Source organism: Nicotiana tomentosiformis, chromosome 1 (assembly GCF_000390325.3).
Source record: "Nicotiana tomentosiformis chromosome 1, ASM39032v3, whole genome shotgun sequence".
Classification (NCBI taxonomy): domain Eukaryota; kingdom Viridiplantae; phylum Streptophyta; class Magnoliopsida; order Solanales; family Solanaceae; genus Nicotiana; species Nicotiana tomentosiformis.
Window position 1 is genome coordinate 137,789,255 of NC_090812.1, and position 72,089 is coordinate 137,861,343.

Genomic DNA, 72,089 nt, shown 5'->3' on the forward strand with positions numbered 1-72,089 from the left:
ATAATTCACTCGACGACTAAGCCTACGGGCTACTTTTATTTCGAGTTCGAGCAAGAACTCACTCAACCATTATGCCCACGGGCTATATTACTTCGAGTTCGAATCATTCACTCGACGACTATGCCTACGGGCTACTTTTATTTCGAGTTAGAGCAACCACTCACTCGACCATTACGCCCACGGGTTACATTACATCTAGTTCAAATTATTCACTCGACGACTAAGCCTACAGGCTACTTTTATTTCGAGATAGAGAAAGCACTCACTCGACCATTACACCCACGGGCTACATTACTTCGAGTTCGAATCATTCACTCGACGACTTAGCCTACGGGCTTCTTTTATTTCAAGTTAGAGCAAGCACTCACTTGACCATTAAACCCGCGGGCTACATTACTTCGAGTTCGAAGCACTCACTTGACGACTAATCCCACGGGCTACTTTTATTTCGAGTTCGAGCAAGCACTCACTCGACCATTACGTCCACGGGATACATTACTTCGAGTTCGAATCATTTACTCGACGACTAAGCCTACGGGCTACTTTTATTTCGAGTTCGAGCAACCACTCACTTGACCATTACGCCCACGGGTTACATTACATCTAGTTCGAATCATTCACTCGACGACTATGCCTACGGGCTACATTTATTTCGAGATAGAGAAAGCACTCACTCGACCATTACGCCCACGGGCTACATTACCTCGAGCTCGAATCATTCACTCGACGACTATGCCTACGGTCTACTTTTATTTCAAGTTCGAGCAACCACTCACTCAACCATTACGCCCACGGGTTACATTACATCTAGTTCGAGTCATTCACTCGATGACTAAGCCTACAGGCTACTTTTATTTCGAGATAGAGAAATCACTCACTCGACCATTACGCCCACGGGCTACATTACCTCGAGTTCGAATCATTCACTCGACGACTATGCCTACGGGCTACTTTTATTTCGAGTTTGAGCTAGCACTCACTCGACCATTACGTCCACGGGATACATTACTTCGAGTTCGAATCATTTACTCGACGACTAAGCCTACGGGCTACTTTTATTTCGAGTTCGAGCGGCCACTCACTCGACCATTACGCCCACGGGTTACATTACATCTAGTTCGAATCATTCACTCGACGACTAAGCCTACAGGCTACTTTTATTTCGAGATAGAGAAAGCACTCACTCGACCATTATGCCCACGGGCTACATTACCTCGAGCTCGAATCATTCACTCGACGACTATGACTAGGGGCTACTTTTATTTCGAGTTCGAGCAAGCATTCACTCGACCATTACGTCCACGGGATACATTACTTCGAGTTCGAATCATTTACTCGACGACTAAGCCTACGGGCTACTTTTGTTTCGAGTTCGAGCAACCACTCACTTGACCATTACGCCCACGGGTTACATTACATCTAGTTCGAATCATTCAGTAGACGACTATGCCTACGGGCTACTTTTATTTCGAGATAGAGAAAGCACTCACTCGACCATTACGCCCACGGGCTATATTACTTCGAGTTCGAATCATTCACTCGACGACTATGCCTACGGGCTACTTTTATTTCGAGTTAGAGCAACCACTCCCTCGACCATTACGCCCACGGGTTACATTACATCTAGTTCGAATCATTCACTCGACGACTAAGCCTACAGGCTACTTTTATTTCGAGATAGAGAAAGCACTTACTCGGCCATTACGCCCACGGGCTATATTACTTCGAGTTCGAATCATTCACTTGACGACTAAGCCTACGGGCTACTTTTATTTCGAGTTCGAGCAAGCACTCACTCGACCATTATGCCCACAGGCTACATTACTTCGAGTTCGAATAATTCACTCGACGACGAAGCCTACAGGCTACTTTTATTTCGAGTTTGAGCAACCACTCACTCGACCATTACGCCCACGGGTTACATTACATCTAGTTCGAATCATTCACTCGACGACTAAGCCTACAGGCTACTTTTATTTCGAGATAGAGAAAGCACTCACTCGACCATTACGTCCGCGGGCTACATTACCTCGAGCTCCAATCATTCACTCGACGACTATGCCTACGGGCTACTTTTATTTCGAGTTTTAGCAACCACTCACTCGACCATTACGCCCACGGGTTACATTACATCTAGTTCGAATCATTCACTCGACGACTAAGCCTACAGGCTACTTTTATTTCGAGATAGAGAAAGCACTCACTCGACCATTACGCCCACGGGCTACATTACCTTGAGTTCGAATCATTCACTGGACGACTATGCCTACGGGCTACTTTTATTTCGAGTTTGAGCAAGCACTCACTCGACCATTACGTCCACGGGATACATTACTTCGAGTTCGAATCATTTACTCGACGACTAAGCCTATGGGCTACTTTTATTTTGAGTTCGAGCAACCACTCACTCGACCATTACGCCCACGGGTTACATTACATCTAGTTCGAATCATTCACTCGACGACTAAGCCTACAGGCTACTTTTATTTCGAGATAGAGAAAGCACTCACTCGACCATTACACCCACGGGCTACATTACCTCGAGCTCGAATCATTCACTCGATGACTATGACTACGGGCTACTTTTATTTCGAGTTCGAGCAAGCACTCACTGGACCATTATGCCCCCGAGCTACATTACTTCGAGTTCGAATCATTCACTCAATGACTAAGCCTACGGGCTACCTTTATTTCAAGTTCGAGCAAGCACTGACTCGACCATTATGCCCACGGGCTACATTACTTCGAGTTCGAATCATTCACTCGACGACTAAGCCTACGGGCTACTTATTTTTCGAGTTCGAGTAAGCACTCACTCGACCATTAAGCCCACGGGCTATATTTCTTCGAGTTTGAATCATTCACTCGACGACAAAGCCTACGGGCTACTTTTATTTCGAGTTAGAGCAAGCACTCACTCGACCGTTACGCCCACGGGCTACATTACTTCGAGTTCGAATCATTCACTCGATGAATAATCCTATGGGCTACTTTTATTTCGAGTTCGAGCAAGAACTCACTCGACCATTATGCCCACGGGCTACATTACTTCGAGTTCGAATCATTCACTCAATGACTAAGCCTACGGGCTACTTTTATTTCGAGTTCGAGCAAGCACTCACTCGACCATTACGCCCACGGGCTACATTACTTCTAGTTCGAATCATTCACTCGACGACTAAGCCTACGGGCTACTTTTATTTCGAGTTCGAGCAAGCACTCACTCGACCATTACGCCCACGGCCTACATTACTTTGAGTTCGAATCATTCAATCGACGACTAAGCCTACGGGCTACTTTTATTTCTAGTTCGAGCAAGCACTCACTCGACCATTATTCCCGCGGGCTACATTACTTCAAATTCGAATCATTTACTCGACGACTAAGCCTACGGGCTACTTTTATTTCGACCTAGAGCAAGCACTCACTCGACCATTACGCCCACGGGCTACATTACTTCGAGTTCGAATCATTCACGCGATGACTAAGCTTACGGGCTACTTTTATTTTGAGTTCGAGCAAACACTCACTCGACCATTATGCCCACGGGCTACTTTACTTCGAGTTCGAATCATTCACTCAACTAGTAAACCTAAAGGCTACGTCACTTCGAGTCTAATAAAACAATCAATCATAGAGACTATGAAGATTAAATTGTTAAGATCCTTATGAAAACATTTGTAAGGCACGTATAAAGTCTTCACAAGTCGGCCAAGTTGTCTGTATACAATAAATTTTACATGATTGATTACAAACGTAAAAAATTAAGAACTAAGCTTCCTGACCATCCTCAGGGGTGTTTGCTTCTCTGTTAGGCTACAATCAATCACAGAGACTACGAAGATTAAATTGTTAAGATCCTTATGAAAACATTTGTAAGGCACGTATAAAGTCTTCACAAGTCAGCCAAGTTGTCTATATACAAAAAATTTTACATGATTGATTACAAACGTAAAACATTAAGAACTAAGCTTCTTAACCATCCTCAGGGGTGTTTGCTTCTCTGTTAGGCTCTTCCCCATCCATGGATCTGCTCTTGCTACCATCATCATCATCATCATCGCCATCAGAAGCCAAGGCTTCAGCTTCAGCTTCGAGCTCTTTGGCCTTTTTTATTTCTTCAGTAAGGTCGAAACCTCGAGCGTGTATCTCCTCGAGGGTCTCCCTCCGAGACCTACATTTAGTATGTTCGAAAATCCAATGTGCTCGAGTGTCGGCAGTATCCGCCGCCTTTCGTGCCTCCATCTGAGCAGCCTCGGCATCAGCGCGATACACAGCAATGGACTTATCCGCCAAAATTTTCGACGACTCAACCTCCTCCTTAGACTCAGCAGGCCGAGCTTCAAGCTCCTCGATCCTCTTAGCTTAAGCCGAACCCTTTTGCTTGACGTTTTGAAACTGAACATCGGCCGATAATAAGTTGGTCAAAATGGTCTCTTTTTCCGTAGCCAGGCAGTCGATAGTCTCCTTCCACCGATTACACTCAGCTCTGATTTGATCAACTTCTTCCCGAAGTGACCCGATCTTTTCAACCTTTTTGCTGCAGCTGAGACAACGAAGGGTTAACTTCCACGGTCGAGTCAAACTCATACTTTAACAGAACGAGGCTCACCTGCTTATCGAGTTCGTCCTCTTCTTCACGAGCCTTAGCCAAATCCACTTAGAGGTCCTTTATAGCCTCATCTTTTTGGCTGCAAAGAAGTCGCATGGCGTCTTCCTCCCCCGAGACCTTCTAAAGCTTGACCTCACACTGGCTAAGGTCGACTCGAAACCTACTAATGGCCTGCACAGTAGGGAAAGAACACGAGTCAAGTTTGGAAAAGAACAAAGAAACCAAGTATAGTAAAATTATTACCCGAGTAATGAAACGTTCGGCCTCTTCTAGTAGAAGAGAAGTGTCACCAATATCAGAAGCATCATCGAATTCAATAAAGCAATCCCGAAAGGGATCCCCTATAGTAGAGCCTCCGCCCATATCGGGGGTCTTCAATTCTCGAGCTTCCTTTAACACCTCCTCAGAAAAGGTTGGAAGGGAAGGCGAATGACCCACTGTCATAGCCCCAAGCGATTCACTCGGGGCGGTCCGATCAAGACTCGGGATCCCGGGGTCAACCGCGACCGGTACAGCCACCATCGGCTTAGGAGCTTTGGTGACCTCTAAATCACCTCATACAATCGTATGAGGTGATTTAGGAAAAAATCCAGCCCCCCGGCTTTGATGGAGAATAAGCGAAGTAGGATTACTATACGCCATAGAGAGGGATGAATTTGACTGAGGGTGACCTGATATCTTTTGCAAAAATCAATGATCACCGGGTCGACGGGACCCAATATGAATGGATAAGTGTAAACACTTAAAAACCCCTCCACATGGGTGGTGACGCTCTCTTTGGGGGATGGAATTTGCAACACAACCTCGGAACCCCAGTTGCAGTCTTTCCTAACGGCCTCGAGATGAACCCTCGACCCTCCGTTATAGAGCACATGTACATCGACACGTGCTCGCATCGACCCGGAACAGATGAAGGATTCTCAACCTTAAAATCGATCTTTAGAGTACACGGGCCGGGAACATAGTCGTAGGTGGATGGCTCCACGGGCGGCTTGTCACCGGACGGCCGTGAAAAAGAAGCTTTCTCCTTCTGAGGTACAGTTTTCGAAGTTTTGGCCATTGATATGAGAGGAACAAAGGCAAAGGAAAGTGAAAAATTGACGACACCAAAACTCTGATGTAGATGGCTCTGCAAGCGACGAGATAGAGAGAAAAGATAAGAAAATTTGGGAGAGTGAATGCGTAAAAGTGGTAAATGTTAGATGGAAGGGTTATTTATAGGCTCGCATCATGAAGATTCAATATCAGAGGTGGCCGACCGCCATCTGACAAGCATTAAATACCTTGAAAGGTTAAATCGATGGGACAGTTATCACCTACGTCATATTTGATCCCTGTTAAAACGTCAGCTTATAACCCAATTGAACCGTCGAAAATCATATCGATTCTCACTGTATCCTTCGTGAGAAACGAGGGGACTATCTGTATACGGTCGAAATAGATTTAGGCCTTCCTACGTTCGATCGAGTTCAAGTGGTAAGAAGTCGGAGTGGGATTTTAGGAGTGAGCTTCGAAGACAGTACTAACGAGCCTCGAGTCCGAAGGCTGCTCGAGGAGTCGGCTCGATAACCTTATCGAGCCCGTGACCGAATCGATCCGCAAGGCATTGCTTCGAGGTCGAAAATGCGCGACACCCATCCCGAAGGTCGAACTCGAGCCAAGACCGAAGGGCTCGACCCAGTAACGAGTTCGAGCCAGTATCGAGCTCACAGACAAGAGCCGTTGCAACCGCACCAAGAGAGAGAATTTTGGCGGGAATCGAGGAAGAGACAAATCATCATGGGTCCTCCACTATATGCTTTATTTTATTATTTTTTGTAATGACCCTCTACTATAAAAAGGGGGAATCCTTGTAAGCTAGGGACACACTGGAAAAAAAGAGACCTCCTTGTGCTTGTTTTACTTCATTTTATCCGTTCTTTCTGATTCATTATTCCCACTGTCATAGTCAAGAATATTCGTATTGCTATCTCTCTATACGATTTGTATCAAAGGGTATCACGTATCCTTAGAACCATACATAAATTTAACGTTATCCGATTTTTCGGGTAAACAATACTAAACTTCTAAAATATTAAGAAAAGACATAGAAAATTAATTATCAATTAAAAAAATCTGGTGATCTTCAAAAATGTTTACCTCTTCTTTATATATCTATGAATATTCTCATTTCTAACGGTTATAGATAACAGTAGAATATCTAGCGGAACATATACTCGCACTTTCATAATTGAGGGAGGGAGTTAATGATGTCACTGTTTTGGCATTGCAATTAGTAATGGTACTAACAACATGTGAAAATTAATAATTTACTTTAATATTTTGATGGTCAAATGGATCTTGAGAACTTATTGATCCTACATTCCATTTAGACACATGTGAGCTCTAAAGTAGGCTCTTCATTAAAAAAAATTCATTCTCAGAAGTTGTGGCGTTTCAATTTGAATTTTTTACTTCTAAAAGAAATTGATTTTAAGGTCACTGATGAAGAGGGACGATATTTTTGGATGGATGCTACAATATAATTGGCTATCAAGTCTAATAAGGTAGAGTGTAATTCCATTTTACTGTTCTGCTTTATTTAAGTGACATTTCTCTTCATAAATTTCTTTTCTTTTTAATAATTTTTGGACCTACTTATGTCAAATTCTTTTTGAACCGTCTATAACGATGCAGTGTGATGGACTCCATATTCATTTAAATAGGGATAAAAGGGCGAAAATTAAACAATAGTGTCTATATGAGTTCTTGGATGATAATGATGAGAAGGCAATACAGCTTCTTCCTTTCACTCTTCATACTTGCAAGGAACATAGATATGGTATATTATTTTTCTTATGAGTTACTCCAAGAGAATTCTGAGAAAATATCAGCTTTTGGCTGGAAATATAAAAGAATGGGGGATGTTCTTCTTTTCTCAAAAGATGATTTGTCATCAATTAACTTTCTCTTGTAAAAGTAATCTGGAGCTTCTACTTTGAGAGAAATTTCCTGAGAAAATATGTATTTACTGTTTAATCACATAGTCTCCAATATATAAATTTTTTCATGTGAATTCCTCTTTCCTTCTACTAGATTTTCTGATATTATGACATATTATTTCAGTTATATACACAGGTCAGCTCTGTTGGCGGGTTCAACTTTATTTGATTTCCAAGAAGCTAGATAAAATACTATATCAGTCCTTAGCAGCGACATGATTATTGATTTTGGAAGATATATATTTCTGCTTTGTATTGGAGTAATCAATAAACAGGTGGTAAGGTTTGAAATTGATCTTTTGGCTAGTAGTGTAGAAGCTTTAGTTCAAGGAATCAATATACACTATATGAAACTGTTGGCTTCAGTACACATAGTTCTCGATTGAACAGATCCACAATGTAAGTTATGTTAAATCATCTCATTAAGTCTTTGTTTACCCGAAAAACGGATATCAATTGAATTTATACGTAGTTCTAAGGATACGTGGTATAACTTGGTACAAATTGAAAAAATAAGTAGATGTATATTAAAATTAGCTATAAAAGAAATAAATGCAAATCCAAATTGAATGGAGAGTGATTGATAAAAGAACAATATAACGCAATATCAAAGCCCAAAAAAGGGTAGTATTTGCTTGATGTTCTGTAAATCTTAATGACTCTCTCCATTTAGGGAAATCCTGCTTTTGATATAATTAAAAATACATATTGGGATCCCATGATAGACTAATTAATTAATCTCTACTTGATTTGTGTCGTGATTTCCGTCAAGATTCTCCCCCTAATTGCGGCTATAACGGCTTTATTGTTTCTTGGCTCGATCTCGATCTTGGTCGATCTCGAACTTGATTGGTCTTTGGATCTCGAGCTCGGTCTTGGCCGATCTCGATATTGATCGGTCTCTGGGTCTCGAGCTCGGCCTTGGCCGATCTCGATCTTGATTGATCTCTGGGGCTCGAGCTTGACAACCTAACTTCGCATTATAGCACAATATTACAATGATGAACCTCGGTCGATCATGTTCCAATCTCGAAGGGCAAACTCAGTTTTGACCGTATACAGATAGTCCCCTCGTTTCTCGTAAAGATGATGACGAGAAACGATATAAATTTCCGAACTTCCGATTTGGTGGATGATGATGTCAGCGATTAGCCCGATTATGACGTATGTAACAAATGTCCCGTCGGTCCAGTTACCCAGGCATTAAATGCTTGTCAGTCGTTGGTCGGCCATTACCGGTTCTGAACCGTCATCACCAGGCTATAAATATTCACACTTTCATCCTCATCCAAACTTTTCACTCAAAAGCTTTTTCTCTACTCTTGCATCTTCTTCAAAAAATCTCTTTGCTTCATACATTCTACATCTCATACAACACTAATTATCGTTCTCTTTGTTCATTAATGGCGAAAACCTCCAAAATGGTGCCGCAAAAAGAGGCTGCTTCTTCATCACGATCAGCCGGCGGCGAAGATGCGGTGGAGCCTCGCCCTGAGGAATTCGTTCTAGTATGGTGCTCAATTGTCATTGATTTTATGGTTGAAAAACCTTCTTCGGTATCGGGCCGATGTAAGCCGATCTCGAGGTACCAGTGTGCAATCACCGAGAAAATTCTCGATAAAGAAAAATAGGAATGAAACTGGGGAGACAAGCACATGGTAGTCTCATCGCCTGAAGAATCAATTACTACCTACGTGGAAGGGTTCTTAAGTGTTTATACTTATCCTTTCACGTTGGGTCCATTAGACCCTGTCATCGTCACTTTTGCAAGAGATACGACGTGACCTTTGGCCAAATCCACCCTTCTTTTTGGAGAATAGTGATTCTTCTCCGATTATTCTCAACCAAAATCAAGGGGTGTCTTTTCACCCTTAATTACCCTATGCGTCTTTATAGTCCCCGACTCTATCGAGGAGGGTTAATTAAACTTGCTCGCCGAGCCACCAAAGCGTCATTCTCGAGTATAGACGAGACTCGTGATCGAGGCTGGATGGGCCGATTTGTTCGAGTCAAAACCTCGGACCTGATCCCTGCCGATGACATGTCGTTTCTTGAGAAGTGAAATATGAACCGTGAGTACTTATTTCCATTCGAGCGTTTTAATTTGTGAATGCCTTTCATTTTCTTGATCCACTTTTTCTTTCTTGTTATAGCTGTGGCTCGGATGCCCTAACCTATTTTGGAACTTAAACGATAGGTTGAAGGTTTGGTGTTGCAGAGACCGTACTCCGAGCACGCTTGGGTGGAACTATCAAAGGGTCGGTGGGAGGCCCGCAGTCATGGTAAGTCTCTTTCTTAGTTTGTTTGTCGTTTGAACATCTTCACTTACTTACCCCATTTTTTCTCTTTGTAGGACTTGGGAAGGATGTTGCCATGAGACCTTGATGAGTGGTGATTTTACCACTTATTTTAGTATATTTTCTTTAGATTTTGTGTCCTTTAATTTTAATATGAGGTTGTTTATGGTGTGTATTGCTAGATTTTCAGACAAATGATGCCATGAAGAGAGTTGAATTCAATTGAAGTGGAATTGAGCAAAAAAGAGTTGAAACAATGCAAAATTCTTCAGTGATTTCACATCTGCGGAACACTGGTCGCTTTTGCGACCTCGCATCCCCGAGGAAATGGCCGCATTTGCGAAAGAAGGCCTGGAAGGCAGAAATCGCTTCTGCAATCGATTCACCGCATTTGCGGTAGCACATCTGCGCTCAAAGTTCGCATCTGTGATTGCGCATCTGCGCGTGCAAGTTCGCTTCTGCGGAGTCAGTGTTCCCTTCAAAGTTCGCTTATGCGATAGGCTATCCGCATCTGCCGAGCCGCACCTGCGACGATTCTTCCGCAGGTGCGGTCAACGGGCTTCAGACCTCGACAGGATTGACAATTCATATTTTCTCAACTCCAAACCCATAAATACACGATCTTGGGCAGTCTTGGACCTATTTTGAGAGAAGAACACAAGTTTTGGAGCTAGGTTTCTTGCACACACACTTGGGTCTTGAAGATTTGAAGTTTTTGGTTGAGAATTTCTTACCCATTTATGTTTATTTCTTCATTTTCTTGCTTTGTATTGTATATTTAAGTGTGTAGTATGTTTTTCCAACACTTGAATCTTGTTTATGGGAATATTCATATTTAAAGTGTGGATTCAATATCTTGTTGTGCTTATGTATTGAACGATTTTTATTTATTATGAAGTGAGTTATTATTTCTTTAATTATTCTTGTTCTTTAATGTTTCCAAAGGGATTAGCTAATCCTAGGACTCGCCCCATTTACTTCGAATTGATTTTGGAAAAGATAATTTGGGGTTGGGAAAGATTAATTAACAAGAACTTGAGGCTTTAACCCTCATTTTATAGATTCTACCTAGGGATATGATTGAACTACTTGTAGCCATAATCGGGTGTGCTTAATCTCTTAATTGTTTTAGGGATAAATCAATTAGGAAGTCTTGTTAGTCTTTGGAAGAAGCTAATATAGAATTATTACCCGAGGCTAATTAACATAAACTCGTTCATATTTGTAAAATCATGAAATACAATTGGATCGTTACTTGAGAGTAATTCCCCGTGTATCCATGCTTGTAGCCATTGATCATTTTATTTGCTTTCTAGGTTAGTTTACATTTTCGCATTTAGACATAAATATTTTCTCAAAACATTTCTAAGTGTTTGGCTTAGCATAATAAGTGATAATTCTCTTACACGCCTAATCTCCTACATATTGTTCTCTATGAGATTCGACCCCGACTGATATCCATGGATTTCTGGATGGGCTCGAGTCGGCTGCCTCGGAGAAGATTATTAGGTTTGGTGGATTACTGGTACCGAAGAAAGCATCATGATCGGGCTCTACCGGGTCTTCATCGGTCCCAAAATTGGTGGACCGATTCCCGACCCCGAGTGTTGATCCCGATCGAAGGCGGAAAATAGTACTCTCCATCCCGGAGGATGCCCGAGTTTTCTCCCCCCCCCCGGTGGGGATTGCTAGTTACCTTTGGTCCTTGGTGACCGAAGAGGATCAAACCGTGATGAATATGGTAGGACCCACTTGCCTTTTCAACGAGGCCCAACATGCTCTGAATCGGGTAACTTCGATGGTATCTCTGCTGTTTCTTTTATATTTAGAGTTGTAGATAATTCTAACTTCTTTTTCCATGTTTGTAGGCTTTGGTGTTGCATCACGAGGCTTTCCTCCAAATTCGGGAGGAGCATGAGGCCGAAGTTCGGAACCTCACTGAGAAGAGTGACCCCTACAAACTTCTTAGTGAGAAGCTTCGGGTAGATTTGGCAACGGCTCGAGATGAGCACGAGGAGATGGCCGAGCAGGTATTCCGAATTCCTCATGATAGCGAAGATGAATTGGAGATACCCACTAATGATCCAATTCTGTATGTTCGACAAAGGCTCGAACAGATCGGAGGCTCAATTCGCAGGTAGATGAGCTACTGGCCGAGGCGAACAAATTCAAAAGGAGGCCGTTCAAAAGCAATTAGAGTTGGATGAGGCCCAGCTTAGGGCTGCAAAAGAAAATGCCTCGGTGCAGATCGAGAAGATTAAGGAGCTTCAGTATCTGTTGGATTTGGCCACTTCTGATAAGGCAAGCTTGGCCGATGAACTCGAAGTGGCCAGATACGAGATGTACGTAGCCAGATCTGAAGTGGCTGTAGCCAGATCTGAGGTGGTCGAGGCTAATAAAAGAGCTGATGCTAAAGTGGCCCAGTTCAGGATCGATGTTGAGGTCAACCAGGCAAAGGCCAAGAGCATGGTCGAACATGCTAAATGGCAAGCTCGGAGGGAAGCTCTCAAGAGGGTCAGTGCTCATAGCTTCGATGTTGCGGCTGAAATCGAAAATGCCAAGGCGGAGGAAGCTAGGACCCGAAGGCTGGCCTTCCATAAGGAAGACTCCGATAGCTCGGGCGAATCTGAAGACGGGGAAAATCCCGAGGACGCAGCCTTTTGTATTTTTTCTGGGGCCGATTCGACCTTTTGTAAAAACTTTTAAATATAAATATAAGGCTTTTCTTGCCCTTCTGATTCTTGTGTTTTTCCTTTGTTTTTCTGTATTTTACAAAGGTCGAAAATGCCTTAGCATAAAATTGTGTTCGACGGTTTGGACAAACCTTGCCATTATTTTTCTTCTGCCTTAAAAATTATGAAGTTGTATTCTTAGGTCTGAGGTTTAGATAATTTGATTGAAACCAAACTAGTATAGCCCTTAGGCTTTACGATCGAGTGAGTGCTTGCTCGTACTAAAAGTAAGGTAACCCTAAGATTTTTATTTGAGCGAGGATGGTCTCTCGAACTCAAAGCAAAAAATAGCCCTTTGGCTTTTGTAAAAGGATTGTTTATGGCTTGCTCCCCCTTTTCGATTTGAATTTTTTTTTAATCATTTGTATTTGCAAAACTTGTAATGCCTTAGCATGCAAATAAGGAATTGTTCGAGAGTTCGAACAATTTTTTACTCATTAGAGTTTTCGAGGCTTGATATTATCGAAGTCTTTTATGATTTTGCCGGGGAACCGGTTTATGAGAAAAATTGAAGGCCTGTTTTGTTACGGAATTCGGACATCTCCGGCCCGTGTTAATTCGGTAGTACCCTCTTTAGTTCGGGATTTGCCCCTTGGGCTTATTTTCCCAAAGTGTCAGTCTCCGAGTGGGGTAGTCGTGGCCTATAAAAATCGAGGGTTGCCTAAAAGGTCTTATGATCTCGGAGTTTTAATAATTCGATTTCGTTTATCTTTTGGACTGCAATCCCCGATTGTGGGGGTAATCATCCGAACTCTGGTCATGGTCGGCCCTTAAGCCTCTTTACATAATAAATATCGGTAAAGAAAATTTTTATAAATGCGTACATGTTCTGTGCTAGGGCTCGAGCAAATGATTGTACATGCGTCTACCACACGAGATATCGGTAAAGAAAAATACTTCTCTTTATAAATGATTATACATGCATACATATTCTGTGCCAGGGCTCGAGCAAACTACGCGGGCATGTTCCGTTAGACCGTTTGGCCCTTATAAATTTTTTCTATAGAGACCCTGCTGCCATGAAGTAACTTCCTCGCATCAAAGTTGATATTCGAGGGCAATGCCCCCCCCCCCCCCCCCCCAGTATTCGAGGTTGATTGTAAAGAGGCCTCGGATACCGTTGAATTGTTCTAAGTTAGCACGATTAATGGTTGCCTCATTAAAAACCTCGCCGGAAAATCCATTTGGGACTAAACCGGTCTAAGGAAAAAAGAGTGCAATGCGTGCTTTCAGACCTAAAGGCTTCGTGTCGAAGAATCCATAGTTGTTTCTGGTCAAACACCTGCAAGGGTTAGTTTAAAATATAAATGAAAATGGGAGGGGATGCACTTAGCAGTAGTATCATTTTAGGTGCAATACGTTCCAATTTCTCGGCAGTTGTTTGTCGTATATCATGCCGAGCTTGTAGGATCCTTTTCCGATGATTTCGAGAACCTGATACGGTCCCTCCCAGTTCAGGCCCAGTTTCCCTTCATTCGGATTTCGGGTGTTGAGGGTGACTTTTCTTAGCACCAAGTCCCCGATGTTAAAATATCGAAGATTGGTTCTTCGATTGTAGTACCTTTCGATCCGCTATTTTTGGGCAGCTAATCGGACGAGACCGGCTTCGCATATTTTGTCCAACAATTCTTGGCTCGTATTCATGGCCTTGTTATTCGACTCCTCTGTTGCATATCGAAACATGATGCTAGATTTTCTGACCTCGACCAGGATTAGAGCTTCGGCGCCATAAACCATAAACCAATGAGAACAGTGTTGCTCCGGTGCTGGATTTCGATGTTGTGCGGTATGCGCATAGAACCTCGGGTAGTATTTCTCTCCATTTTCCTTTAGCGTCTGTCAATCTCTTCTTAAGATTTTGGATGATGGTTTTGTTGGTCGATTCGGCTTGTCCATTCCCGTTGGGATGATAAGGTGTTTATAGGATTCTTTTGATCTTGTGATCCTAGAGAAATTTAGTTACTTTGTTGTCGATGAATTATTTTCCATTATCACATACAATCTCGGAGGGCATCCCGAATCGACATATGATGTGGTCCCAAATGAAGTCTATGACTTCCTTTTCTTTGACTTTCCCGAAAGCTTGTGCTTCAACCTATTTAGAAAAATAATCAGTCATAAACAAAATAAACCGAACCTTACCTGGGGCCGATGGGAGAGGGCCAACGATTTCCATTCCCCATTTCATGAAGGGCCATGGGGACAGGACCGAGTGGAGTAGTTCCCCGGGTTGATGAATCATGGGCGCATGCCTTTGGCATTTGTCGCATTTTCGAACGAACTCTCTTGCATCCTTGCCCATATCAGTCCAATAATACCCTATGCTGATTACTTTGTGGACCAGCGAATCAGCACCGGAATGATTTCCACAAGTGCCCTCGTGAATTTCCCGTAGGATGTAGTCGGTATCTCCTGGTCCCAAGCATATTGCCAATGGTCCATTGAACTTTCTTCTAAATAGCGTACCATCTTCGGACAAAGTGAACCGTGCTGCCTTTGTGCGTAGAGCTCTCGACTCCTTTGGCTCTGATGGAAGCTTCCCGTTCTTTAAGTATTTTATGTATTTGTTTCTCCAATCCCAGGTTAAACTTGTGGAGTTTATCTCAGCGTGACCTTCTTCAATTACAGATCTCATGAGTTGTACGACGGTCCCTGAGTTGAGTTCGTCATCTTCGACCGATGAACCTAAGTTTGCAAAAGAGTTGGCCTCGCTGTTTTGTTCTCGAGGTACATGTTGCAAGGTCCATTCCTTAAATCGATGTAGACTCACCTATAGTTTATCCAAGTACCTCTGCATTCAGTCTTCTCAGACTTCAAAAGTCCTGTTAACTTGGTTTACCACGAGGAGGGAATCACACTTAGACTCTATGACCTCTGCTCCTAAGCTTCTAGCTAGTTCGAGACCTGCAATTATGGCCTCATACTCGGCCTCATTGTTAGTCAATTTTGTAGTTCTGATAGACTGTCTAACTACATTACCTGTGGGTGATTTTAGTATGATGCCTAGTCTGAACCCCTTCGCGGTGGAAGCACCGTCCGTAAAGAGGGTCCAGACTTCCGAAGATGTAACCGATTTTATTAGTAGTTCTTTTTCAATCTCGGGTACGAGGGCCGGAGTAAAATCAGCCACGAAGTCTGCCAAGATTTGAGATTTGATAGCGGTTCGGGTTCGATACTCAATATCGTACCCACTAATTTCTATGGCCCATTTGGCCAATCGACCCAAAAGCTCGGGTTTGTGCAAAATATTTCAAAGAGCATAAGTTGTTACAACACATATTGGATGACATTGGAAATATGGTTTTAGTTTTCTAGAGGCTCTTATTAAAGCAAGCGCTAATTTTTCTAAGTGTGAATATCTAGTTTTGGCCTCACCTAAGGTCCGACTAACGTAATAGACAGGGAATTGTGTACCTTTTTCTTCTCGGACCAGGACTCCACTTACCGCTATCTCCGAGACTGCCAAGTACAGGTAAAGCTGTTCGTCCACTTTCGGGGTGTGAAGCAGCGACGGGCTCGATAAATACAGCTTTAGTTCTTCCAAGGCCTGCTGACATTCCGGAGTCCATGCATAATTGCTCTTCTTCCTAAGCAGCGAGAAACATCGGTGGCTCCTATTTGAGGATCTCGAAATGAATCATCCTAGGGAGGCTATCTGCCCTGTCAGCCTCTACACGGCCATTACATTATCCACTACCGTGATATCCTCGATAGCTTTGATTTTATCAGGGTTGATCTCGATCCCCCGATTGGATACCATGAAACCAACAAACTTGCCCGAACCAACCCCGAATGCACACTTTTCGGGGTTGAGCTTCATATTGTAGTCTCTCAGTATATCAAAAGTCTCCTGTAAATGCTTTAAATGGTTCTCTGCTCGCAGGGACTTGACTAACATGTCATCAATATAAACTTCTATTAATTTTTCTATTTGTTCTTCGAACATTCGGTTTACTAGGCGTTGATAAGTTGCACCAGTATTTTTTAGACCGAATGGCATTACATTATAATAGTAGGTACCGTACTTAGTGATAAACGAGGTCTTTTCCTGATCCTCCGGGTTCATCTGTATCTAGTTGTACCCGAAGTAGGCATCGAGAAAACTGAGAGTCTCATGGCCAGCCGTGGCATCGATCATACGATCGATATTGGGCAAAGGAAAAGAATCCTTGGGGCATGCTTTATTCAGGTCTTTATAATCTACACATATTCTAAGTTTGTTTCCCTTCTTAGGGACTACCACCACGTTCGCTAACCATTCGGGGTACTTCACTTCCCGAATGGATCCTATTTTGAGAAGTTTGGTTACCTCGTCCTTGATGAAGGCATGTTTGACCTCGGACTGGGGCCTTCTTTTTTGCTTCATCAAATGGAATTTCGGATCCAAGCTTAGTCTAGGAGTGGTGATTTCTGGTGGGATCCCTGTCATGTCAAGATAGGACTAAGAGAAATAATCCATGTTAGCTAAAAGAAATTGAATAAGCTTTTTCTTAAGCTCGGGATTTAACCCTGTGCGCAGGTATACCTTTCGTTCGGGAAGATGTTCGATTAGTATGATTTGCTCCAGTTCTTCGACCATTGATTTGGTAGCGTCGGAATCATCGAGGACCACGAAGGATCGGGGGATCCCATAATCATCATCTTCGTCAGTCTCCTGCTTCTCTAGTTGGGTTGAGGCTGGCATTTGTGATTTCTATTTGGTATCCTGTTTTACCTTCGAGTTTGACCCCTTTGTCGATGAGAGTGATGATATCGGAATCTCTTCGTCGACGGCAAACATTTCCTTTACGGCTGGTTGCTCCCCATAGATTGTTTTGATTCCATCTAGTGTTGGGAATTTTAGAACTTGGTGAAGGGTCAAGGGTACTACTCTCATATTGTGGATCCATGGTCTCCCAAACAGGGCGTTATATCTTATGTCACCCTCGATCACGTGGAACTTTGTTTCTTGGATGGTCTCGGCCACGTTTACTGGCAGAGTTATCTCGCCCTTAGTAGTTTCACATGCCATGTTGAATCCCTTTAGTACCAGGGTCGCGGGCATGACCTGATCCTGTAGACCGAGTTGCTCTACGACCCTCGATCGGATGATGTTGGCCTAACTACCTGGATCAATTAACACACGCTTAACTTGAGTTTTATTCATGAGTACAGATATTACCAGTGCATCGCTATGGGGCTGCATGATTCCTTCTGTGTCTTCGTCGTTGAAGGACAAGGTTCCTTTTGGTATGTAATCCTGAGCCCGAGATCGATTCTTCCTTATAATCGATACCTTAGTGCGTTTAAACACTGGCCCTTGGGGAACATCGACCCTCCTATAATCATGTGAATAATGTGTTGCGGCTTTTCTTGCTCGTTTTGTCTATTGACCTCTCTGTTTTTGAAGTGATTCTTGGCCCGATCACTTAAAAATTCTCGAAGGTGCCCTTCATTGAACAACCGGGCTACTTCTTCTCTCAACTGCCTGCAATCTTCCGTTCTGTGGCCATGACTACCATGATACTTGCACATTTGATTGGGATTTCTCTGGGCTGAATCGGTCTGTAGAGGTTGAGGCCATTTAGTATCTTTGATGCGTCCGATAGCCGATACGATGGCAGATGCATCAATGTTAAAGTTATACTCTGACAATCGTGGTGCTTTCTTAGGTCCGGTGTGCCTGTCGAAACCATTCTTGTTCATCAGCCCTCGAGACCCTTGGCCTCGATCACTTCCCCTTTCACCTCGTACAGAGTTGCATCTCGGTCTGCTGCCCCTACAATCTCTATGAATGCTCGTAACGTCTCGGTCTGAATCAAAATGCCTTGCTCATGAATGCTCGTAACTCCTATCCAACCATGCCTCGAATTGATCGAGAATCATGCGAGATTGAAGTAAAAAGGATTAGAAAAGAGAAAAATCGAATGTTATTAAGACGCAATCGGTTCTATATGCTCAAGTTGGTTGAGGAACAAGCGACATCAATTGGTAGGAATTTGACATTAGCTAAAAGAAAAAAATGCCATAGCAAATGAAGATTATCTATCAAATGACAATAGCGAGTGCTTCTACCCTATAAATTAGTGGAATTTCTATGATTTCGTAGTGTATGATGTTTCAGAATATGAAACCTAATAACATATAAAGATTGCTGTATAACAATTTGTATAACATGTCATACTTCTTTATAAAAAAGACGAACAACAAAATACAAAATAAAAAATAAAGCATACAATCTACCAAAACGAGTAACTACTAATGTGCTGATAATACAAAATACATACAAACGATAAAGATAAATCTAATCAACAATATAATATTTTCAAATAACAAACAACAACAATAAACCACATATCAACTTTAAACGATTCCTCTGCTCTTCATTCAATTGTTTTTTCACATGTTTTCTCTCATGTTCAATTTTGGTCTAACTTATCTTTTAGGTGTTCTCTTAATTGTTTCAATTCTTTCAGTGATGTTCTAAGAAAATTACTGTCTTCTTCGGCTTCTTTGCGAGTAAACTGTTGTACATACTTCATATTGCTTTGTGAAGTCGCGATATAATCGTCAACCGAGGGACTTCTCAACAATGAGTTTTGGTTAATCGTTGGCTCATCGTGCCTCCTAAAATAGTTGCAAGTCCCTTTATTCTGTACCATACAATAAGTAATTATTAATGAATGAGTAAAATCTCATATCCTATTTAAATATTAATCGACAAAAATTACTCTAAAGTTTGCAATCCCAAAATCTTCTACATATTGAAGTCCTCAAACTTCTAGTAATCTCCATAGCGGTGAATATGATGTTTTATGGAATGCATTGAACTTTATGAAGTATTAGATATGAATGGTTAACTGTTTTCTTTTAACCATTTTGCCACCACTAGTTGTATCTATGGGATATAAGCATATGTTTCAACCCACAGGCAACTAATGTGATTCCATGTCGTCAATCTTGGACATGTGACCCAATTAAGAGGATTACACTTCCACCATGAACAACTTCCTATTTATTTCATTATAAGAAATGCAAAACAGCTGGTCTATTTATCTATATTTTTATTATAGAATAATCCTTCACAACTCGTCCTCGATAAAATATCATTGGGAAGAATAAGCGCTTCTACTCAAATGTCATTTTTTAGTCTATCCCGCGTTGACAATTCGATGTGTACCATACCGTCGTATTTAGGAAAGTAAACTGGCACAAATGTAGAGTCTTTTACACCCATCTGCATTCACTTAGTCAACAAATATATTGTCCTTGTAGCCCAAAAAATATAATATCCACTAGCTAAGCTCTAAAACAGAAACAAAATTCTCCTTCTCCTTGGCTCAATTCGTCTAATCTTCCTTCTTCTCTCTAACTTTTACCACACTGATACCAACCACTTATTCGGAGGTAAGGTTTGTGTCCCCCTCCTTGTTGTACTTTAGTTTTTTTTATATATATATATATATAATCAGCCCTAGGCACAATGCCTAGTGGATTCACCAAAAAAAAAAACAAAAAAAAAAACAAAAAAAAACCTCTACTTTCTTTCCTTTACACCACAGGCACTTCCTCTACGGCTTAGAGAGAGAGAACAATACAAGGTGAGTACTCTCTTCTTCTTTCAAAGTGTGTTTTTATTGAACCTCGAACATCAATACCCACTGATCTGGTAAATAGTTGAAGAAAGTTTTGAAAACCACCTTTGAAGCGTCCCTATTTCATGCATTACGTCAAGAACAATTGCATCATTAACTATCAAGTTTTCATCAACCTGCCTCTCCAAGGCCCAAATAATGGAGAACAGTTTTCCGATTAACAGATATTCGCAGGTCATATTGTCTGAATTACATCAGTTAATTCAGCAGCTAGATAAGGTAAATATTACACCTCCCTAGAAACCACCGTATGCACTTGTCTGAAAAGAATTTTAACAGCATTTTAATTATCACTCAAACACAGATTATTTTGCGCAAACAGGAAACTTTGACGACGAATCAAAAAAAAAATTGGTACTCTACCAAGTTGTGTGCTATTGAGTAAAAGTTCAAAGCACCCAACACAGCCAAAAAAGAGGGAAGAACAAAGAGTTGGTACATAGTAAACATTTTTTATACGAAAAATTTAACTCACTGACGAAAAGTGGAGGGTTTTTTTTTCTCCTTTATTTTCTTTTTGTGGGGTGCATGCAGGAAGAAACAAAAGAACATTTACCACGTTAATCTGTCAAAACATACATGAGCAAATGACATAATAATTCCAAACGCGCAGGGAGAGCAAATCTGTCTCCAAGCTCCACCCCTTTACAAAGAAGCAATATTTGGCAAAATTATCTCAAAATAAAACAAGGAAAACGTGAAGGAAGACAATAAGAATAGATGCAATGGTCCCACCCAATAGGAAATACTGAAGAATGGTTCTCCTCCTCCTGGAACTTAGGAACCTTAAGTAGTGTATAATCACCTCTGAGATGGCCTCACCATCAAGGAAATACACCTGGATAAGAAGCAGAGGTAGTTATGAAAACACGAATTGTACTTAAGTTGCAGTGGCCTATTGACCACTGTTCTAGGATTAAGGAATTATGTATTAAGCCACAATATTCTCAAAGAAGAAATATTCAAAAGAGAATGGTCATTATCTGCAATCGATTATCAAATATAGCAATGAGTCAACAAGGCGACTTAATCAGGCTAATCAAGTTAGTTTGCGAAAGGTGCTGAGGTTGCAAGCCACAGCATGTATTCAAAAATAAAAAATCACCTATCAAACAGCAATAACATACAACTCCAAGGACTGACGAAAACTCATGAATAGCCATGAAGGGGGAAAGAGACAAGACAGTAGAGCATGAAAACTGAAAAGCAACAACTTCAAAGAGCCAAGACAAGCCTTAGAATGTTTTTCTTAACCGATGTCCAAGCACAAAGCTCAATAAGATCTCAATATACATGAAACATCGAAGTTCCCAAATTGCTGTAATTTTTTCCTCCATCCTCTCTTTTGTGATGTAGGAAGGTGACAGTACGATATAGCATTTTATGAAGTTCCTCAAATTTATTACAACATCTGGATCACCATTTAAGACCTAACCAGGTTTTCCACCTGACTTTCAGATTTTTATGCTCTCACCACTGTCATACAAGACATTTATGTTTGGTGCTTCCCTAAGATCTCATCAAAACTATTTTACAAAGAAACGCATGCATTCAATTTCTAGCAAGTCATTTGCTGATTATCAAGAACGCACGCATATAAGGTACCCAATCCATGTCTATAGACAATAAAGTGTCTGGCCAACAGAGGATCTAATGCATTGTCTGGTATATTTCATGCAGGAACGGCCTACTTTAGCAAAAGTATTGGCCTCAACCTTCCATAGAGTTGCAGATTTGATGTCATCTTATATTGACACCACTATATCAACAATTAATGAGAGCAGAAAACAGGTTTACAAGATGCTAGGGACATCATTGCCTTTTAACTTACTTTTCAACTTCCTGTAAAATTATGGCGCCACAATTCTCTTTATATTTTGCCCATGTGAGAGCAAATTTATTTTATTTTTAATGAAGTAAGGTATTGCATTATAGGCATCAAGAAGATGCAAAAGGTTACAATAGAAAACTTGGTTAACTCTTAATACAAAAAACCATTCTAGAGCAGGGAGTTAACCAAGAGCAAAAGGGAAAGGCTACTAAACCATTGAGAGAGCTAATGAAATCTAAGAGGGGAATAGTATCATTTACAGGGTAAAGGTTACTCCAGCTGAAAAGACTCATCAAACATTTAGACTTCAGGTTACAGTTGGAAGTTGAAATGTCATCAAAACATCTACGATTCTTCTCTGTCCAGATACACCAGAAAATACATGCAGGGATCATTCGCCAGATCTTCTTGATGGATCTATCAACTTGCCAGAGGCTCCAGCTAACTGCTGCATCCCTAATATTCTGTGGGACTGTCCAACTGATTCCAAAAAGTGCAAGGAACATGTTCCATAGATCTACAGCCACTGTAGAGTGTAGTAACAGATGGTTAACCGACTCTGGGTTGAGCTGACACATGTAGCACCTATTTGCCAACTGAACAGGTTATCCTAGGTCAAGATAGCTTCCTTGAGGGCTGTCCAGGAGAAGCACATAACTTTAGTAGGGAGTTTTGTCTTCCTTATCAACTTCCATGGCCAATGTTCCATCATATCATTAGATGCACTTAGTTTACTATATCCTGCCTTCACTGTGTAGATACACTTATCAGAATTGCCCCACCTTAAGCTGTCTGAGACTTGAGGATTCCCTATGGCATCTTCAAGTACTCTGTATAGGTCAAATAGCTGATTTAGCTCCCAATCCTGCATGTTTCTTCTGAAGTGGGGATCCCATGTGTTCCCTGCTCTATTTTGAGCTATTGAAGATTCAGGGTCAGAAGCAATCTGATAAAGGCCAGGATGTGAATCTTTCAGAGGTTGATTGTTGAGCCACCTGTCCTTCCAGAATTTAATATTGTTGCCATTCCCAATCTTGAAGGATACCTCTTGAAAGAATTCATCTTTCAGATTGTTGATATGCTTCCATGGGCCAACTCCATGTGGGGCTCTGCTCTGCTTGGTGCACCACCTGTCTTGCACCCCATATTTGGCATTTACTACCTCTTTCCACATGCTTGTTGTTTCTTGAGCATACCTCCACCACCATTTCATGAGCACTCTTGTTGCGCTTGGTCAAAGTCTAGATACCCATATGAGAGCAATTTACTTTCCTTCCAGCAGGAAGCTAAAAGGATTGCACCAAGTATTATTTTTCCCCTCTGACATCTATGCTTCAATATTGCCTCTCCATAGGGAATTTGAGTAAGAAGTGGACTTTTGTTTGTTGGGCTTCTAGAGTGTATTTATTTTAATGTCATAATCAGGTCAAGTACTGATAAAGAAGCACTAGTGCACATTCACGTAGCCTTGAAAATTTTTACAGCAGTGTTCAGTCCAAGTGGTTGCAGACATACTCCTCCAGTGGTGAGTACAACTCTCTCACGACGGTCTGATTACACATTCAACTAAGCCATAAATACAATACTCCCTCCATTTCAATTTATGTGAACCTATTTGACTAGGCACGGAGTTTAATAAAAAACGAAAAACTTTTGAGAAACTTGTAATTTAAAATATGTCATAACACTTGTGTGCTTATAAATCTTTTGAAACTTGTGGTGCAAAACATGTTATACCATTTGTGTGGCTGTGAAAGTTTTTTATTAAGGGTAATATTAAAATCCTAAATTAAGAGTTCCCTTAATAGGACCAGGTTCATTCTATTTGAAACTGACTAAAAAGGAAATAGATTCGCATAAATTGAAACGGATGGAATATATTTTATAATCAAGAAGAATCATGTGATGGGAGGAATTAGGTCACCTAAAAATATACTTTCAGAATAGTATCACATGATAGTATCACCAAAATAGTAATGATAGTATAGTACGACTTGAAAATAGTAATGATAGAATAGTACCAACTGAGAAGTATCACCTACATAGTAAATAGTATCACTGAAAACAAAACTGATTTGGCAATGCCCTGATTAGTGATTTAACTTTCCAGATTAGCTTCCAAGGCCAATGATTAGTGATTGCATTGTGAGTTTAATTTTCCAGATTAGCTTCCAAGGCGAATGATGAGTGATTGCATTGTGAGTTTTAACTTTCCAGATTAGCTTGTAAGCTGCTTTCACGTAATACCTTCCTACATGTTCAGCTCCCCATCTGAACTGGTCTGGTACTAGGGTATTGCTTGAGAAGCCATTAAATGTAGCTAATAGCCTGAGTAGTTCCACAAATTTCCAGTCTTTCATGTTACTTCTGAATCTTATGTTCCATGTGTTGCCCTCCTTATTCTAGTAGATTGTTGAGTCTGAATCTCTAACCATCTGCTGATATATAGAAGGGTAATCATCCATAAGAACTGTGTTGCCCAACCACTTATCCTTCAAAAATTGGATATGATGGTCATTCCCTAACTGCTTGTTCTGAGAGAACTCCTCCAAGAGTGTTTGCAAATTTTCTTCCAGACTCCAACTCCATGTGGTGCTCTTGATAATCTAGTGCACCAATGATTCTGAATTTCAAGCTTGGCCTTGACAACTTCCTCCAAAGGCTCTGATCCTCCTGTGTGTAACTCCAAGCCACTTCATTAACAAGCACTTGTTATGAAGAGCTAATTCCTTGATACCTAGTCCACCTTGGTGCTTTGGTAATAGGACTTTAGACCACTTGACCAGATGGAACTTGTGCCCACTGTTGTTAACTTCCTATAGGAAATTCCTCCTGATTTTATCAAGTTGTCTCAGAATCTTAACTCGTAGGATATAGTGACATATAGTAAGTAGGGATGCTGTCAAGGACATTATTGATCAAGGTCAGTCTGTCTCCCATTGATAAATACTGCAACCGCCAGAAGGCTAGCTTCTTTTCAAACTTCTCAATGACCCCAGTCCTTATATGTTTTAATTTGTATTTGGCCGCTAGTGGAACTCCTAGGTAGGTAGTCGGGTAAGACCCAATGCTGCAGCCTGGTATACTTGCCAGTTCTTCAAGATTTGCACCTCATTAACAAAATAGATTACACTTTTGAGCATGTCATGTGTAAACCGGAAAGAGCTTAACAAACAAGGAGGGTTAGGTTCAAATAAAGCACCTGATTTTTGTCAGCCCCACAGAAAATCAAGGTGTCATCTGCATAAAGCAGATGAGATATGTTAACTGAGAAACTTCTCCCAACTTCTAAGCCACTTAGCTATTCCAATTGCTTAGCTTTGTCCAATATTCTGCTCAATCTTTCAATTTCAAGTATGATAAGAATGGTGATAGAGGGCCACCCTGCCTCAAGCCTCTTTATGGGGAAAAAAACCAACTGCCTTATGTTGATCAAAATAGAGTACTTCACAGTGGAAATGTTGAACTTGATCCATTTGATCCACCTTTCACCAAATCCCCCATCTGTTCAAGGATGGATATGAGACAGAACCAGTTCAGTTGGTCAAAACTTTCTCCCTGTCCAGATTACATAGGATACATGCACCCCTCTGCTTCAATTGCTATCAAGAACCTCATTTTCTATTAATGAGGCATCTGTAATCTCCCCACCCACCCCCCATGAAAGCATTTTTGCTGATTTGAGACCAATTTCCCCATCACTTTCCTCAATCTTTTAGTTAGGACCTTAGCTAACTTGGATACACTGCCAAAGAGGCTAATTCTATGTAGTCTCCTAATTCCATAGCTCCTTTTTTCTTAGGTATCAGTGCAATGAAGGATGCATTACATGATCTAACCCTCCAACATTGTTGATGTTACGATTCAATGCTACAAGGATGTCAGATTTTATGAATTCCCACGACTGTTGGTAAAAGGCCATTGTATCCCCATCAGGTACTGGTGCCTTGATTGGAGGAGTTAATTGTATAGCTTCTATTACCTCCTCTTCAACAAGAGGTTCTTCCAGATCACACATTTCCTCTTCTGTTATGGAGGCAATGCCTTCAAAATTAGCCGCAGGTCTCCAATTATCTTGTTCAGTGTACAGCTTTTCATAGAAATCCAGTGTATCCTTCATCAATTCTTTATCCTCAATGATTTCACTACCAACCATGAGTTTGTCTATGCAGTTTCCCTTTCTGTGTGAGTTGGCAATCTTTTGATAGTATTTAGTGTTCCTGTCTCCTTCGGTAAGCCAAAGACACCTAGACTTCTGCCTCTATGACATCTCTTCTGCTTTGGCCAGCTACTGTAATTTAACTCTTAGGTTCATCATTTGGTTGGACTCAGATAAAGTCAATTGCCTTACTTCTGCAGCCTGGTCAAATGCCATAAGTTCATCTAGTTCCCTAATTTTCCTAGTTTTCCACCACCTCAAATTCTTCCCTATTCCAAGTAGTAAATGTTCTTTTTCAAGTTTTTCAACTTTTGCAGAAGGATGAAATCTGCATTATTGATGAAAGTGTAACTCTACGAACAGTGCTTCAATTTGTCCGGGAACCCTTTTGACTGTAGCCACATGTTTTCAAACTTGAAACCAGTGTTTTTAAGAGCGAGAAGCGCAAAAAAGCGACAAGGGCGAGCGAAGCACACGCTTTATTAAAGTGAAGCGCAATTCTTAAAAAACATAATGTAACCTTGCAAAGATGCAATATAAAATTATAAATAATCAAAAAGTTCAATTTAAAAACTTAAAAGTAGGTACTATGTACCACCAAATCCTCCACAAACCATAAGACAAGCAAAATCAAAGCTACTAAATTACTAGAATCAACATCTTATTCTTCTACTCTTCTTGTTCTTCTTCAAGATTGACAAAATCTTGAATTCCTCTATTATCTTCATATTGCTCGTCATCTTCTTCTTCCCCCTCCTCTTTCTCTTCATGATCACTTTCATCTTCATCAATTAGGGATAGGGATCGACTTGTAGTAGCCACACTTTTTCCCTTCCTAATCGAGCTTGCACTTGAAGTATTCCCCCTTAAACCATAAGGATTCTCCCCAACTCCACTAGCAACCGCAACATCACCCCAAGTGAAATTAGAGTCGCCTTCAAATACCTCTTCATCTTCACAATTTTCGGGGACTCCGGTTAGCCACTCATTAGCCTCATCAATATTGTCCAAAAGAATTGGATCAATAAGATTGCGGTGGTTGTAGCGACGCCTCAATGCTCTATTGTATTTTATGAACACAAGATTATGGAGGCGCTTCAAGGTTAGTCGATTCCTCTTCTTTGTATGAATCTACAAACAAGATGTGTCAACTAATTAGTAGGAGTTGGGACAATTGAGATATAATTTACTTTATCTCAAAACACGAAATAATTCTTTTTATTTCTCACGTGTTCAAAAACGCTCCAGTTACTTTCACATCCGGATGAGCTACAGGTTAAACTCAGAACTCTGATGGCGAAAGTCTGTAAATCCGGAGTCTCCACACCATATTGGTCCCACCACTCAACTATACAAATAAAAAAAAATATTCAAGAGTTAATAAGTATAAAAATTACATTAAAGTTAGAGCTATAAAATATAGAAGCACTTGGTCATCTGGCGACTTCGTCTTTCTTTGTTTAATAGCAAGTCGGAGCTTAAAAAGTCCCTCGGTTGCCTTGTAAATAGCAAGTTGATCTACTATCTTTTCTTGCAAGTCTTCATCTGGGGTCAACTTGATAACAACCTCATGGAATCCTGTCCACACTTCTCTAGCCAATGAATTATTCTCATGCTGATCATAAAAGAGTGACCGGTTCAGAATAAGTCCAGTTGCATGCAAAGGTCTATGAAGTTGCTCACTCCATCTTGCATCAATGATCTGAAAGACCTTTGCATATTTCTGCTCATCAGTGAATGATGCTTGAATAGCCTCCTTGGCCCTATCCATAGCTTCATAGAGGTAGCCCATTGGTGGTTTTTGCTCCCCATCCACCAAACGTAGTACTTTAACCAAAGGGCCACCAATTTTAAGAGCATGAAGGACATTATTCCAAAAAGAATAATGCGTGCAACATCTTTCCCCGCACTTTCCTTTGCAAATTTAGTCTTGCTCCATTCCTCTGAAGTGAACAACTTTCTCAAATTGGATTTTTGCAAGTGGATACTATGCAAAGTCAAGAAAGCAGTGGCGAACCTTGTCTTGCCCGGTTTCACCAAATTTTTTTGTCTGGTGAATCTTCTCATCATATTCAATAACAAGGGCCGCTGAGAAATATAAGAATGTACCCTAACGCCCTGGCCAAAAACTGTAGAGAAGGGTTTTTCCTTGAAAATGTCCCCGAATATTAAGTTGATATAATGAGCCGCACATGAAGTCCAATAGACATTCTTGTACGCTCCTTCCACCATGCCACCCGCTTTCACATTTTCACTCGCATTATCAGTGACCACTTGAACAACTTTGCTTGAGCCAATCTTTTCAATGGTGTTCTGAAACAAGGTGAACATTTTGATGTGGTCAGTGGATGAGTCGCTAGCATCAATGGACTCAAGAAATAAACTTCCCTTGGGAGAATTCACCAACACATTAATAATCATTTTTCCAGTTCTTGCCGTCCACTTATCCATCATAATGGAGCAGCCATACTTGTTCCACGCAACTTTATGTTCCTCCACAATTTTATTAGTCTCTTCCACTTCCTTATTTAGATAAGGACCTCTGATTTCATGATAAGTGGGAGGCTTCATTCCAGGTCAGTATTGACCAACGGTCTCAATAAAGTCTCCAAAAGTGCCAGTATAGTTGACACAATTGAAGGGGAGCCCAGCATCATAGACCCATCGTGCAAAAGCTCTAACTGCACGATCCCTCAAAATGTCCTTAGCAATTTTTTGTACATCTTTTCCACCGCTCTTTCCTTCCGTCTTCTTTGGGAAATAGCAATCTATAGGACCTTTAGTCCTACTCGTACCCGTCGATCCATGGCTTGAAGAGATTGCATCTATTCCCCGTTTTGTTGGAAGTGACAATTCTTCAATATCATCATCATCATCATCAATATTGGTCACCAATGGTTGATGACTCATTTGATTTTTTTGCTCCTTCTTCTCAACAAAATTCTTTATTTCATCCCTCACCTCCGGTGGGCATTTCGGACAACTTGTGACGTTTCTATCGCCACCAATAAGATGGAATTTAAAGCGATAAATTCCACCCGTTGTAATCTTGTTACAAAACTTGAAACAATATTTGTATTCTTCTCATTAACTCTATCGCCATATCGCCAAGCCGGGTCTTTATCTTTCGATCTTTGAGACATTTTGAAATCCCTATTAAGATATAAGAAAATACATAATCAAATAAACTGAAAATACATATAATATATATAATAATTAATTTTATAAACCGAAATACACATTAAAAAAATCAAATAAACTAAAATATAACATATATAATTTTCTAAAATGAAATACATATAAAATTAATCAAATAAACTGAAAATATAACATATATATAATAATTAATTTTATATACTGAAATATACATTAAAAAATCAAATAAACTGAAAAATATAACATATATAAATAATAATAATTTTATATACTGAAATATAAATTAAAAAAAATCAAATAAACTAAAATATAACATATATATATATATAATAATTAATTTTCTAAAATGAAATACATATAAAATTAATCAAATAAACTGAAAATATTACATATATATAATAATTAATTTTATATACTGAAATATACATTAAAAAAATCAAATAAACTGAAAAATATAACATATATAAATAATAATAATTTTATATACTAAAATATACATGAAAAAATCAAATAAACTAAAATATAACATATATATATAATAATTAATTTTCTAAAATGAAATACATATAAAATATTAAAATTAATAAATAAGAAGAATAAAAGGGGGAAAAAAACAGAATCTAAACGGGTTAGAGATAAAAGGAAGAAGAAGAAGACGCTGAAGTCTGAACAGTCAACAGTGTGCAAACTGGACTGTCAGAGATAAACGAAGAAGAAGAAGGAAGAAAGAAGGAAAAAGAAAGAAAAAAAAAAAAGCAGAATCTGGACGGGAACAAGAAGAAGAAAGAAAGAAGAAAGAAAAAAAAGAGAAGAAGAAAGGAGAAGAAGAAAACTACCTCGACTGGTCAGCAATGTCGATGAAGTTGAACCCTAGCTTTGGTCGACGTCGATCGAAGAAGAAAGAAGAAGAAATGGTCAGTTTTTGTCGATTTAGGCTCTGTTTTGTATAATAAAAAAACAGACCCAAAGTTTTTTATTTTAAAAGGGGCCCTCTGCGCTTTTTTAACAGAAGCGATCGCTTCATCGCTTTCATCGCTTCGTCGCTTCCTCCATTGAAGCGTGCGCTTCCCTCGGTCGAGTCGCCTCAGGCAGCTAGAAGCGACACTGGGTCGCGTCGCGTCGCTTCGCGCTTAAAGCGACGAAACGATCGCTTTTCTAAACACTGCTTGAAACAAGGAGTTGCTTCCAGATCCCCACTCTCCAATAATATTGGCCTATGATCCGAGATTGCCTTTAGAAGGGCAGTTTGTCTCACAACTCTAAATGGGTCATTCCACGAGCAGATGATAAACCTATCAATTCCGGATGCCTGTATGCGGTTATCACCTCTGTACCAGACTACCAGGTGTAATGAGCCACTTCAAGAGGTAAATAAATAACATCAAGATTCTGGATAATGTCTGGGAATGATTTCATCGCTGTGGATCTTCTGATGCAATTAAGCCACACTTGCAAATCTGCAAACATTGAAGTCACCTCCCAAAACCTAGTGACGTCACCATACTCCCCTTACCCCTACAAGTTCATTCCACATCTCTTCCCTTTCTCGATTAGTGTGAGGCCCATAAAAACCTGCGGAGCACAACCTGAATTCCTCTTGAATGCTCCCAAGCATATATGATATGGAGTAGGAACCCTGAATATGTCAATTTTGTTCTGTTACCTCTTATGCCAAATCATTACAACCCCTACCCTAGTTCTACATGATTTTAATTCCACCTAAGCCGCCCACCTGCTACCCCAAAGTTGCTGAATCATTCTACCAGACCAATCCTCTATCTCAGTCTCCTGCAGACACAAGATATCCACCCTCCACTTTTGAATGAGAGATCATTATTCAACCCTCGCACGTTCCAACTCAGAATGAATAGCTTCATCCAGAAAAGGAGTTATAGTGCCTACCCCTAATCCCACTAACATGTTTCCCTTTTTCATCATAATTGATTCCACGAACTGACCTTTTTCGTTCCTTATCCTTTGTTTTCCTTCTCCTTTCCAAACTTTTGCTTCGACTCTTCTTGCAGAATTAGGATTTGTCTTTGTTGCTCCATTCTTAGAATAATATCCCGGAGATCATGCTCAAACACGGTCGCATTAACCCCAAAGGCCTTGCATGGCTTCACAATAGTGATTTTAGTCCATTTCGAGGCCTCAATAAGAGAAGATCTGTGGATTTGATTTGGAAGAGTGAACGGTCTCTCTCTCTCTCTCTCTCTCATCTCACTCACTAACGGTCATCACTATCGGTCGCCTCCGCCGGTCGTTTTTCCGGCGTCACACCGATCTCCGGCGCAGGAAAGGTCTCCTCCTCTCGTTTTCTCCTTTTCTTTGTTCCTCCACTCTCCTCTCTCCCGCCCTCTCTTTCTCCTTTCCCTCTCTCTCTCCCCTCTTTTATCCCTTTCCCGATCCCCTTTTTGGGCCTAGTCGCTGGTCGCTGGCGCTCCCAGGCAGATCCCCTCTACACTCCGCCCTTTCTCTTTCTCTTCTGTCTCTCTCACACCTCTCCGCGCCTCATTTTCCGCCCATAAAACCTAAACTGCCGGCGACCACTGTCAGGCGGTCCCCGTCTCTCGCTTTCCCCCTTGTTGTTCCTCTTTTCTCTTTTCTCCTTTCTCCCCCTGCTCCTTTTTATCTCTCGGACCAGTCGCTCTCGGCAGAGACCTAGGCAGTCCGACCCCCATCCCCTTTTATTTTGTTGGACTCGTGTTCTTGTTTTATCTCAGCATGACAGAGGAGACAACTTTAGCCTGGCTTAAGCACCATTGCAAGGTTCGGTAGGCAACAACATTCAGTGCATAAGGGAGCGCATCCGTACATCTCCGACTATAATCCAGGTTCCATCTTTCTTGAATTGTATTGGCATTCATCTCTTTCCTGTTTGCCTCACCAGCAATCTCTTATTGTGTATACATCTATTAGTTTTGGTTGCCTCCCCAGCAATCTGTAGTTGGACTGACTGCTCTAGGTAGACATCACTTGCTTGTGTTTCTGTACTTGCAATTAGGTTCTATCCCTCTTGACTTGTTGTTATTTGTTCCGCTCATTCGTATTTGCGTGCATAATCTTTACTTTTGTTTCTTTCTTATTTCCTCCCTGGCAATCATTAATTGTGTTTAATACATCTTTTTTTGTTGCCTCGCCGACTACCAGTTGTTGGATTGACTGCTCTAGGTAGACAACACTTGCTTGCTTTTTTGTCTTTGCAATCACCGTCTATAAGTTTTAAGTTATCGTCTATACCTTTTCAACTCTTTGTTTGCATAGTTGTAGATTATAAACGAGGTAGATTTGTTGCTCTAGTGCTTGCTTGCTCTACTATACTCGTAGTTGCACATTTGAGTTCTTAAGCTTTCGAATTCTTAGCTTATATTCTTTGTTTTCGCTATTTGCTATTTTAGTGTTAGTGATTACTCAATACCCCTTAGACTATAGTGGTCGTGGTGAACGATGGGAGAGTAATTTCATCTCCTCGGGTGGGGCCAGTGGCGGGGAGCAAGGGTGGGAAGGGGGATAAGGAAGCCTCTAGGCTGAGAGTTGGATCTTGGAACATGGGGACCTTGACGGGAAAGTCTATAGAGTTAGGTAAGATTCTTCAGAAGATGAAGATCAACCTAACATGCGTCCAGGAGGCTCGATGGGTGGGTACGAAGGCTCGGGATGTAGACGGGTTTAAACTTTGCTACTTAGGAGGCGTTGGGGGCAAGAACGAGGAAGGTACTTTAGTTGACAGGGACCTCAGGGGGCTCGTGGTCGAGGTTAGGAGGGTAAATAATAGGTTGATGAGTATTAAGCTCGTAGTTGGAGGGTTTACTGTAAATGTGATTATCGCATACACTCCTCGACCAGGAGGTCAAGAGGCAATTTTGGAATGATTTTAACGAGGTGGTGCATAATATCCCGCACACCAAGAAGTTTTCATTTGCGGGAATTTCAATGGTCATATTGGGGCTAATGCTAGGGGTTATGATTATGTGCATGGCAGGTTCGGTTTTGGGGAGAGGAACGAAGGGGGCACCTTACTGTTGGATTTTTGCTAGAGCTTTTGATTTGGTGATAGCTAACTCGAGTTTTCCAAAAAGGGAGGAGCACTTGGTCACCTTTCGGAGTTCGGTAGCCAAGACCCAGATTGATTACCTCCTTTGCAGGAAATGTGATAAAGGTCTATGCACCGACTGCAAGGTCATCCCAAGTGAGAACCTCACAACCCAGCATAGGCTCCTAGTAATGGACCTGTGATCAAGAGTAGGAGAAAGAGGGGGTTGTGCAGGCAAACTAAGATCAAGGGGGGTAATTTGACTAAGAACAAAGCTCAGGAGTTGGGGGAGAGGTTGCAAGTTGTGAGGGCGTTGAGGAGTAGGGGAGACGTGACTAGTTTGTGGACCACGACCACGAATTGCATTAGGGAAGCTGCTAGAGAGGTCTTAGGGGTCACGAAGGGCTATTTTGGGGGTCACAAAGGGGACTGGTGATGGAATAGAGAGGTCCAATGTAAAGTAGAAGTCAAGAAAGCAGCTTATTTGAAGCTAGTGAAGAGTACAGACGAGGAGAAAAAAAGGATATATCGAGGGTGTTATAAGAAGGCAAAGAAAGAGGTAAAATTAGCGGTTACGGCGGCTAATAATGCGGCATTGGGCGTCTATATGAGGAACTCGGGGGCAAAAGGCAGAGACAAGAACTTGTACCGGTTGGCCAAGATGAGGGAGAGGAAGGCTCGTGACTTGGACTAAGTGAAGTGCATCAAAGACGAGGACGGCAGAGAATTGATGGACGAGGCACATATTAGACGAAGATGACAAACATACTTCCATAAACTGTTGAACAAGGAGGGGGACAGAAGTATTATGCTGGATGAGTTGGAGCACTCCGAGAGTCGGCGGAATTTTGGGTATTGTAGGCGTATTAAGGTAGTGGAGGTGGAAGGGGCGATACGTAAGATGAGCAGGGACAGAACAACGGGGCCAGACGAAATCCTAGTGAAATTTTGGCAGAACGCGGGCCGAGCACGCTTGGAGTGGCTTACTGGGTTGTTTAATATCATTTTTAAGACGAAAAGGATACCCGAAGAATGGAGGTGGAGCACGATGGTTTCGTTTTACAAGAACAAGGGTGATATACAAAATTATAACAACTATAGGAGTATAAAGTTGTTTAGCCACACTATGAAGATTTAGGAGATAGTGGTGGAAGACAGGGTGAGGAGGAGCGTGTCTATTTCCGAAAACCAGTTCGGATTCATGTCGGGGCGTTCGACTATGGAAGCTATTCATCTAGTGAGGAGATTAGTGGAGCAGTATAGGGAAAGGAAAAGGGACTTACATATAGTGTTCATCGACCTTGAAAAAACGTTTGATAAAGTTCCGAAGGAAGTTCTATGGAGGTATTCGGAGGTTAGCGGCGTTCCGATAGCGTACACTAGGTTGATTAAGGATATTTTTGATGGTGTTAGGACTCGGGTGACCACTATGGGAGGGGGGCTCGGAGCACTTTCCAGTTGTGATGGGGCTACACCAGGGATCGGCTCTTAGCCAGTTTTTTTTGTCTTGGCGATGGACGTGATGGCGCGGCACATCTAAGGGAAGGTGCCATGGTGCCTGCTATATCGACGAGACGTGATGCAAGTTTAACGCAAGGATGAAGGTTTGGAAACAGACCTTGAAGTCTAAAGGTTTCAAGTTGAGCAGGACTAAAATAGTATACTTAAAAGTGCAAATTCAGTGACGGGACTCATGAAATAAACGTGGATGTGAAGCTTGATACTCAGGTCATCCCCAAGAGAGGTAGTTTCAAGTATATCAGGTCTATTATCCAAAGTAACAGGGAGATTGACGAGGATGTCGCATAATGTATTAGAGCGGGATGGATGAAATGGAAGCTCGCATCCGGTGTTTTATGTGATAAGAATGTGCCACCAAGACTTAAGGGTAAATTTTACAAAAGGGTGGTTTGACCAACTATACTATATGGGGCTGAGTGTTGGCCAATCAAGAACTCTCATGTACAGAAGATGAAAGTAGTAGAAATAAAGACGTTGAGAGGGATGAGTGGGCATACCAGGCAAGATAAGAATAGGAATGAAACTATTCAGGAAAAAGTGGTAGTTGCCTCCGTGGAGAACAAGATGTGAGAGTCGAGGTTGAGATAGTTCGGGCACGTAAATAGGGGAAGCGTCGATGCTCCTGTTAGGAGGTGTGAGAGGTTGGACTTGGCGGATTTGAGAAGAGGTCGAGGTAGGCCAAAGAAGTACTGGGGAGTGGTGATTAGGCAGCTTATGGCGCGGCTTCAGCTTACTGAGGACATCACCCTTGATAGGAGGGTGTGGAGGAGAGAATTAGGGTAGAAGGTTAGTAGGTAGTTGAAAGTTTTTCCTTCTTACTGATAGTTTTAGTAGCACTCGTGTTCCTTCATATTTTTATATCTTTATTACGTCATGTGGTTTAGTTCGCTTCACTTACCGTATTCCCTGTTGGTATTATTTAGTACTACTTATCCCCCGAGTCGAGGGTATATTGGAAACAGCCTCTCTACCTTCACGAGGTAGGGGTAAGGTCTGCATACACATTATCTTTCCCAGACCCCACTTATGGGAATATATTGAATTTTTTGTTGTTGTAATAAGAGAAGATTTGTCTATTAGCTGCATACTGGAATCACCCTCGTACCATGTCAAAGGAAGAGCTTTGCAGACTGCGTGGGAAGAGAAATTCGTATCTGAGTTGCTTATTGGAACTAATTCCATAATCGAGGGGAGAATGATAAGTGGCTAGTAGTCTCTGTTATGGATTAGCTTTATCATCTGCATCAGAGGGGCTAATTTTCGAGCTCTGTTTTGCCGAGGAGGCTATGAAGGACTTTGGTATCAAAGGGTATTCAGATCCAAGAGACATGGTTAAGGCATTAAATCGATTTGCATTTGTGTTGGGCTTGTGTCCAACTATCCTCCAAATTATCTTCTCTTTTAATAAGTTAAACTCTTTCAAATGGGCTTTTTTGGGGCCTTTTCTATAATTTTATTTATTTCCAAGCCTAAATATTTAACACCACTTGTAGTAGGCCATCTCCTCTCATTAGTCATTACCTTCTAAATTTGCTAACCCTTTACCATTTGGATTAACACCTGCACCAATTTTTAGACTAAAGTTGTCCAAGTGTTCTCCCACATGTGTAGCTGCTAGCCTCGATGCATGGCTCGATGTACCTACTTCTACGGGCGTCCTCTCTACTTCGCCGAAGCTAGGTTTTCTGATCAGCTAGACTCTGGTGCGATGGTCCTCCAATAATGAAATTTCAAATCCCCAATCCTCCTTAATCAAATCCAACTTTCTCGGCATTTCTCCCTTGCTATTTTTCACACAGATACAATCTTGGAATAGATGCACCTTATGTTTGGTGTCTTCGTCAATTCCAATGAGACCACTACACTTGTAACCGACGAACTTGAATGTGTCTGAAGTCCATGCTTGGATAGAGATTCCAACAGCCTTCACCCACCTGTGATCTGACTTCATTGCTAGCATCTCTATTCCACTCACAAGAGACCACCATTGCAAAGTCAATCTTCTGTCATTCCAAAACCACTCACCAGCTTTGACGTTTTCATTCTGGACGGGAGTTCGAAAAGGAACTGATTATGCCCGATTGGTGACTTTAAGACCAGTTGTGACATGCCATCTGCCTATGAACCACCTCTAAATCACCTCTGCATCAGGCTGAAGTTGAATGACCATTGAACTAGCCGATGAGGCATTTCGAAAGGGAATGTTCATTTCCATGTTCTTCCTTTGGTGGATCTGGACATTGCCCTGTTGCAGCACTGATCTTAGTTGGCCATTGTGAAATCCTTACAGTTTCCTTATAAGGCCTGGACTGATCTGCGTAAAGATGGATCTTGGGTCTATATGTCCCTAAATACCCTTGTATCTTCCTTGCTATGTCCACCACATTCTTTGTTGTAACTACCTTCTGTGATAATAATTGCATATTTATTATCCCCTACGATACATTCTACTCTAACGAACCATCTGCAGCTATTAAAATTCTGGACCACTCTGAAGGTGTAAGCTTGTATCTTCCTACCTTATCTCTTGCATTTATTACCGGACTGTAGTGAGGCTTGAACCAATGCTTCACATACCCATCGAAGATTGCTTTCATCAATCTTAATCTGGCTCATAAATCTTCTGTTGCGCTCTGTAAGGACAAACCAGCTTTCAGCTTCCTCATTAATGCTAACTTATTCAATGTTTTTTAGCTTGAAATAGAAGTGATTCCCCGATCCATTACTAGGCAAATATAGGAGTTTCATCGAGAAAGGACTATGCCGAAGTTTGGAAAGGAAGAGAAGAGAGAGAAAAGATCTCTGGCACATATCCCAATAGAGATCATTTTTGAAAGAATTTAGTCCAGGTTTTCCTAAAATAGAGAAAATAATGTAAGAGAATGGATTCAAACACGACCATTTACAAATGTTTAACCCGCTTGAACTATCACACCAAGGTATTCCGTTCATGCTTCCACCTTAATAGTAGTAACATCTTTGGTCTTGTTTTTGACATCCTCAGATTGCAATGCCGTCCAATAGATGTTTCATGATTTCGTCATGGTATTGTTGCTAATCGCAGTAGCAAACAGGATTTTCTGGGAAAAAATGTTCTATCTGTGGAGTCTAAATAAAGTTTAGTAAGAAGCCGTTGGGAACAGGAATAGCATTTGCTTCCTATATGTTTAGGGTATCCCTTTTGGAGTACGATTAGGTAACATCAATACCTAGTATGTAATACTTTCAATTCCATAAAGTAAACCTATTACATGATAATTCAGTAATTTTCCTTCATTCATTGTTGAAATAATCATAAACTTGTGGTATGATGCCTGCGGAAACCTAATCCACAGTGTTTTCTTTTCATCTTTCCATAAAATCATAACTGTTTTTCCAGTCTTAAACATGCCTTGACTTTCATGTTTTCCAAGCTCTTACTATGGTTAATCTTTCTAAGAAATAACCCATTATAAGACCCATTTCATTCAATAATTCTCTATCCTTTTGGGCCCAAATCAGCACAATTCTGTAATCATCAAGCTGTTGCAACCTGCCCAACAAAACTGGTACTTCCTAACATCACATAGAGGTTCAATTGATTCTTATTGCAGAAAATACACAACAAGATATAACCACACGAGGGCTAAAAGACATCAGAGAAAGTTATCCTTTTCTATATGAGTACATACCGGCAAGCTGTTGAGAAGTGCAAGGGTCAAAGAGACATTAAAGGTGAACATCAAAAACTTTTCCAGTACGTATGGAAGATGTGCACCAAATTTAGCTGACCAACGAGGTTGATATGAAGTCAAGAGAACTGAATGCTTCATTGAAATTACATCACCCACAAAAACAAAGGTCTTAACACAGGGGTTCTCCCTTGAGTTATCATCACCAAGCACATGCATTGTTCCAAGTTGCGAGCATTGCATAGGAGAAGGACTTGAATATGTTATCTCCACCCACGCCACACCGGTCGACAAAAGTGGAACAAAGCATGCTTTGTCCTGCAACAAAACATCAATTTTTCACCACGTGTTCAAATGCATTTTGAGTGTGATTGTGTTTGTTCTAATCATAATAACGCATCACAAACTACATGAGCAAATTTTCTTGGCAGTACATGACAAACATAAACACCTGGCAAAATGATATAAAGATATAGCTTCTTGTCTCAATAGGACACACTAAAAATTCACCTTGGAACACAAGCAGCTGCTCCTGTTGCTATGAATTCTGTCCCAACCATCACCACATTTCTCAAGGTTTAATATATCCGTCGCATATAAGCAGCGGAGTTCACCTCCATCCCTTTGATGGTTAACCTCAAGATTATCACCATCAGGCATGGCCTGATCCAAGCATGGAATGGTAATAAAAGGACTTAGTTCATCAGGACAAGAAGTTTCATTGCCTTTCAACAAAATATGTTTGCTTTCTTCAACCAAAGAATAGGGAACACAGTATCCTTTACCAACACTTCTTTGCATAGAGTTTCCAAGAAGGCTGTGATTCTGAGAGTTTTGATGGTGTTCAGTTAATAGTTGCGACCACTCCTGAAGATTATTGATGCGGATGCCATCCAATGATATTATGACATCACCAGGAGATAAATAGCCAGACAATGGCGATGTTGGAGACACATCCAGCACCTGCTCAACATATTGTGATTGGAACACATTAGCCACAACAATGCCTAATTAGGTTCCCCCAGTTTAGCACCTTACAGTGTAGGAAATTAATCCTCAATTACCATGGGGCCTTCGTCATGAATATAAAATGGATACAAGATCAAGGGTTGAACGAACAATGCCCAAGCACAAACAGCACAAAGCTGAAAGAAAAGTCGCCCAATTAGTTCAAAGAGTACATAATATGACAAATAAATGTAGATGGACTAGTATTCCTTAAAAAAACCAAGAGCTGCTACAAGCACCCACAGCTGCATTATGCCAAACGCCAGCACAGTATATACGAAGAGCAGAAACTTTGGATAATGCCAGCAATAACTCGTGATTGAATGCCACTAGAGCGCCTGGAAATAAAGCAGCCAGAAATACAGCGATGTACTCCATCTGTATGCCCTCACTGCTTTCCCAGAATGTAGTGCCTACAAAAGCAGTTGTGAGATTCGTGTACTGCTACTGCTAGGTCTCAAAACATGACAACTGATCAGGTAATGACACAATAATCAGCCAATTGTAAAATCAAAGATCGTGAACGTATGTAGTGCCTACAAAAGCAGTTGTGAGATTCGTGTACTGCTACTGCTAGGTCTCAAAACATGACAACTGATCAGGTAATGAGACAATAATCAGCCAATTGTAAAATCAAAGATCGTGAACGTTAACTGATGCATTTAACATGCTTAACGACATATCTATTATTCGCTGTGCAGCCATGAGGCTTATATACAAAAATTTCATAAAAGCTATTAATCATGCGTAGAAAAAGGCACAAAAAATGTTAACTGCATCTTATCCTAGAAACCTTGTGCCTCTACACTTTGATACCTCGTCTCCTCCAGCTTGATCAATTCATTGATGAAACTTTACTAGAAAGATGCATACCCCTCATTTCCCTCCAGCCCGAACACACATGTCGAAAACTTTCCACCATTCAGAAACATCTGGGTAAAGGAAGAAAATTCAGGATACCCGAACAAAAGCACCGAAGTAAGTGATGGGTGAACTGGAATTCATATTCTTGTCCTTTGAGTATCCATTAATCGAAGCATCAGTGGAAGATACATCTCTGTCAGTCTGTTCATGTAACGAACTCTCTTCCTCAACATACCCTGATTATATTGCTGAATAACAGTTCAAAATTCTCAATCATCTCTAAGTAAGCCTTCAATGAAGCCAAAGCTTAGATGCCCTGCCATTATTAATCTACCGGGACTGAAACCACAGAAACTCATCTACGGAGAAAATTATTCATCATCCTTCGTATATGCATTGTCCCACATGTATTATTTTCTCCCCTTAGTTCCAAAATTAGGAGAACTAATGAAAGAGTACAAGTACAAGAAGGAACATAATCTTTCAAGAAGATTTCCATGAATATATATAGCTACAATCCACATTGTGCTCCAAACATTTTAAAACAGTATTAGTCTTAACCTTGCAGCAGCTAGAGCGTGGCCAAGTTCATGCACTGAAACTGATATGATGGAAGATATGCACAGATATCCAATGTCAGCCAGTGAGATGGTCAAGCCTGATATCTGCGCCCAAAAACAAATGAAGCAGATGCAATTGTTTAGAGAACTCTTGATTTGAATGCAAATAGCTGTTTCAAGCTATTTGCCCGATAAGATAGCATAAGTCAAGATCATTTCACCCCTTACCTTATTAAGCCAAATAGACAACCAACATAGGTACACGTTAGAAGCAGCCTAAACAAGCATAACTTCTTGCCTAATAAAATAAACTATGCTCAAGAAAGAGAGCAAAAGACCAAAGGTAACGCTATCAATCTTCTCTACTCATTTTTCCTTTTCAGAGGGTTGCAAGTTTAATTGCATGAAGAAAAAGAGAAGAACTGGTATATGGGTCGAAAAAACACCAATGTCTGATTGGTAAGTAATTGACGTTCATTTATTTGCGACCTTGAGTTCTGTTTTTCTGTTCTATGAATGCCTAGAAATGACAGGGAAATCATTTACTTTTCATAATATTTTTTCCCCGTTCCTAGCCATGATGGTAATGAAGTATTGGTTTGAAGAACAGTAATCCAAAGAAAGACTGAAAACCAAGTGAGTTAATAATGTGAGAATACATACCATAGAAGAAAACCCAAACAGATATCCACTCATAACATAGCTCATCTGGATGTTGCCGTAATAGAGACATAGTATCTGGCCGATTTCATACAAAAGAATCTGGCAAGAATAAAGAAATGCTAATTCAATGGGCAGAAGTTAAACAAAATGGGGAAAGCAGATCCTTTTTCCTTGCTATTTTCAAACATTAATTAAATAGGAAATAAAAAAGAAATAAAACAATACTGAATCTAGCAGGTGACTGACCATAGTAACTGCAGCCAACATGGCAAGACTAAAACCAACACCCATTGAGAACCAAGCTTTCAAGCACCTGCAAGAAAAGTAGTCACTTAGCAAGGTGTGAAAGTTAAAACTTAGCCCAAACGGTACCCTACATAAGATTAAAAAAAGCTAAAAGTGCCGAGGAATATTATATATATTACATATTTAAACATAAATATTGTAATATAGTATAATATAACATATATACATATATACATATATAAACACGAACTATAGCATATAGCCAAATACAATGAGGTTTAGTGTCAAGACATTAAAACTTCCACAACCGCAAGGGGCGGCCTAGCAGTTGAAGAGTGAAAACAACCTTACAAACCAAGTTTTGAATTCCAATGGAGGCCACACAAGGTAAACTCTTCCCATTTATTTAATTTTTGGTAAATTAAGTTATCTAGTATTCATGTTGGTGAAAGATAGCAGGAAACCAGTGGACTAGACCAACCCAGCCACTATCATTATAAAAAAAAAAAAAAGAAATCAAATAAGTTAGAATCTTACTTATTCAAAGAAAATAGTTAGGTTAGAAATTATAATCCAACCTCATTGGGCTTGCAAGCTTGATCTCATAGAACTAGGCACTGCCTAACCTTCTCATATTATGTAATTCTTGTGTGCATATTGTGAGAAAACAAGGGAGGTGAGAGTTATTGATTACTTGATAATTTGATGAATAGATCCTAGCTCCCTCTTGTTTCTTTAGCTCTAGCTCTATCTTGTTTTCTTAGCTTCTTTTAAAGAGCTGAGATTGAAATCTTAAGCAGCTCTTAGTTTTTAAAGAATGCCAGTCAATCTACATTTGTTTGTCATTTAATATATATCACTTCTCACATTTTTCTTAACTCCTAGCTCACAAATCAAGTATTTTAGATATCTTACTTGTCCAGAAAAAGGTTTAGCTTAGAAATCTTAAGCTAACCTTGGTGGGTTCACAAGCCAGCTTTATCTCATAGAACTGGCTTTGCCAAAGCTAAAACTTCTTATAACATATGAGTATATTGTGAAACAACACGAGCAACGCGAGAGTTATTGATTACTTCTTAACTTGATGTATGGCAGTGTTATCAAAGGCGAAAAGCACAAAAAAGCTCTAAGGTCCATTGGGGCTTTAAGCGCAAAGCGCAATTAAAGTGTGGGCTTTAATGAAAAAAGGCGCAACTGGAGAAAAAGTACAAATATGTATATGTAGTCCAAAACTAATAATTATAAGCATGAATAACAAATATATGGACAAAGAAATTGGAAAAAAATTACGATAAAGTGAAATATCAATTGTTTCATATCGTCTTTTCAGATTACACTCATTAACAAGGAAGAGTATGCCTTAGAGCCTTGATGCGATACTAAAGCGCCGACAAAGCGAGGCGAAACGCTCAACATGTTTTGAGCCTCGCTTCAGGGCTTAAGCGCGCCTTTGACAACATTTATGTATGCAATTTATAGGAGTTAAACATAATAGAAATGATATTTGTCCCATGCGGGACAATATCTAACATAGAATTTAACACTTCATACATTCTTATTTTAACATTAAAACTTAGCATTCTAGCCACTCCCAGAAACTCAAAAGTAAGAAAACTAACTTGAATTTACTTAGCTTGAAAACACTTAAACGTAAATAATTGCCATAATAGTTGTCGGAGGACATGCCAGATGCATATTCTCGAAAAAGCTTTATCATTCAAAATCCGTTAAAAAGCGCCAACAACGGGAATATAACTGACAGTCAAAACAATAACACTTTAGTAGGGCATACGACATAGGAGTGTTGCCGATAAATGCAAGCTACTTGAATCTCTAGCACAATCGTAAACTTCGATATTATGTAATAAAATCATAAAATAGGAAAGATGAGAATTATTGGCTACTTGACAATTTGATGAATACGAGGCTCGCCTATTTCTGGATGCTTATCACAAGACGCATATGGTAATTGTCCATGTGGGACTATAGAATATAAAAATTCACACTTCAAGTATTGTGTTTAGATCAATAAATAAGAAAACTTTATTGATACCATACCATACAACACTTACGTGATGCTGCACATTGTACATCCGAGAAGCATAAATATAATCCTTTCTAAGTTTGTGTGGAATATATTAATTCTACCTAGGTATCAGCCTCACATACATATGCTTTTTTTCAACCCTAATTTGTTTTTTGATTCAGCACCCTTATCAACCTTAATAAAAAAAACAAAAGCAGACAATAGTATCTTAATCTTCAAATTGGAATTAGCATTGCCCTTGAAGAACCTGAGATTCCTTTCTCTTGAGATTATCCACCATATGCTGAGATTCTATTCCATAGCTTCTTCAACCCTTCCTTCTTAACCTTTTTTTTCCCAAACACCTCAGTGGCCCTTGAATGTTCTTTGGCAATACCATTCAGCCCCAGCATATCCAAAAATGGATGACATAACTATGAATTTATATAAGAAACGAGACAGACTCTCAGCTTCATGCCCACATAGATGAGCTGAAACACACTTTTTTGAAGATTCTTCTGTGTCAAGCAAGCATCATTTCCTATTAACCAAGAAAAACAACCAAGGTTGTATTGTCCCTTTATCTAGATTTGTTTCCAAAGCTGTGTATGATTTTGAATGTCACTTGCCATCAATTAACAGTTTAAATAATCTAACACAAAACTTTAGCACTAATAAACATATCAAAAAGATTTTAATGTCTTGGTGTGACCAAGAGGTCACGGGTTCGAGCCGTGGAAATAGTCTCTTGCAGAAATGCAGGATAAGGCTGTGTACAATAAATCCTTGTGGTCCGGCTCTTCCCCGGACCCTGCACATAGCGGGAGCTTAATACACCGGGCTGTCCGTTTGGTGTATATATATTAACTGTACAAAAGCTGGTACAAATATCCATAATTACAAAAAAGGAAGATTTGAAGGGGAGCCTTGTGTAATTGGTAAAGTTGTTGCCATGTGACCAGGAGGCCACGGGTTCGAGACGTGGAAACAGCCTCTTGCAGAAATGCAGGGTAAGGCTGCGTACGATAGACCCATGTAGTCCGGCCCTTCCTCGGACCCCGCGCATAGCGGGAGCTTAGTGCACTAGGCTGCCTTTTTACAAAAAGGAAGATTTGCTAATCCTTTCTCTACTACAGGGAAACTAAGACTTCAACAATAGATTCAAGATCTTCCCTGAACTCTTGCTTACACCAAAAATAGAAAAGGGATAAACAATTCATCTTCATTTTCTGGGTAGTGCGGCTCTTTTCTTCAAAGCATCTTTGGTTTCTCTCATTCCAAACTGTACAACCAAATACAAGCTGGGACAATCTTTTATCTCTCTTTCTAATTGGGGGAGGTGCTGTATATGCTCCAACATAGTAGAACATCAAGTATAACCTAGGCATTGCCCACGTAATACCTTTCAGATTAAGGAAAATTCTTTGTATATGTTCAGTCTAAAAGATTTAATCTTGTAAAACGAATGTCACTTTCATGGTAACAATTTCTCCTATAAGTCTCATCTGCATCCCTCTTACTTCCATTGCCAAAGTAAGATCCTTCTTTTATCCTTAGTAATCTGAACTAACCAACAAAAGACCACTATTCCATCCAAATGTCTACTTGTAGAGACCCAACTACTTGTTCTCACTTTGCTTCACATCTCTCACCTATGGATTCTCTAAGTCTCATCCCATCATAAGAATTAATCAAAGCGGTATTTGTAGACCACCACTACAAACTCTAGAAGTACACCTTTACAGTTTTTCATCATGGGCTTTCACGAAGAACAAGTTCCCCGCAAGATCTAAAGTTTCACTTAATTCAAGCATTGGGGTTCACTTGTTTGGTAAGCCAACAAGTGAAGCTATTTGGTTAGCAAGTTTTCACTAAATAACTGATAAAAAAAGATTGATGGATCAAATTCATGATACTCAATTTTCTTTTATGCCTGAAAAGTTGCATATGATTATTAGATAAAGATCTATCCACGACTTTTGTGCTTAGAAAAATATTATAAGGTTAGATTTCTTCGTTGGATTTTTTCCGATAAGTAGCACTTGTGGGCTATGTTGCGCGGACTTTCCAAAATGTTACTGCAACTGTGTCGGATCCTCCAAAAATTACTACTTTTAGAGGATCATTTTCAAAGAACCCGAGCAACATAGCATGTGGGTTTTCTTTCTTTTTTGGTTCTTTTTCAATAAAGTAATAATTAAATGAATGTGGTGGAGAAATTTCCAAAATACATGTGGGTTTACAAAGTACATACTCTGTAAGAAAATATAATTCCCTACAAATAACACTCCGTCATTAATGCTAATAGAAGCCTTTGTCATGCACCAAAAGTATAACATTGTTTTTCACCCCTAATAGAGCTTTCATATTCTCCTCCCTCGAAACACATGAAAACCAATGAAGCTGCATGCCATGTTCGACTTCTTTTACTCCATTTGAAGGTTGAACTTAATATCACGTCTTTAACTGTGGCCTACATCACAATGCGTTCGGAACATATTAAGCAATATCCACCATAACTTGTTTGCTACTTGATAATGCACAAAAAGATGAACCATATTCTCTCTTGACTGCTTGCCCATGTAAACTCGACTGACATGTCAGCCTCATTTTGCTCTCCTTTTGCTCGGGTTTCTCTACCATGGGGTTGACCCCGTTGCACCAGCCAAGTAAAAGAGAAGACTTTTCTTGGAGTTCTAGGAATCTCTATTAATAGATGACAAATCTATACCTTGTCACTTAAGAATTATGTGGTAGAAAGACAAAGACTTAACCAGCCCTTTCTGATCCATTCCATGCATCTTGGTTTAGCCAATGGGATGTTATATTTATAGTGTTAGGATAAGGTTTTTTTATATATAGTAATAGGATAAGGTTTGGAACTCATCCATCTTGCAATTTTGTGAATTTCTTCTTAACCTCATGTTCCACATGATTCCTCCCCAATATGTCGTGTATACTGATTAACATTCACTGTTTTATTGCTCAATATCGTGAATACTACAAGAAAGGCACTTCTTAGGATGTCTTCGTTGCATCCACTATGGCTTAAACATTATGTTGTTTTCGCACGTATTTTGGACTCTAATATTTTCATTAAACACTTCTCATACCTTCATGATATTTCTTAGTACATAGCTTTCACAGTGCATTTTGATGCTTTCGGTCCTTTACCCTCTTCTTGAACTCCAAAACTATCATTGTTTTACAAAGGGAATGCTCATCGTTGTCAAATCTGTAGATTTTAAGAAAAAGAAAAGGCTTCTTGTATTTGTGTATGTTTATATCCCATGAGCAAAGGGAATACAAAGCTCCTAATGCTAATTAAGGACATAAAATAAATCTATACAATCAGTCCAGCTATCAAATCAAATCTCCTGAAATCATGCTAAATCAACACTCTCCCTCAAGTTGGTGCAAAGATGTCGCACATGCCCAACTTGCAACTCAATGTATGGAAAGTTCGCTTGTTGAGACGTTTGGTAAACACATCAGCTAGTTGTTTTTCCGATGGCACATGAAACAAACCATCGACTACCAGACAAAGAAACAGTGTGGGTAGGATCCCATACATCAGAATGAATAGTCATAAACGGAGTTGTGCTTCTATTATCACTCATACGATAAGGGTTTCTAGTATGCTTGACATATTCACACGCATCACAGAACAAAGATTCAAATTGAGTCCTTGAAAACAAATCGGGATATAGCTTCTTCAAAACAAAGAATGATGGGTGTCCTAACCGTCTATGTTGTATTATTTCTTGGTTGACATCCTTACTTTCCCTAAAAAAAAAGGCTTGACCAGAGTTTTGAATTCTATCTAATATATACAAGTCATCACGCAATCTACCACTGCCAATCTATTTCCCTGTTTGAAGATCCTGAAAAATACAATGATCGGGAAAGAACTCGATTTTACAGTTAAAGCTTTAGTGATGGCACTAACAGATAAAAGATTGACAAGGAACTCAGGTACATGGAGCACAGATGATAGTTTAATATTAGGAGTACAAACGACAGAACCTATTCCAAAGATAGGTGTTAAAGAACAATTCGCTATTTTTAACATTATCTCCTTTGAGAGACGGAGAATAGTTTTGAATGCCTTTAGAAGATCCTGTCATGTGTCTATTTGCACCAGCATTAACAATCAAAGAATTAAGGTGAGCAGCAAAGACAGTACCTGATTGCACATAATTGGATTTGGCAACATTAGCAGAGTCAAGTTTGGCTAGGAGGCGACGGATAAGCTTTTTTTCATCCGAAGACAAGATTTCTTTAGAAATCGTCTCCTTGAATGTCTCCATATTTTCATAAGGAGTTTGTGTTGCGTACAACCACCAAGAGAGAGAAAACTCGACCACTTTGATAAAAATGGAACTCTAATGTTGCGAGGGAGATAACTCATCTCAAAAAGGCAGGAATGGCTCTGATACCATGTAAATTATGAGAAAAAGAAAAGGCTTCTTGTATTTCTGTGTGTGTTTACATCCCATGAGCAAGGGAATTTATACAAAACTCCTAATGCTAATTAAGGAAATAAAATAAATCTATACAATCAGTCCAGCTATCAAATCAAATCAAATCAAATCTTCTAAATAAAATCAAATCTCTTGAAATCATGTTAATCAATAATCTCCTAAATCAGATCTCTTGAAATTATGCTAATCAACAAAATCACCATAACCATTTCCTTGAGAAAGTCTGGCGAACGATCTCAAATTCCATCTTATCGAGTAAAATTACTTTTACCTCAACACTTGTGCCCTACCAAGGAGCATTATGAATCTGTAAGATCCTAACCTATCTTGCTGCGGAAAGGTGGTGGCTTTTTCTAGATAAGTAAAAATATTGTGAATATTTAAAAGAAATGGAATTGAATAAGAGAAAAAGATAAGAAGGAATAAGAGAAACAAATAGGAGAGAGCTCCCTTTAAGTTAAGTGTCGAAGTAGAAAGATACTTGAGGATACAAAAAAGAAAGAAGACAATTGGGGAGGTCTAGAGGTTACTAAAAACCTTCTACGATTTCAGCGCTAGAAACTCCAACGGAACGAATGAAGTGGAAATACTTTGTACCAAAAAACAAATGAAACATAGCATAATGTTACCATAAAAAAAGCAACCTTATTTATAGATTTTTGCACCGCTTATTTTCTCTGTCACCCTTCAAGTGAATGAAGATAATATGCCATGATAGCAAAAATCCCAAAAGAAGGTCATATGGAGAGGTTTGGAGGTTAGAGGTATACCTGCCGCATATAGTAGGATGACTAAGGACATGTATAATGGAGCCAAGACACGGGTAAGGACAGTGGGAGGAGAAACCTGACACTTTCCAATCATGATGGGGTTGCACCAGGGATCAGCTCTCAATCCATTCTTATTTGCCTTGGTGATGGATGAGTTGACACGACACATTCAAGTGGAGGTACCTTAGCGCATATTACTTACAGATGACATAGTACACATTGACAAGATGTGAGGCGGTGTTAACGCTAGGCTGGAGGTTTGGAGGCAAACTTACAGTCTAAAGGTTTCAAATTGAGCAGGATTAAGACAGAATACTTAAAAGTGCAGGTTTAGTGACGTGACTCGGGAGGTTGGCGTGGAAGTAAGGCTGGATACACAAGTAGGAAGTTTCAAGTATATTGGGTCTATAATCCAAGGTAATGGGGAGATTGAGGATGATGCCACACATCGTATTGGAGCGGAGTGGATGAAATAGAGGCTCGCATCCGGCATTTTGTGTGATATAAATATGCCACCGAGACTTAACGGTAAGTTCTACAAAGTGGTTGTTAGACCGATCATGTTGTATGGAGTGTTAGCCAGTCAAGACCTCTCATGTTCAGAAGATAAAAGTAGCGAAAATGAAAATGTTGAGATGGATTTGTGGGCATACTTGGAGAGATATGATTAGGAATGAAGATATTCGGCACAAGGTAGGAGTGGCCTTTGTGGTGGACAAGATAGAGAAAGCGAAGCTGAGATTGTTTGTGCATGTGAAGAGGAGATACGCAAATGTCCTAGTAAGAAGGTGTGAGAGGTTAGATATGATGGGAGCCAGGAGAAGTAGAGATTGGCCGAAGAAGTATTGGGGAGAGGTAATAAGGCAATACGTGGCACATTTTCAGCTTACTAAGAACATGACCCTTGATAGGAGGGTGGGGAGGTCGAGGGTTAGGGTAGTAAGTTAGTACGTAGTCGAGCGTATTTCTTTTCATACTTGTATTGATTTTCCATACCTATAGTACTAATGTTATTCTCGTATTTCCTATTCTTGGATTTCTATTACTACCTATTGTTTATTTTGCTTTAGTTATCTTATTTTTCTTGTTGTGGTTATTGCTTCTCTTTCCATGGCTTCTTTACTACTGTATTTCTTCTTAAAATCTATTGTGATTATGCTTTCCTTGAGCCGAGAGTCTATCGAAAACAACATCTCTACCTTTACAAGGTAGGGTTAAGGTCTGCGTACATACTACCCTCCCAAACACCACTTGTGAGATCACACTGGGTATGTTGTTGTTTTTGTAGCAATCCCAGTATAGGACTTACGATTTGTTGTAGATTATGGATGCTTGCTACATAGTCTTCCGTTGAGCCGTTGTAGGACTTAAGATTTGATATACGCTTCTTTCATTTATGATGTAATCATATATTACTATACAAGTATCAATGAGATGTTAGAGAGTATACAACAACTCATGGAGCAATTTACTTATCAAAATGCAGCAAGCATCAAAGCTACTGCTGTGTTGCACACTTTTCCACATTTGATATAAAAGGATATCTAAATCTAAAAGAGTTTATAAAGGTTTAAACTACACCAATTGTCTCAATATTTTAAAGTGGATGCGGAGACTCTCTCAGACTATCAAAGTCAATTTTGGTAAACCTGTACAACACTCATATATCCGCATTCAAGTTAGTTTGTGAACCAAAGAATCACGATACACGTGTACCACATACTAAGCTCTATAACGTCTAGATCGGTATAGGAGATCCAAAGGTTTCATAAAATCTTGGATTACTACACCCATTGCCTTAAAATTTCAGATTTAATAGTCAGATTTTTTCAATGCATCTTCATCAAGTACGTGTCTAAATTTCACCAAGTTACTAAGCATCTGGACATTTTAACTATGGATGGGAACTGAAAATTCCTCAAGACATCTCTAATTTCTCTCCCTTACAAGGTCCACAAAGTTCAAGTAGGGATTGTTGCCAAATCTTCCAATTTAGTCTTTGGATTGTTATTCATTCAAGCTAACTCAAATATGCAGCTTTAAGTATCCTAAACAATTCAAAGACATGTCTTGCATCCCCTTGCAACAATACAGTGTATGAAAGATACTTGACATGTTCCATTTCTAATTCTCACACAACACCCAATACAAAGTGAACCCCTTCTCGTGTTGTCTAAGGGTCAAGTAAGCTTCATGAAACACTATCCAGCCAAATGTAACATACTTTTACGGGGCTCTATTATCCATACCTTACCGGAGCCAATTCGCTACCTTACCGGAGCCAATTCGTATTTATGTTCCTAGAGTTACACATATTGTAATAGCATGCCCTTATAGTAGATAGCCATTTCCCATCATCCTTCCACTAAATGGATTAACCCTATTTGTGATTCATGTTGTGTCTTTCATCCACAAAATATAAGTTAAATTTTCTATATTCAAACTTTCACGGTCTTCTTAAGTGATATTAGCAACCATTGACTCAGAACTCTCCTACAATGGGATAAAGGCAAGAGGTAAACAGAAAAGATCGGTGGAGTTAAATATATTGTATTACCACCTGTCTTACAGTAGATAGCCATTCTCTATCGCCTTTCCACCGAATGGATCAACCCAATATGTGATCTATGTTTTATTTTACAATTTCTACAAAATAGAAACTGCCAATCTCCTAACTTTCACAATTTCTTCTAGAAGTAAAAATTCAAGAATCGTGGACTTTATACTATGCTATAGTGGGGTCAAGGTAGGAAGCCAATAAAAATGATTAATAAATTCCTCCTTTGAAGGACTGAGCCTAAGCCAGGAACATGCTAAAAAATTTATATGCACGCAATCACGATCTCGTACCAAATATTGGTTTTAAACTCTTCAGAAAAGTTTTTGATGTGCTTTCAAGAATCATAAGAAGAAAGAGCAACTTTAATGCCCAATCATTCTAGTAAGACATATATAGCGTTAATAATCTTTCTCTATGGAGCAACATCTTCATTATTATCTATACTTCACATTAAAAACCTCTCCATAGAGCATCATCTACATTGTTTTATATCAAAAACTATTTAAACAGAAACTCCTTATAAAGCTAAACGTTTGAGGTTGCCCACTCCGAGCCCCAAACCTCCCATTTTTTTTCTGATTTGAACAACACCTCCAACTTATCAACAAAGATTCATGTTGTTTGTTGTTTGTTAAGGGAAATGTAATTTGTTGTTACCTTCACAAGAAATTCCTTCTGATTCTATTCTGTCTAGCTGCTACACCACCATAGAGGAAATAGGAACAAGAGACGCGAAATAAATGGTAGTATAGTCCAGTACACCATTGATGAAGCCCAATCTACCTCCGAGTTTTTGTCCTTCCAAGCAGTCAACCTATAAATCACTGCACTTCCACTATGAAATCTAACAGGTTGCCTTCCTTTTCCTTCCCGTGTAGGTTCACCATTTCAAAGAGTCTTCCATTCGGACTCCCTCTAGACCTCTACATGGCCTAGAGAACATCTATACTGCAGTAGTGCCCCTCCATAGAGGTATCTTATTGATGGCTCCCCTCCCCACCCCACCCCGAAGGAGTCCTTCTCACCCTGTCTATCAACTCCTGCAGACTTCCATTAATTTGTAGCTGGGTTCTAATGTAGAACCAACATCAGCAACCAACTCTTTTTATGTTGTATGTTGTCACTAACTTCTTCTAAGAAATTAGTTAATGACAGCTAAGGACAACTAATGATATTGTTACTCATAGAGTACCATCATTGAAAAGCAATGAGATTAATCAATGCTCTATAAATAGTCATCCAACAACCCCAAAAAGAATGGCATGGTTTGAAGTAAGAGAGAAAATATATTGAGTTTTCAGTGCGAATTGGGACTTGATTTCTCAATGTTCCGGTAAAAAGTTACATATTTAGGATCCATAAAGCACTACAAGTCACAAACGTTTTACAGATGGTATCTAGAAAATATCTAAAAAGATCATAATTAGAAGGAAAAGATGTTTTATTGCCCAAAAAGTAATACTACCATTCTTTTTGGGACACAGAAGAATAGAATGGTTTGAAGTAAAAGTGACATATCTAAGTCTCAATGTGAATTATCGACATTTATTATTTAAATTTTTTTAAGGAATTTACATATTTAGAAACCACAAAATACTATGCATCAAAATTTTTATGGGCAATATTATCTAAAAAATGATTGCAAGAATCATAATCAAAGGCAAAACTCTTTGATTCCACAAATTTTAATAGTACCATTCTTTTTGGGACAAAGTTAGTACTCTATAAAATAACACCAAACAAAATAACAATTCTAAATGCACACCAAAAAAGCAACTCAAACATAACCTTAGAAGAACATTTCATGCATCAGGTTTGTACTTGGTAGATGATGCTCGTATCATTGAGATCAGACTCAGATTTTTGGATTTTCTTTACAAGTAAAGCTCAAGCCATGGACTTTGGGGCTTGGCTAGCCAATCTCAAGAGCCAAGCCTATAAGTTGAGTTAAGTCAGGCTTGGTACTTTAGGCTTGGGTAGGACAGGCTTGGCTAAGACAGTCTGCACTCCTAAAACCAAATCTAGTGCTTGATCTTTAAACTTTGGCACCAAAAACAGTACATCATTAAGGTTAGGAATATAGGTAATAATTAATGAGAAATTGATGACGTGTAATTGATATGAGCCTGATATGACAGGGAGATAGTGGTAAAACAAGGTTGACTAGGGACTGGCAAAATATGACAACATATAGGAAAAATGAGGAGTAAGCAGAATACTGCAAACTAAGGAAGGACAATGAGAGAGAGAGAAATCGCACATCATCTTAAGATTGGGGATTCCTATGCTTTTATAAATATGCAGATATGACAGCAGAAAAACCACTTCTGTTGAAAGTTAGCAGTAACTGCTAATCAACTCTAGGTACAAGTTTTAAATATATGGGGTAAAAGCTAAATTTGGCTGAGTGACAGCTGCTGCTAAAAGTTCGGTGACTACGTAATAGACGATTCTCAAAACCTGCCAGAAACACCATCTAACTAAACTATCAACCAAACACTGTTGAGAATAAGCTAAATAAACTCTAAGCATAATGCGCCTCCAAGTAACAACATACACTTTAACTTCTATTGCAATTGTACTTACTTCTTCAATTTATTTAACATAAAACATGCAGCAGAAAAATTCAAGCAACGATTTAGGACATTTTTTCAAATGTTACTAGGTTAGGCAAACTTCAATATTGAATTTTCAATCCCTGGAAAATAAAATCAGAAAAGCAATTGGTACCGAAAACCACCTTCCTCTACATACAAAGGAGCAAAATGTGCACCAGCTGCTAATTCCTACACATTAGGTATCAAAAAAATTGGAAAGCACTAACTATTTATCAACAAAAATAGGTTAAAAAAGGAGACCTTGAGTATCTTCGTCCGAAATGAAACAGGGGTTCGTTCAATATTGACAACTTGTAGTCACAATACCTGCAAATTTCAATATTCGATGGCCAATTCAAACACACTTTTTAAATGCCGCTAACAATAGGGGAAAAAGAAGAAAGATGTGATTCATACCAACAAGAGATAGTGTTGGATAGGCGATTGATGCGCATAGGCAATAGAGTCTCATTGCTTCTTTGCCATCTGCTAAACCTTCGAATTCGTCTGCCTTCCATATGTTCGTGTAGTAATATGTCACATATAAATTAACTTGTAAAATCAGAAAGGAAAAAAGCCTAAAATGGAGAGAAGCAGGATCTAAAAGAGCGAGTAGTAAGAAATCAAAGTATAAATTGTTATCTGGCTAACAGTTTAGGTGGATCCTATAGTAACATAGAACATCTTTCAACTTTCTATTAGATTTGTTTGGTTAAAGGTTTTTGGTACAAACCCTAGCGTTTATAGTGGCCGGAATTAGTCATGTTTGGCGCACGTGACTGTTCAGTACCTGCTCTGCAGATCTATATCAATATACTATATATTAAAAGTAACAACGTTTTATCAAATTATGTTCGCCTCTTTTACCTTTATTTTCGCACAATACAAAATATTTATTTAAATTATATATATTTAATTATTTTTCAAATATCTATAATTTCGCAATCAATTAAATTTTATGTATTATATCCTTCCTTATTTGAACTACTAATATAACTTATTTAATTTGTACTATTTCTTGGAGACTTTAATGAACATGGAATATTGTGAGAAAAATTACTTTTTTCCCAAGTTTTTATTTATTTCCTCTATTTACTTTGCTACTGATCTAATTATTTTAGACTAAATTATATTAGAATAAATTTATTAGTTAAAAAATAACACAATAATGAACAATAAATATATGAACTTTACATACTAAATATCAATTATTCTTATGTCGTCCTATGCATTTGAATTTGAGTCTCCTTTTCCTAATATAAAGTATAAACATGCAAAAAAGATGATAATTTATTTGAGTCACAAAAACACATCTATAAAAAGAACTTTCTTTTATGTATATTTACCTTTGTCAACTTTCTTCATTAATAAAAGAATAATGTTAAAAAGAGTCTAAGAGCCCTTAGTATTTAATTTTTACTATTAGTTTATAAGGTAAAATCTTAACTAACTTTCACATTTGACAAAATAGTAATTTAATCTATTTTGCTAAATTGTAGGAATAGTGATTTAATTATTTTCATAATATTTAAAAATAGTCACATAATTATTTTTCTAATACTTAGGACTTTGATCTGAAAAATTATGCTATTTAATTGGAGTCCTTCACATAAACTACATTTAGATTTAGGGTATTGAATTCTAATCACTTCAGAAGTATCATTTTTTAATATTAGGCTTACGAGTATCTTTTGTTATAAAATTTTAGTGGTCCTTACTTTCCTTTTCATGGTTTAGGAGTTCTTATTTTTTCCCCAGGTTTAGGAGTCTTTTTTCAAGGTTTACAGTATTTCTTTTAAATAATAGAATAGTCATTCAATTATTTTTCTTATATTTAAAATTTTGATATTAACTAATTTTTTTGTTATTAAATCATGCTTGGGAGTAAAAACAAATATCTTGCAATCACAAACATAGTAATCTCAAAAGTTTATTAATTCTATTTTTTTTTTAAATTCGAGTATCAAGCTTAACTAAGAAAATATTTTAATTTTAAGAATATAAAAGAAAGAGAAGTATTGGTAAGATTCAGTAACACTAATGGTTATACTAACATAAAAATTCAGAAGTGGTATGTCATAGCGATTTTCTTATTACTCTTAACATAGAATTCTTATTGGATAAAAATTATAATTATATTTAAATATTTAAAACTTGGGATGAACTAATATTAAGATTTGAATCAACAAAAATAAATTATTCTCCTTAACGTGAAAACAAAAATTAAGCTCTTAAATTAATTAACCAAAGGAAATCTTTAAATTAACTAATTTGCAAAAAAAAAAAAAAAAACAAGTCATTCTTTTCGATATTCATCATATAATCAGTTATAATATAGTATCAAGAATCAAATTGTAAAAGTACAAATGTTAAATTATAAGGATGAAATATTAGAAGACAAAAAATATTTTACATGAGTTAGCATTAATTATTTTTATTTCTTTTGATATTCATTTAAACAAATGACAACTTCTTGTACTTTTTTATATGCTTAGTTATTTATTTTATCATATTAACTTAATGTATACATTTTAAAACTTAGTATTTGATAAGCTAATTTACATATTCCTTTTGTACATATTTTACTGATTGACGCTAGGCACACATGCAACGCTACAATAAAGTTAGTCTATATAATTGTGGTAAATAGAAGCGTGAGGTCGCACATCTCTTTGTCCAAGGAACTCACTTATCGTTTTTGCATTTATCTTATTTTTTGTAGCCCAATAATCTCTATAAGACTTCATATAACTGTTTCTTTATTAGATACCTTAATAGCTAATTATTGTCTCTTTCAAACTTTTTCCCTCCCCCTATAAATCCTCTTTTAATTATGTTCGTAGCAATGAAAACCTACATAGCAATAAAGGCAATAATTTACCCCAAATATCAATATTAATCAACAGAGAAGAAGATTCAACTTCTCTTTCATTTCCTTTTCAAAAATCTTTATTTCAATTAATAATGTACCCTTCTGAAACGATAAAATATGAAGAGGTTGATAGTACCTCTTAATTCTCATTAAAGAATCACTCTAGCTTCCTTTTATATTACCCACACATAACCAAATTCTTTAAGCTTACTGAAGGATAAAAACTAAATCATGTAAGCTGCCTTTCCTTCGTTTTCTCTTTGTTTTTGTTTTTCTTTTGTACATTTTTGTTCCTTACTTTTATTTCTAACCTAGCATATTTTGCTTTTCGTAATTTGTTTTGCTCTATTCTTCTTTTTATTTTTTCTTAGAGATTCTCACATGTACTCAAATTCTTCCTTCATTTTCCTTTATTTTAATAATCATATTTAGTGACAAAATCACCAGTGTGGCATTGATCGGATTGATTCGGTTTGATTTTAACTATTTTCATCCATTACACATAATTAGAGAGATTGTTTGCATCATGTGGTCTCTCAATGGTAATCTTGCAGAAAAATATGTTAATGGCAAATTCTGAAAAGTAAAAAAATTAAATTTAAAAAAAGACCCAATCTCGGCCAAATCGTCAGTGAATGAATGAAATTTGCTATCTCTAAGACTTCATATAACCATTTATTTGTTTCTTTATTAGATACCTTAATAGCTAATTATTGTCTCTTTCAAACTTTTTCCCTCCCCCTATAAATCCTCTATTAATTATGTTCATAGCAATGAAAACCTACATAGCAATAAAGGCAACAATTTACCCTAAATATCAGAATTAATCAACAGAGAAGAAGATTCAACTCCTCTTTAATTTCCTCTTCAAAAATCTTTATTTCAATCAATAACGTACTCTTTTGAAACGGTAAAATATGAAGAGGTTGATAGTACCTCTTAATTCTCATTAAAGAATCACTCTAGCTTCCCTTTATATTACCCACACATAACCAAATTCTTTAAGCTTACTGAAGGACAAAAACCAAATCATGTAAGCTGCCTTTCCTTCGTTTTCTCTTTGTTTTTGTTTTTCTTTTGTACATTTTTGTTCCTTACTTTTATTTCTAACCTAGTATATTTTACTTTTCGTAATTTGTTTTGCTCTGTTCTTCTTTTTATTTTTTCTTAAAGATTCTCACATGTACTCAAAATTTTCCTTCATTTCCCTTTGGTTTAATATCCATGTTTAGTGACAAAATCACCGTGTGGCATTGATCGGATTGATTCGGTTTGATTTTAACTATTTTCATCCATTACACATAATTAGAGAGATTGTTTGCATCATGTGGTCTCTTAATGGTAATCTTGCCATCACTATCATCCCTAAACCAGTATTTAATTATGCTTAAAGTATGTAGTATTATTCTTCCTTTCATCTAAAAATAAAATAAAGATATGCATTATTCTTCTCAATGAGACACTCTAAAGTTTCACCCGTTCTAGCGTTACAGTCTGAGTCCAGTCTTTATTCATTGATAAATATTCTCCTGTATTCAGGTTAACTCTATTTCCAATAGAACTAATCTCTTAGCTCTCCTTTTGATCATATTTTCGCTTGCAGTACTAGCACTACTATTATTGTGTACTCAAGAGGATACTATTACTCAATATTATATATTCCCATTTTATCGTTTTCCTCATTTTTTAACGTTTCTCTTTAATTTTCTATTTAATCCTATTGCAATAATAAGAGTTTAAACTATTGTTATTTTCCTCTCTCTTTTTTTGTAATAAAAAAAGCAATATTTATGTGTTGTCTAATGACTAAAAATAGTTATTATTTTTCCTTTTACTAATTTTCTGCAATGAGAAGCAATGGTAGTGTTATCTAATGATTATAAATAGTTGCATTTGGTGAAGAGGATAAGAAAATGAAGGAAATAGAAGAGGGAGCCGAGAAATGGATGAACATTGAATACAGAGTGCAGAGCGAAGAGGGATCGAGTGAGGGCATCAAATACTTATTTTTTTAAAACAACATATAACATCATTATCTTTTTTTAGATGATCACCGTATTATCTTTCTATAGATCAAGCTAGACCGACTTTAGTATTCGATTTAATTCTAAAAAACTTCAGTTGTGTTTTTGACAACTAGTACTAAGGTTTACTTTTGCGAATGAAATTGTAAATGCTACAAATATTTTATTAACTTATATGTATATATATTAATTACTTATAGGTGTATATATCATATGATTCTTAAGGTATTGTATTTGACATGTATCAGACACAAATACCTATAAAAATATACGAGCTACTAATTTGCCTATAAAATATAAAGGCTACTAAACCAAAATTTCAATTTTAGATATGCTTTCGTTTTATAGGGATCTAATAAGATGATGTAAGACAATCCATTTGTAATAAAGTAGTGGATTCATGAATGTTATTACCGCGCGAAGCGCGAGTAAGCTTATATACTTGACTCGGTTTCAAGTTGTTTGTTTAGTTTAATTAAAACAATACTTTTGAAAGTTGAGTAATTTTAAAACTTTTAAAGTTAGTGGTCTTAAAAAAATCATAATATATGTTGGCTATAAAAGTTTCTCATGAAATAAATATAGGAACGTATTAATCTTTTCGAAATTGACTAATAAGAAGATATAGGAATGTACCAATCTTTTGAATATATTTCTGTTAGTTAAGTGAAAAGAATTGTATATAATATTATTTTGTGTGACTTGAGGCCTCGATTATTCCGAGTTGATGTGACGTGGTTCGGCATGAGTTTTGGAAAGTTGAAAGTTGATTAGTTTCTTAGGCTTGAATCGAGGTGCGATTCGTGGTTTTGATATTACTTTGTGTGGCTTGAGGCCTCGATTAGGTCTGTGTTGTATTTTGGGACTGGTTGGTGTGTTTGGAGGGGGGGTCTTGAGTATGTTTCGAATGAGTTTGAGATCTTTACCATATAGTTTGGCAGTTCTTGTCTGCTATTTTCGCATCTGCGATATATTGGGCGCAGGTGTGAGTCCGCAGAGGCAGACCTGGGGCCGCAAATGCAAGGAATGGTTGGGGGAGGCTAAGCCCGCAGATGCGGCAATTTGAGCATAGATGTGTTGTCGCGGTGCGAAGGTACTTTAGCAGAAGCGGATGCGCATCAACGACGAGAAGTTCGCAAAAGCGGAGGGACGAAAGTTAAGTAACTTGCGCATCTACGATTGTTTTTCCGCAGATGCGATGTGTTGCTCCCAAGCGCACACGCAAGTATACGTGATCGAAAAGTAATATAGGATTGTAAGTCCAGATATCGTACCCACATGGACTTGTGATTAACTATCGACTAACTTAACTAAGACAATTAATCTATTCAAGCGATTTTCTAAAGTATGAATATTTAACTAAAACTAATCTAGAATAGTAAACTATGAAATTAAAGGAAACAAGTCTGCAATCTTAGATATGAATTCAATGGGAGAAAATATTCCAGAGATATGGGTTAGCTAACAATCCCGTTGAGTTTTTCAGTTAAATCGTCTAATTAATTTATCTGGTTTATTGATTGACAGTGTTAATATTGCTCGTAGCCTTCTCCCGAAGTACTACTCGCCTATTCAAGTTAACCTAACGTCTATATTCCTATGGAATTAGGATTAACAAGAACACATTAATAATTCCCATATAATAACCAAGCAAGACGATTAGGTATATCCCTATCCTAACCGCAAATCTGTTCCCGATGCTCGAGTTCAAGATCTTGCTCTACTCAATCTTATATGCAATCTAGAATTCCCTTTCCGGAGTTCAATCCTAGATTCATAGATAGTATTTAATTGGTGATCAAGCAATCAAATAATCAAGCACAAGATTGAATAAATAAACCAATATGATAAAATAATAAGAACAATTCAAGTTTCAAACTATAACGTTCATGTAGCACCCAAACTCTAGAACTAACAAACTATGAGATTAAAGGAAGGGAAAAGAAGAAAAACTAAGAATCCTTGCTCTAAGCGTGGTTTATGTTCTCCTCCTCCAAAGTGATATGTTCTCCCTCGAAAATATGTTAGATACCCTCCAAAATAGGTTTAGACTTGCTTTTATATGAGTTGGGGGGTCTTGGGCAGAAATAACCTTGCCCCAGGTGAAGTAGGAGATATTTTCCGTTACCAGCGCCCAAGGTAGCGTGGGGCGCTGGCAAATTGAGCATTCTGTAAACGGCGCCACAAGTGGCATGTGGCGCTGGAATTCAACATTTTCCATTTTTTCTACGTTTTGGCTCTAATCTCGCACCTTTCGCCCCCTATTGCCTCTGGATGATTCCTACATATAGAAATACCACGAATTAATATAAATCAATATATTTTACATCTGAAATCTATGGGACACGAGTAAAACATTAGGCGTATATATATATATATATATATATATATATATATATATATATATATATATATATATATATATACACACACTTTAAGCCAAATATCAACACTCCACACTTAGACTCTTGCTTGTCATTGAGCAACGGGACTATCAACTACACCCCAACAACGCACACATCTCAACTAGAGAGGAGCATTTCAAATTGTTTTTAACCATACACTCTACCCTTGACTATGATCGATACCGGCAATCAAGCACGAACATACAAATCTCACATTCTTCCCGTTTTAAACATGCCCAAGTATATCATTTCAATTCAATCAATTCAAACAACCTATCTGTAACCACCCTACCTCAAGAGCCGACTTGTTACCACTAAGCACCCACAACTCGCGCACTCACCCAACAAAAGAAATTTACAACATTACCAATCCTTCATGAGATCATGTGCCCTCACCAACAAACAAAAGAGTGAATATAAAGTAGTCCACACATTCAAGTATGCATTTGAATATAATTTAAGGACATCAAACAATTGAACAAAATTCGCTCACTCTCACAAAGAATTCATATGCATCCTGTGGTCGTACAATAAGCTTGTTCGTAGTGTACATCTTTACTAATCTAAGTTAGCCAAATCTAGGATCAATTAGGACTTTAAGGTTGTAATGTAGGCTAAGGGACGGGTATGATACATTTAGGAATAATGACTAACCCTCCTAAGCACTTTAATACACTACACTAAAAAATCGAGCACATATTCTTCCCAACCAATTCACTCGTCATACTCCATATATAACATAACCCTCTTTTCAATTAAGCACCTATACATTTCCACTAGCACGAATTAGTAGGATTAGGAGATGTGTGTTTTTCTACATTATTTGAACTATTCTTTATCAGAATAAAGATTAACAGAATGGATTTCGGACAAAAGGAGCTACTGGAATTTTTCTACTGCAGAAGCTGTTTTTGGACAGCAACTGGTGCAATCGCACAACTGACTTTGGAAGCTTATATCTCGAAATCTATAAGGAATCTGAAAATTATCAAAACATGAAAGTTGTAGCGCTTTGATTCTAGTTTCCAGAAAGTTAAATCACTCATCATTTGGACAATTGTACAAAATGTTATGGTCGACTGAATGAAGGCTGGTTGCAGTTTATATTTTCCCGAAAATCTGGCAAAATCGCATTTCACACATGCGACTTGCCTAGACAGAATGCTTAAAAACGGGAGTTAGCCATTTTTACTCATTTTTGAATTTTGAGTCTCGGATTTGGGCAATTCCAAAGGAATTTTTCACGACTTCAACTTGGGTAAGTGTCCTATATCCAAAAGTGATTATATTTCATAAATCCATGGTTATAATCATCATTTATTTCAGATTTAAATGGAAGAAATCAAGATTTTTGCAAAACTTTTCAAGAACAAAAATTTTAGATTTGGAGGTCGAGTTGTTATCGGAATTTGATAAGTTGGTATGGGTGGACTTGTAATTGAATGGGTTGTCGGATTTTGTAAGTTTCGTCAGATTCCGAGACGTGGGCCCCACGAGCAATTTTTGAGTTAAATTTCGGATTCTTATTGAAAATTTGCATTTTCTTATGGAATTAATTTCAATAAATTTTATTGACTGAATCGAATTAATTGTGGCTAGATACAAGGCTTTCGGAGACCAATTCTCGTGGCAAGGGCATAGCGGAATAAAGAATTACATGGGTTGAGGTAAGTAATAGTTATAAATCTGGTCCTGAGGGTATGAAACCCCAGATTTTTGTGTCATGTGATTATTTTGGAGGTGACGCACATGCTAGGTGACGGGCGTGTGAGCGTGCACCGAGGGGATTATGACTTGGTCCGTCCCGTGAAACTGTAAAGTTGAATAACTTGTTGTTAGCTATATGCTCTCTATGTGTTATAGAAATTTGACTGTAAATCATGTTAGAAATCATGTTTAGATTATATGTTGGCACTGTAGGGACCCACGGAGGTCGTGTACATGTAGAATTATCTACTAAATTATTGTTTTGTACTCAATCACAGTTTACATGTTATTTTATCTCAGTCCCTATTGTTCATTATTGATGCATCATATCATTGTTGTTTGGGCTGATTTCATGATTATTGAGAGCCCGAGAGACTGGAGAGATTTATGACTGAGTGAGGCTGAGGGCCTGATTATGAGATATTATACTATAGCACGTGAGTTATCCGTGCATCACGTGAGTTGTCCGTGCGGATCTTTATATTATACTACAGCACGTGAGTTGTCCGTGCAGCACGTGAGATGTCCATGTGGATCCAGATATTGATACTATAGCACGTGAGTTGTCCGTGCGGATTATAGCGCTTGGGCTATAGGAGACTGTCACGCCCCGAACCTGGGGACGAGACCGGCACTCGGTACCTCACCTATCCTTGCATACCAACTTGCGACTAAGGGACTCTGAATATATAATGTCATACTTTGGTCGTGGGACACATTGCAAGACAATTGCGAATGCTGACTAAACATCAATATAAAGCTGGGTCGACAAGGCCATCATAACTACTACGGCTAGCAAACCAATAAAATATATATAAAAGGCCTACAAGCCCAACATACTGCACTAACTGACAAGTTTTGTCTACAAGCCTCTACTGATGGATATACTATGATCGAAAATGTCACGCCCCGAGCCTGGGGGGCGAGACCGGCACCCGGTGCCTCATCTATCCTTGCGTATCAACTTGCGACTAAGGGGCTCTGAACATATAATGTCATACTTTGGCCATGGGTCACATTGCAAGACAATTTACGAAGCAAAATATAAAACTGAATGAAAACCAACGCGGACTAAACATCAATATAAAGTTGGGCCGGCAAGGCCGTCATAACTACAACAACTGACAAACCAACAAAATATACATACAAGGCCTACAAGACCAACATACTACACTAACTGACAGATTATGTCTACAAACCTCTACTGATGGATATACTCTGATCGGAACAGGGCCCCGACCTACCCATAACCTATATACATATATACATAAGATATACACAAAACTTCTAGACCCGGCAACTCCGATGGACGTGGAGCTTACCGATAAAGCTGAACTCGGGCAACACCTACTGAGGAGGTATACCCGTCTATCTGTCTGAACTTGTACGCATAAAATGCAGTGTCCCCAGAAAAAGGGACGTCAGTACGAAATAATGTACCGAGTATGCAAGGCGATGAAATAACTGAAAGCTGCAACTGAACTGATAATATAATAACTGAAAGTAACTGGGAGTCAAAGATGATCTGGAGGTATACTTACCTGCTGATACTGACTCAACTCTCTTAATATAGTAAGTAAAATAAATGTCCGGCCTTACAAGGCTCGGTATATATATAACTGCTCTGCCGTAGTAGGCTTGCTCATAGGCTCTCGGCCAGACTAGGCTCTGTATCTCGACCAACTGGGCTCGCTCATAGGCGCTCGGCCACAGTAGGCTCGGTATATAACTTACCATCTGATCAGAGGTTGCTCAATAGGGGTCTGCCCAACGATTATAGCTCGATGGTGATGAAAATACTATAATACTGTGTATATATATATATATATATATATATATATATATATATATATATATATATATATCGAATTAATCGGCGTCTTACATGTTGCTTGTCAGTTATTGCTAGATCGAATATTAAAAGATCTTCTTCCAGTGAAAATGTCAATTATGAATCCGATATGAAAACATAAAAAGAAGACTAGAATTGTATAGGAAACTACGCTATACTAGGATTCAAGATACTTGACAACTAAATAAAAGTAAATTAAAAAAAAAAAGCTTCAACCCTCCAATTTTGTGAGCCCAATTCATGCATTAAGTTAAAATAAATTAACTTATCTTTGTTTTCTTATTAAGAGATAATTCCAAGAAAAAACATTCCAGGTTTAGGGAATAGGGAATATAATTCTGAGTAATATCCACCAAAAAGATGCAGTGTATCGAGCTAGGTATCTTACATCTGGTACTACTAAATGTAGTTATCATCTTTATGCCCCGTTATCAAACTCATGTAGTTACGAGATCACGCCAAAATGAAGGAAGAGCTTAGCCTTAACATACCTAGAGTAGGGGAAAATCCGTATGATATTCTTGAGAAGGATTGCACCGTACTCCCTTAGAATTGCAAAATCCCGTTATTATTATGCTGTGCAATTTCGTATGAATTTCTTTACAAATCTAAGAACTGCCGTTGCTATTGTAACATGAAGTCTCACATGAATTCCACAATTTCCTCACTTTTGTTCCTTGTTTTGCCTTTCTATATAATTCCTTTGCCAAAAATGAATTTGATATGCCTTCAAGATAAGTTAGAGATGACTAATATAACTCCACTTCATACGTGTAAATGGCTTAAGAATGTTGTCCATGTGCCTACTAATTAAATTGTCTAAGGCAAGAGTCACTTAAATCTTACTCCACTTGCTGCCACGTGGGGGGCTTTGTCCCCACCTACAATTATCCATAAATCCTTAATTACATGGTTAATCTCCCGTTAAACTAATAATTAACCAATTATCCACATAATTAAGAATTATCTCAAATTACTTAAAATACTACTCATTTTTAATACACTTTATACATCATACTATCATGGTCATATGGTACTTTGTATGGTACTAGTCCATAAATATCGGGTATTATAGCTCGGACCGTATTTTATCCCAAATTGCCAAACTTTGACGAAACTTATTTTCTTTGATTCGCTTACTCTCTCACCTTCACGAATTTACTTATTCCTTTTTTGAAATAGCATAATACTTGTAATCTCAAAATAATTTCCTTCTCGAACTTATGTCGATTAACTTACGATGAAACTTTAACGTATGAAAACGCGAGATGTAATATTCTTCCCCCCCTTAGAAACATTCGTCCTCGAATGTTTATTATTAGAGACTTTGGGAAAACGTTACCACGGTCTCTTCCATACATTAGATTAAAACCAACATGTACGCAGCCGGAAAACATACTATACATGCCATACATGGCCAATGTCTATAAATAGAAACACTTGGCTTCACACAGCTGTCCATTATAAATTCTGAAAATCAACAATAAGAGCCTACCTGATGACCTACTGTCCAGAATAGAGCTGTGCTGAGGTATCCCACCTCGATCCATATCTTCAGTTTGAAATAGATGGGGGTATTTAGACTTCATTTCTTCCTCTGCTTCCCACACTATCTCTTCCACATTCTTGCTTCTCCATAAAACCTTCATGGAGGCTACCTCCTTATTCCGTAGCTTGCGGATTTGTCGATCTAGGATGGCAACCGGAATTTCCTCGTATGACAAGTCCTCTGTAATCTGTATATCATCCGTGGGCACCACCCGGGTAGTATCGCCAATGCACTTCCGTAACATAGATACGTGAAAAATCGGATGGACAGACTCCAATTCTGATGGCTATTCTAACTCATAAGCTACGTGTCCCACTCTCCGAATGATCCTATAAGGCCCAATATACCATGGGCTAAGCTTGCCTTTCTTGCTAAACCTCATCACGCCCTTCATAGGCGACACTTTTAAGAATACCCAGTTATTAACCCGAACTCTAAGTCTCGTCGCCGCACGTCAGAATATGACTTCTGATGACTCTGGGCTGTCGACAGTCGCTCCCGGATAAGCTTTACTTTCTCTACGGCCTGCTGGACCAGGTTTGGCCCATATAACCTAGATTCTCCAACATCAAACCACCCTCTAGGAGATCTGCACTTACGTCCATACAAAGCTTCGTATGGAGCCATCTGGATACTGGAGTGGTAACTGTTATTATATGAAAACTCGATTAGAGGTAGATGTTCATCCCAACTTCTTCTAAAATCCAACACACATGCTCGTAACATATCCTCGAGTGTCTGAATTGTGCGCTCGGCTTGTCCACCAGTCTGTGGATGAAAAGGTGTGCTGAGATTCACCTGACTCCCTAGACCTTTCTGAAATGACCTCTAAAAATATGCTGTAAACTGGGCCCCACGGTCAGATATAATAGATACTGGTACCCCGTGTAGCCGCACTATCTCCTTAATATATAACTTTGCATAGTCTTATGTTGTATATGTAGATCTGACCGGCAGGAAATGAGCTGATTTTGTGAGCCTATCGACTATCACCCATATGGAATCGAGCTTATGATGAGAACGAGGTAAACCCGTGATAAAGTTCATGTTTATCGCCTCCCATTTCCACGTCAGGATCTCTATAGTCTGCATTAGCCCTCCGGGTTTCTTATGCTCTACCTTCACCTGCTGGCAACTAGGATACTGAGCGACAAACTCAGCAATGTTCTTCTTCATATCGTTCCACTAGTACACATCCTTAATGTCATGGTACATCTTCGTCGACCCAGGATGAATGGAGTACCACGAATAATGTGCCTCTGACATAATCCTGTCTCGTAGTCCTACTACATATGGAACACACAGATGACCCCTATATGTGAGAACTCCATATCCCTTGATCTCTAACAATGACTTCTTCTGCTGCGGAACTCGCTCTCTCAACTCGACCAACTCTGGATCCTCGTACTGTCTCTCCTTTACTTCAGCTATGAGAGATGCTTTTACAGTATTTTGGAGTACAACTCCATCATTGCCATAGTCTACTAACCGAACCCCCAAACAAGCCAATTGATGAATTTTTCTAGTTAAGTTTCTTTTTTCGGCCTCTACATGTGCCAAGCTACCCATAGATCGGCGACTTAAGGCGTCTGCTGCCACATTAGCTTTGCCTGGATGGTAGAGAATGTTAACATCGTAATTTTCAATAACTCAAGCCATCGCCTTTGTCTCAAATTCATTTCTTTCTGCTTGAAGATATATTGCAGGCTTTTATGATCTATACATCAACATGAACGCCATATAAATAATGCTGCCATATCTTAAGTACATGGACAACTACAGCTAATTCGAGGTCGTGGGTCGGATAATTCCGTTAGTGCTTCCTTAACTGCCTTGAAGCATACGCTATTACTTTCCCATGTTGCATCAGGACACATCCTAACCTGACACATGAGGCATCACAATACATGGCATAACCATCTGGACCCTCTGGAAGTGCTAGAACTGGCGCTGAGGTCAACCTGTTCTTAAGCTCTTGGAAACTCTGCTCGCAAGCCTTTGTCCACTGAAACTTAGTTGCTTTCTGCGTCAACTTTGTCAATGGTGCCGAAAGGGAAGAAAAACCCTCTACGAACCTCCAGTAGTATCCTGCTAAGCCTAGAAAGCTATGAACCTCTGTCAGAATGGTAGGTCTAGGCCAGGATTTCACAGCCTCAATCTTCTGATTGTCTACCTTTATACCTCCATCGGATACAATGTGCCCCAAGAATGCTACAGACTTCAACCAGAACTCACATTTAGAAAACTTAGCATATAATTTACTATCATGAATGGTTTGGAGCACCGCTTGCAGGTGATCTGCATGCTCATCCTCTGAACGTGAATAAACTAGAATATCATCAATAAATACTACCACGAACATATCTAAAAATGGACGGAATAGGCTATTCATCAAGTCCATAAATACGGCAGGCGCATTCGTCAACCCGAAGGACATGACAAGGAACTCTAAGTGGCCATATCGGGTCCTGAAGGCTGTCTTGGGAATATCTTTCTCCCGAACTCTGACCTGGTGGTATCCCGACCTCAAATCTATCTTTGAAAAGCATCTAGCTCCCTGCAACTGATCAAACAAGTCATCTATCCTTGGAAGTGGATACTTATTCTTAATAGTTACCTTGTTCAGCTGCCTATAATCGATACACATCCTCCGCGAGCCGTCTTTCTTCCGTACGAACAATACCGGTGCACCCCAAGGTGAGGTACTGGGCCCTATAAAACCTTTCTCCAGCAAATCTTTTAACTGCTCTTTCAACTCCTTCAATTTGGCAGGTGCCATTCTATACAGAGGGATGGATATTGGTTGAGTTCCCGGAAGTAAATCGATGCCAAAATCAATCTCTCGCTCTGGAGGAACACCTGGAAATTCATCTGGAAATACATCCGCGTACTCTTTTACTACTGGAATAGACTGAAGTGTAGGTATCTCAGCATATGCATCTCTAACTCGCACAATATGATAAATGAACCTTTTTGCGGTCATTTTCCTCGCCTTTAGATAGCAAATAAACCTACCTCTGGGTGTCGCTGTATTACCTACCTGTTCAAGGACTGGCTTACCCGAAAAATGAAATCTAACTGTCTTTGCTCGACAATAAACTGTGGCATAGCAAGCTGTCAACCAGTCCATGCCCATGATAGCATCAAAATCCAACATCTCTAGCTCAATTAGGTCGGCTGAGATGTGACGACCACAAACTGTTACCTACAACCTCGGTAAACCCGTCTAGAAATAATCGATTCTCCGACCGGTGTAGATACCGCAAGAGGATCACTTAGTATTTCAGGCACTATACGAAACTTCCCGCGATAAATGGGGTAATACACGATAAAGTAGATCCTGGGTCTATCAAGGCATAAGCATCGTGAGAGAAAATGGTCAACATACCTGTCACAACGTCTGGTGAAGACTCCTGGTCCTGTCGACTTGCTAAAGCATAGCTACGATTCTAGTTACCACCTGAACTGGAACCTCTACCTCTGCCTCGACCTCTACTTGCCGAAGACTGAGATTCGCGCCCTGAAGGATGCACAGACATAGATGATCCTGTTGTTGAATTCGCTGGTTATGCCATACCCCCAGAATCTCTATTTGGGAAATCTCGCATCATATGCCCTGGACGTCCACATGTATAACAAGCATCAGAACTGGCTCGGCATTGGACCAAGTGTCCTCTACCATAAATATCACACCGCGGCGGAAATGACCATGTCTGCCCTGAACCTCGTTGTCGCTGCAAACCTGATGCCCGTGAGCTCTCACCTGGTCCTGACTGAGTATAACAGTCATACCTGTAACCCTGTAACTGAGGTGGTGGAGGCCTAGGTGGCCATCCGAAGTACTGGGGCATATAACTACCTTGAGACTGCTTCTGAGACCTGGCAAATCTCATCCTCTTACGCTGCCCTGACTCAGTCCTCTCCGTACCCTACTGCCAAGGCCTACCCCTTTCTATATTCTAGGTGAATGCCTGAATTCGGGAGATATCCATACTATCCTGTAGTGCAGCGGTGGCACATGCCTCGGTCAACTTTGGGGCCAACCCTGCTATAAACATGTGGATCCTGTCCCACATAGTAGCAACTATGGATGGTGCATATCGGGCCAATGAGTCAAAACGGAGACTATACTTTCGAACACTCATATTACCCTACTTGAGGGCTAGAAACTGATCGACTCGAGCCTGTCGGATCTCCCGCGGTAAGTACTAGTCAAGGAAGGCATCCGAAAAATTCTCCCAAACAGCTAAAGGTGCATCACGTCCCCTGGACCTCTCCCATCCCTCATATCAAAGGATGGCTATATATCGGAGTCGAAAAACTGCTAGCTCAACTGCCTCTTTCTCTGTGGTATGCATAACCCGAAAGATCCTGTGAAGCTTATCTATAAAATCCTACGGGTCCTCCCTCTGATCTGTCCCCGTGAACTCTAGGGGACTCAAAGCAATAAACTCTCGGACCCTTGAACTCCTAGACCCCTCAGAAGATCCTACACTAACGGGTCCCCTAGCCTGTTGATGGGTAGCTACCAACTGTGTCAACAAATGCACCGCACTCCTCAAGTCCTGATCTGATGGAAGCGGAGGGAGAATTAGATGTGCGGTCTCCCTAGGAAAATCCTCATGTGGTAGAGGAGCCGGTAATGGCTGGGTAGGGGTTCTCTCTGGGCCTCCGATTGGGCCCCATCTACTGGGGGTACCCTGCTAGTCCCCTCACCTACCACTGTATCTCTCCTCTGGCTAGCCGTAGTCTTCCTAGTCATCATCATCTATGCATGCAAATGCCAACACGTAAGTTTAACTCAAATTTCCTATAACTCAGTTCTACAACACGATTTAGATTTGGAAGAAGGGTAACCAACTCATGAATGCCCTGTAGTCCCCTGCTTATATAATGTGGTGTACCACACATCTATAAACAAGACCCTACTAGACACGGCTTGTAGACTCCCTAGGACATAACTGCTCTGATACCAAGTTTGTCACGCCCCGAGCCTGAGGGGCAAGACCGGCACCGGTGCCTCATCTATCCTTGCATACCAACTTGCGACTAAGGAGCTCTGAACATATAATGTCATACTTTGGCCATGGGCCACATTGCAAGACAATTTGTGAAGCAAAATATAAAACTGAATGGAAACCAATGCAAACTAAACATCAATATAAAGTTGGGCCGGCAAGGCCGTCATAACTACTACAGCTGACAAACCAACAAAATATACGTACAAGGCCAACAAGCCCAACATACTGCACTAACTGACAGGTTATATCTACAA

General features: G+C 39.2%; 1 protein-coding gene and 1 long non-coding RNA gene across 5 annotated transcripts; both read right to left on the minus strand.

Moving 5' to 3' along the window:
• Positions 1–18,958: 18,958 nt before the first annotated feature.
• LOC138893352 (uncharacterized) lies at positions 18,959–19,451 on the minus strand. The gene is made up of 2 exons (XR_011408714.1): positions 19,333–19,451; positions 18,959–19,254 (listed from the first exon to the last, which is right to left on the minus strand). It is a non-coding gene; the product is annotated as an uncharacterized lncRNA (long non-coding RNA).
• A 1,342-nt stretch (positions 19,452–20,793) lies between these two features.
• LOC104093874 (membrane-bound transcription factor site-2 protease homolog) lies at positions 20,794–55,125 on the minus strand. 4 transcript variants are annotated; one of them, XR_011412690.1, is made up of 11 exons: positions 54,823–55,125; positions 54,667–54,732; positions 41,969–42,035; positions 41,723–41,821; positions 41,061–41,164; positions 39,879–40,026; positions 39,692–39,772; positions 39,138–39,590; positions 38,628–38,945; positions 27,476–27,594; positions 22,121–27,377 (listed from the first exon to the last, which is right to left on the minus strand). XR_011412690.1 is itself a non-coding variant. In XM_070191748.1 (10 exons), exons 1-10 carry the CDS (start codon positions 54,921–54,923, stop codon positions 20,933–20,935), a joined length of 1,599 nt encoding a protein of 532 aa, XP_070047849.1. In that variant the 5' UTR covers positions 54,924–55,124; the 3' UTR covers positions 20,794–20,932. The 4 variants fall into 4 exon arrangements, 3 of the variants coding, with proteins under 3 accessions (XP_070047849.1, XP_070047852.1, XP_070047850.1); XM_070191748.1 differs by lacking the exons at positions 22,121–27,377; positions 27,476–27,594 and adding an exon at positions 20,794–21,094 and having other exon boundaries at positions 54,823–55,124; XM_070191749.1 differs by having other exon boundaries at positions 22,121–27,594.
• Positions 55,126–72,089: the final 16,964 nt, after the last annotated feature.

Bases quoted from the DNA above. Each gene is read 5' to 3' on its own strand.
- LOC104093874 (XM_070191748.1), bottom strand. From the start codon at position 54,923: ATGGAAGGCAGACGAATTCGAAGGTTTAGCAGATGGCAAAGAAGCAAT. The intron at 54,733-54,822 runs GTATGAATCACA...TGAAATTTGCAG, and splicing joins TCCAACACTATCTCTTGTTG to GTATTGTGACTACAAGTTGT. The intron at 39,591-39,691 runs GTAATTGAGGAT...TATGTTGAGCAG, and splicing joins TTCATGACGAAGGCCCCATG to GTGCTGGATGTGTCTCCAAC.